Raw genomic sequence first — 72089 nt, 5'->3', positions numbered from 1 at the left:
ATACTCAACCATCATTTAATCTTCTATGATTGCTAACACTCACAACATATATATGAGCAAAAAGTTTCAACCGGACACATAGAAATATAGGGGCTTATAGTTTCGCCCCCAACTTATTCACTTCAAGGGTGATGTCAGCAATAATAACTCATGCTCACTCATATCCAACTGGATATATGTGCCTAGATCTTTCCCCACCACATGATGCTTGCCAAAGAGCAAAACAAAAAGGAATAGAGCAAAAACGGTATTGCAATGCTTGAAAATGAGGCCTAGGGTCTGTACTTTCGTTAGTGCAATCTCTCAACAATGCTAATATAATTGGATCATATAACCATCCCTCACGTGCGATGAAGAATCACTCCAAAGTTCTTATCTAGCGGAGAACATAAGAAGAAATCGTTTATAGGGTACGAAACCACCTCAAAACTATTCTTTCCGATCGATCTATCCTAGAGTTCGTACTAAAATAACACCAAATAATTTTAGATTCATAATACTCAATCCAACACAAAGAACCTCAAAGAGTGCCCCAAGATTTCTACCGGAGAAATAAAGACAAGAACGTGCATCAACCCCTATGCGTAGATTACCCTGATGTCTACTATGCAACTTTATTCTTGTAGACACGTGTTGGGCCTCCAAGCGCGGAGTTTTGTAGGACAGTAGCAATTTTCCCTCAAGTGGATGACCTAAGGTTTATCAATCCGTGGGAGCCATAGGATGAAGATGGTCTCTCTCAAACAACCCTACAACCAAATAATAAAAAGTCTCTTGTATCCCCAACACACCAAATACAATGGAAATTTGTATAGGTGCACTAGTTCGGCGTAGAGATGGTGATACAAGTGTAATATGGATAGTAGATATTGGTTTTTATAATAAGAACAATAAAAAACAGCAAGGTAGCAATCGATAAAATGGAGCACAAACGGTATAGCAATGCTTGAAAATGAGGCCTAGGGTCCATACTTTCGCTAGTGCAATCTCTCAACAATGCTAATATAATTGGATCATATAACCTCCCCTCACGTGTGATGAAGAATCAGTCCAAAGTTCTTATCTAGAGGAGAACATAAGAAGAACTCATTTGTAGGGTACGAAACCACCTTGAAGCTATTCTTTCCGATCTATCTATCCAAGAGTTCGTACTAAAATAACACCAAATATTTTCAGATTCATAATACTCAATCCAGCACAAAGAACTTCAAAGAGTGCCCCGAGATTTCTACCGGAGAAACAAAGACGAGAACGTGCATCAACCCCTATGCATAGATTACCCCAATGTCACGTCGGGAATCCACGAGTTGAGTGCCAAAACACATATAAAGTGAATCAATATGATACCCCATTGTCACCACGAGTATTCATATGCAAGACATATATCAAGTGCTCTCAAATCCATAAAAGTATTCAATCCGATAAAACGAAATCTCAAAGGGAAAACTCAATTCACAACAAGATAGAGAGGGGAAAACACCATATGATCCGACTATATTAACAAAGCCCGCGATACATCAAGATCGTGACATCTCAAGAACATGAGAGAGAGAGATTAAACACATAGCTACTGGTACAAACCCTCAGCCCCGAGGGTGCACTACTCCCTCCTCATCGTGGTGGCCGCTGTGATGATGAAGATGGCCATCGGAGATGATTCCCCCCTCCAGCAGGGTGCCAGAACAGGGTCTAGATTGGTTTATCATGGCTACAGAGCCTTGCGGCGGCGGAACTTCTGATCTAGGGTTAACCCAAGGGTTTTTGGAATATTTGGGAATTTATAGGGTAAAGAGGGGTGCGGGAGGCCACCGAGGTGGGCACAACCCACCTGGGCGTGCCCTGGTGGGTTGTGCCCCCTTGGGGCACCCCCCAGGTGCTGCTCTGGCCCATTAGATGTGTTCTGGTCCATAAAAAATCCTCAAAAAGTTTCGCGGTGTTTTGACTCCGTTTGATATTGATTTCCTGCAATGTAAAAAACAAGCAAAAAAACAGCAACTGGCACTAGGCATTGGGTCAATAGGTTAGTCCCAAAAAATTATATAAAGTTGCTATAAAATGATTGTAAAACATCCAAGAATGATAATATATCAGCATGAATACTTCATAAATTATAGATACATTGGAGACGTATCATACCCCAATGTCACCTCGGGAATCCGCGAGTCGAGTGCCAAAACATATATCAAGTGAATCAAAATAATACCCCATTGTCACCACGGGTATTCATATGCAAGACATATATCAAGTGCTCTCAAATCCATAAAAGTATTCAATCCGATAAAACGAAATCTCAAAGGGAAAACTCAATTCACAACAAGATAGAGAGGGGAAAACACCATATGATCCGACTATATTAACAAAGCCCGTGATACATCAAGATCGTGACATCTCAAGAACATGAGAAAGAGAGATTAAACACATAGCTACTGGTACAAACCCTCAGCCCCGAGGGTGGACTACTCCCTCCTCATCATGGTGGCCGCCGGGATGATGAAGATGGCCACCGGTGATGATTTCCCCCTCCGGTGGAGTGCTGGAACGGGGTCTAGATTGGTTTCTTGTGGCTACAGAGGCTTGCAGCGGCGGAACTTCTGATCTAGGGTTACCCTGAGGGTTTTTGGAATATTTGACAATTTATAGGGCGAAGAGGGGGTGCGGGAGGCCACTGAGGTGGGCACAACCCACCTGGGCGTGCCTGGGCCTCCAGGCGCGCCCTGGTGGGTTGTGCCCCCCTTGGGGCACCCCGTGGTGCTTCTCTGGCCCACTAGATGTCTTCTGGTCCAAAAAATCTCCAAAAAGTTTCGCTGCATTTGGACTCCGTTTGATATTGATTTTCTGCGATGTAAAAAAACTAGCAAAAAATAGCAACTGGCACTGGGCACTATGCCAATAGGTTAGTCCCAAAAATGATATAAAGTTGCTATAAATTGATTGTAAAACATCTAAGAATGATAATATAACAGCATGAATACTTCATAAATTATAGATACATTGGAGACGTATCAATCTCCCTAAGGAGAAGTGGTTTAAATATCATCCACCTATTAAAGAAGAAATTAAAGAACCGGTTATAACTAAAGATGAAACTATTATTTACAATGTTGATCAAGTTGTGCCTACTGCTTATATTGAAAACCTACCTTTCCCTATTAGGATAAAGGAACATGCCAAGGTATCAATAGTGGTTCACAAAAGCAACATTAAAGCACCTAAACCCTTAGAACAAATTAAAGTGGAACCTAGTGTTTCTATGGTTAAAGATCTCTTGGTCGATAATATTGATTGGCATGTTATTTACTTCTGTGATGAAGCTGCCAAAATTTCCAAACCCGATGAAAAGGATAAACATAGACCTGTTGTTGGCATGCCTATTGTCTCAGTTAAAATAGGAGATCATTGCTATCATGGTTTATGTGATTTAGGTGCTAGTGTGAGTGCTACCCCTTTTACTTTATACCAATAAGTTATGAATGATATAGCACCTGCTGAAATAGAAGACATAGATGTCACTATTAAACTTGCTAATAGAGATACCATCACACCTCTTGGGATTGTTAGAGATGTTGAAGTCGTGTGTGGGAAAACAAAATACCCCACTAATTTTCTAGTTCTTGGTTCCCCACGGGATGATTTTTGTCCCATAATTTTTGGTAGACCTTTCTTGAACACTGTCAATTCTAAGATAGATTGCCATAAAGAAACTGTTAGTGTTAATTTTGGTGATGGATCTCATGAGTTTAATTTCTCTAAGTTTTGTAGACAACCTCATGATAAAGAATCACCTAGTAAAGATGAAATAACTGGTCTTGCTTCTATTTCCGTACCTCCTAATGATCCTTTAGAACAGTATTTGCTAGACCATGAAAATGATATGCACTTGCATGAAAGAAAGGAAATAGATAAAATATTCTTTGAACAACAACCTATCCTTAAACACAATTTGCCTATTGAAACTCTAGGAGGTCCTCCTCCACCTAAAGGTGACCCCGTGTTTGAATTAAAACAATTGCCTGACACTTTGAAGTATGCTTATCTTGATGAGAAAAAGATATATCCTCTTGTTATTAGTGCTAACCTTTCAGAACACGAAGAAGAAAGATTATTAAAAATTATGAGGAAGCACCGTGCTAATATTGGATATACTCTTGATGATCTTAAGGGCATTAGTCCTACTCTCTGTCAGCACAAGATTAATACGGAACTTGATGCTAAACCCATTGTTCATCACCATCGACGATTGAATACTAAGATGAAATAAGTGGTAAGAACTGAAATACTAAAGCTTCTATAAGCAAGTATAATCTATCCTATAGTTGGTAGTAGATGGGTAAGTCCGGTTTATTGTGTCCCTAAGAAAGGAGGTATTACTGTTGTTCCAAATGATAAAAATGAACTTATTCCACAATGAACAGTGACTGGCTATAGAATGGTAATTGATTTTAGAAGATTAAATAAAGCTACTAGAAAAGATCATTACCCTCTGCCTTTCATTGATCAACTGTTAGAAAAATTGTCTAAGCACACACACTTTTGTTTCCTTGATGGATATTCTGGTTTCTCTCAAATACCTATTTCACAACCTGATCAAGAGAAAACCAATTTTACTTGCCCTTTTGGAACTTATGCTTATGGACATATGCCTTTTGGTTTATGTAATGCACCTGCTACCTTTCAAAGATGTATGACTGCTATATTCTCTGATTTTTGTGAAAAGATTGTTGAGGTTTTCATGGATGATTTTTACGTTTATGGAACTTCTTTTGATGATTGCTTAAGCAACCTTGATCGAGTTTTGCAGAGATGTGAACAAACTAATCTTGTCTTGAATCGGGAGAAGTGCCACTTTATGGTTAATGAAGGCATTTTCTTGGGACATAAAATTTCTGAATGAGGTACTGAGGTGGATAACAGCTAAAGTTGATGCAATTGAGAAAATGACATGCCCTAAAGATATTAAAGGCATTCGTAGTTTCCTCGGTCATGATGGTTTCTATAGGAGGTTTATTAAAGACTTCTCTAAAATTTCTAGGCCTCTTACTAATCTTTTACAAAAGGATAATGATGATTGTTTAGAAGCCTTTGAAACACTTTGGTAAGCCTTAACTTCTGCAACTATTGTTCAACCACCTGATTGTAACTCGCCTTTCGAAATTATGTGTGATGCTAGTGATTATGCTGTTGGTGCTGTTCTAGGACAAAGAGTTGATAAAAAATTAAATGTTATCCATTATGCTAGCAAAACTCTAGACAGTGCCCAAAGAAATTATGCTACCACTGAGAAAGAATTTTTACCAGTTGTGTTTGCTTGTAAAAGATTCAGGTCTTACATTGTTGATTCCAAAGTATTTGTGCACATTGATCATTCTGCTATAAAATATCTTATGGGAAAGAAAGATGCTAAACCTAGACTCATTAGGTGGGTTCTCCTGCTACAAGAATTTGATTTGCATATTACTGATAGGAAAGGAGCTGACATCCCCGTAGCTGATAACTTGTCTAGGTTAGAAAATATTCTTGATGACCCACTCCCTATTGATGATAGCTTCCCTGATGAGCAACTAGCTGTCATAAATGCTTATCATAATACTCCTTGGTATGCCGACCATGCATGCTAATTATATCATTGCTAAATTTATACCACCTAGTTTCACATACCAACAAAAGAAAAAAAAATCTTCTATGATTTAAGACATTACTTTTGGGATGACCCACATCTTTATAAAGGAGTAGATGGTATTATTAGATGTTGTGTACCTGAGCATGAACAGGAACAATTCCTACGGAAATGTCACTCCGAAGCTTATGGAGAGCATCATGCGGGAGATAGAACTGCTCACAAGGTATTGCAATCTAGTTTTTATTGGCCTACTCTCTTCAAGGATGCCCATAAGTTTGTTTTATCTTGTGATGAATGTCAAAGGATAGGTAATATCAGTAAGCGTCAGGAAATGCCTATGAAATTATTCACTTGCTGTTGAACCATTTGATGTTTGGGGCTTTGATTTTATGGGACCTTTTGCTTCCTCTAATGGGTATACACATATTTTGGTTACTATTGATTATGTCACTAAGTGGGTAGAAGCTATTCCAACTAGTAGTGATGATCATAACACTTCCATTAAAATGCTTAAAGAAGTTATTTTCCCAACGTTTGGAGACCCTACATGGTGGCTCACACTTTATTCATGGTGCTTTTCGTAAATTGCTTGCTAAATATGATGTTAACCATAGAATTGCATCACCATCATCCTAAGTCTAGTGGCCAAATTGAACTTAGTAATAGAGAAATAAAATTGATATTACAAAAAACTGTCAATAGGTCCCGAAAGAATTGGTCTAAGAAACTTGATGATGCACTTTGGGCCTATATAACAGCTTATAAAAATCCTATGGGTATGTCTCCATATAAAATGGTTTATGGAAAAACTTGTCATTTACCTCTTGAGTTAGAACATTCACTATTGCGGGATGGTCCAAACGCGACAGTCAAATCAGAGACCCTTCGATGAAACTGTAGGCGATGCCATAATCTCAAACGGTGGTGTAAAACCAGTCAAAAAAGGTGCAAAACGTTTGCGATGATGGATGCATCAAACACGGTTCAGATTTTAGTTGCGTGTGCGATGCAGGGCATACAGTTCAGTTCAATTAACTTTTTGCGATGAGGAGGAACAAAAGAAACGGGCAGCCAGATGAAGGTGTGTGCAATATACAGCATACATCTCACTAGGATGAACTGTGTGTGATTAGGCAACACAATGGAAACGGCTCAACTGAACAAGATGTGTGTCATACGCGGAAAACAGGTCCATAATCAGAAATGTGTGTGAAGACCAATAATAACACAGACGATTGCTCCCAATAAGTCGTGTGATTTGCTCTGTCTACAGAAGAATAACATGTATATATATATATATATATATATATATATATATAACTAAAATAAACATCCAATTACATAAGTGACTATACAGATCATTCGCACACACCTCAATAAACAATTGCATGCATTCTAAAGTAGGAGAAACGATCGTCTAGTCATCTACTTCTTGTGACGCTCCCGCCACTTCTCTGTGGCTCGATCCTTCGTCTGGGGCAGGAAGAAAAAGACACTTCCTCACGTCAACGATCCGCCTGTACATCTCGTAGCTTGCGTACGCGTCCTTGGCCACGTACTTGACATGTTGTTCATCCAGTCTCTCATGCCACACACTGTGCCAGATGTTCTTGGCCTTCTTGCTCTCATTCTTCATCTTCATGTAGTAGGGGTAGACGATGGCCGAGGCGAGGTCAACCAGGGAGTTCTGTTTGTTTTTGTCGCTACCCCAGACCTTGTAGTGGTGCTGGATGTTGACAAGATTCGGGCATTTCAAGCCCGAAACCTTGAGCGCTTTTAGATCGTTGGTGGTGTCCACCGTAGCGAAACTGTAGTCGGATTTGTTGATAAACCTGGAGAAACGCTCGCAAGGCCTTGTGGCCAGGTGGTAGTGGTAGACAAGGACGTCATGTCGCATGCACAACTGGGTGACGACAACCTTCTGATCGTGCCCGGCACGATCGATGGTGTACTTGAGGTCGAAGCCGACCACTTGGTACTTGTCCTCGGCAAGGAACTGCTCCATAGTTTGGATGGAGCTCTCCACCGAGATCGGATCGTTCATGTACACCAATGATAGGGCCTTCCCCCTCACGTGGGTTTCCACTACGTGATGCGTGGTGAACTGCCCGCTGTTGTCGTTATCGGCCACTGGGAGCGCCATTGGAGCCACGGGGAGCGCCATTGGAACCGCTGGATGTCCTCTCTGTATGTGTCATCGTGGGTGTGCTTATTGTGTTGTGTGACGCGAGAGATGAAGGTAAATAGCCGCAGGAATAAAAGGGGGCCGGGCGGCCTGGATTCTCGGCGCGTCCGCATGGCAGCTTTTGCAGCGGGTAACTGCATCGTCGCGCCGCGCTCGGCGCAACCGCATGCACATGAACGTACGTGATCGTGCACCGGCCCCAAACACTGGCAGCGCGCGTGGAGGGACAAGGGCAGAGCACCCGGAGGGACGCGAGAGCAGAGCGCGCGTGGCGGGACGCGAGAAGAGTGCGCCGCGGCCGCCTCAACCGCAAGCAACCACACACACAGAGCAGTTGAACACGCAGGGAAATGGTCGCCTACAAGCCGGCCGACAGTTGCGTTGCTGCGTAGAGAGCGGCCGTGTGCTACTACCTCCGTCTTGGTCTATAGTCCCCTTTATATTCTGTGCCATACTTTGCCCTTAAATTTAACCAACAAAATGTTAATGCATGTTATAAAAATTATATAATTGGAAACTATGTTCGAATATGGATCCAACTATATAATCTTTGGCGACATGCATTCGTATTTTATTAGTTAAATCCTACTTATAAACCAGGACGGGGGTATAGTAGGTAATTAAACCGCAAGCGTTTTTTTGTATTAACCATATGTGTACGTGGCCTTTCGTCCTCCTCTCGCACGTCTTGTCACCCCGCTGCCGCAGACGGCTTACAACGCAAGCTTGCATAGCGCGCGGGGGCGTTCTTTTGGCCAAACGGTGGCTCGAAGTGGTGCCAATGAATCATTGGTGAGCCTGTTCCCGCGCAACCTCGCAAGTTCCCACACAAGCTTCCCGCCCGACTCGGTGAAATGCCCCAAAATCCCAATGCTTACCGGCCTGCTATATAAACTCTCACGGCCGTTGAGTCCTGCGTCGCATTTCCCCCTCGTTCCCTATAGCTTATCTCGTCTGCTTCTCCCACAATCGCCAATGGCACCAGTCCGTCGTCGTCGCTTAGCCACTCCGCCGTCATCAGAGGACAGCTCTAGCTGGGAGGGTACACCGCGGCGGCGGCGCAGTCCTCGGCGTAGTGTAGTGCGCGTGGCAGCCCTGTTGGGTGTGCGCGGAACACCCACCACATGCTCCGCCGCCGCTGCCCGTCGGCAGCCGTTGCCGGCCGCCATTGCCGCTACACCGCCGTCGAAAGCCGCCACAGTCCGAAGGCGGGAGGTGGCCATCGTGGCCGCCACCCCACTGCCGGCCATCACCCGCTCCGGCACCGTGGCCCGAAGGCGGGAGGTGGTGGTCGTGGCCGCCACCCCATTGTCGACCGCCGGGGTCATCACCCGCTCTGCCACCGCCGCCCGAAGGCGGGAGACGGAGGTGGAGCCCCGCACATGCGTCAGCGACCTTGCGCGCTACACTGAGTTCCTGTGGGAGGAGGAGAAGCACCTCGTCGAGCACGCAAAGAGCCTTACCGCTGCCGTGGCCGCGGCACACGCCGCCTCAAAGGCGAGGAATCAGGAGATCTACGAGGAGAACCACCGCTTCGAGAGGGGTCGTCTGGAGCGGCAGAGGGCGTTCGAGGTGAGCGTCGCTGAAGCTGCAAGGGTGGCAGGCACCGTATTGCAGTTGTCCAGCTCGTCGGTAGGCTCCTCCTCCTCTGCCTCTTACTAAGCGCTCTCGGCAGAGGAGAGGCTGCCGGAAGTAGTACAAAGCCCCTCCATAGTAGTATTAGTATTTAGGGGCTATTTTGTTCAGCTCATCTGACTATAGATGTGGTGGAACTGTACAACGTACTTAAAATTAGCTAGTATATATAGTTGAACTAGCTATTTTAGTACGTGGTTGGCAACAATTGAGGAAACATTTGGTCGGTTCAGCTGTCGAGTTGAAATGTTTGTATAAAGAACGACTGCTTAATCTATGAATGAAATATATGCTTAATTACTGAATTTTAGTTGCAAAAATTAGATAGTGCTAGTGATTTTTAGCTGCATATTTTTACAAATCGCAGTGTTACAAGGTTGACAAATGGCAATGTTACTAGATCAACAAATGTCAATCTTTCCAGTTTGACAAATGGCAACATACCCAATATGACAGATGCAAATCTTACCAAATTGTTTGTACGTGGTTGCACATGGGTCATCCAAAACAACCGTTTGCGTTGAAGGGAGATGCACAAATCCTGCGCGGCGAATATTCCCTTGACTTAAGGGGGAAGACCATATGTCTCACTTTGCATACTAGTGTTCTATCTAAAATGTTTGCGATCAAGAGCTGCAGAAATCCTACTCGGCACATTTTCCCTGGCTTACTGGGGAAGCTGTCGGTTTGCATATGGGTGTTCTAACTAAAACGTTTGTGATGAGTGTTTTATATTTAAAAACCATTGACGTTTTTTCAAAAGAAAATCGTTTGATAAGTCTGTACATTAAGAGAGAAAAATGCAAGTTCGTTCAAACCATATCTTTCATTCAGTCACACTAAAAATTTATATTCATATGATCGAGAATTCGAGATACAGTATTAAACCCAAAAAAACTATTTCTGGCGGCAGTGGAGGCGGCGTGCCGCATCGTCGTTGTCGTCCTCCGGGACGCCGTTGTTGAAGTCTTCAAGGCAGCACATAATTTTCTAGTGTCGACTTCACCAAACTTGAAGACTAGTGGCAGATGATCATTCTGCGCCATGGCGCTGGTGGAGGTCTGCGGGAGGAAGGGAATGGGAGGCGAACAGTAAGGCCGCCCGTATTAAACAGCGGCCCGGGCGTCATTAACAGAGAGAAAGGCGGGCGGCCATGGAAGTCAAAGGGCTCGCTTCCCAGTGAGCCTGCGCAGCGTACAGCTCGCACGCTTCTCGGTGAGCTTGTGCATTGGAGGACAGCTTGCATGCCTCTCGGTCAGCCTGCGCACCGGACTGCGCTCGCATGCCTCCCGTTCAGTCAAGCAGCTGTCCGCACGACACCTCCTATAGCCATTAAAACCAAGACACATGGCATCACGTGAATGGTTAACAGAACGCACACGATTTGAATTATACAAACGTTTGAGATATTAAAGTGACAGCTATTTTTTCAAAATGCCTTTGTTCGCTGTTAATAGAGTGCGCCTTCTCTCGAAATGGACACGAAAAATACCACAGCATGTCGGGTGCCATTCCCTGATAGCATGCCAAGTTACATGAATTTTAGGCAAGTTTTGGATTTACTGAAATTTAAAAACAAAGTATCTCAACGTTTTGCCAGCAATCAAAAGTGCCCTGGTGTTTGAAATTCATTCCCATTTCTTGCATGGGACCTAAGCATGCACCCAAGGACACATATTTGATTTTTCAACCAATTTATATGCACTCGAGCCTGTGCATGTTTTTCAAATTTAAATTATGCGCATAAATGCCTAGAAAACCCAGTTAATGTATAAAAATGTCCAAACGAATCCCGAAAATTCCAAAATTTAACACAACACTCCTGTTGTTCTAAGTTGACACTAGAATTTTTTTTAAAGCAATAAGAGATAATGGATATCGTTTCGTCCCCAAAGGTGGCACGTTCCCTACCAAAACCATCAGGCTTGTTGTGAGAAGCTCTTGTTTGTGAGAAGCTTATGCCCAAATATGCCCCAAATGGGACAAAAATTTTACCACAGCATGTTGATGCCGCTCCATGATAGCATGCAAAGTTTCATGAATTTCAGACGAGTTTTGGATTTACTAGAATTTAAAAACCAGGTATCTCAATGTTTGCGGCCGAGTGACGGTGGCAGGGTGTTTCAAATTCATTCCCATTTCTTGCATGGGACCTAAGCATGCACCCAAGGACACATATTTGATTTTTTAACCAATTTATATGCACTGGATCATGTGCATGTTGTTCAAATTTGAATTATGCACATAAAATGCCTAGAGACCCCAGTTACTGTATAAAAATGTCCAAATGAACCCCAAAAAATTCCAAAATTTAACACAACACTCCTGTTGTTCTATGTTGACACTAGAAATTTTTGAAAGCAATAAGAGGCAACGGATATCGTTTTGTCCCCAAAGGTTGCACGTTCCCACCGTAACCATCAGACTTGTTGTGAGAAGCTCTTGTTTGTGAGAAGCTTATGCCCAAACCTGCCCAAATGGGAAAAAAATTTACCACGTCATGTTGATGCCGCTCCATGATAGCATGCCAAGTTTCATGAATTTCAGATGAGTTTTGGATTTACTAGAATTTAAAAACCAGGTATCTCAATGTTTGCAGCCGAGTGACAGTGGTAGGGTGTTTGAAATTCATTCCCATTTCTTGCATGGGACCTAAGCATGTACCCAATGACACAGATTTGATTTTTCAACCAATTTATATGCACTGGAGCATGTGCATGTAGTTCAAATTTGAATTATGCACATAAAATGCCTAGAAACCCCAGTTAATGTATAAAAATGTCCAAACGAACCCTGAAAATTCCAAAATTTAACACAACACACCTGTTGTTCTATGTTGACACTAGAAATTTTTTGAAAGCAATAAGAGGCAACGAATATCGTTTCGTCCCCAAATGTGGCACGTTCCCTACCGAAACCATCAGGCTTGTTGTGAGAAGCTCTTGTTTGTGAGAAGCTTATGCCCAAACCTGCCCCAAATGGGACAAAAATTTTACCACGACATGTTGATTCCGCTCCATGATAGCATGCCAAGTTTCATGAATTTCAGACGAGTTTTGGATTTACTAGAATTTAAAAACCAGGTATCTCAATGTTTGCGGCCGAGTGACGGTGGTAGGGTGTTTGAAATTCATTCCCATTTCTTGCATGTGACCTAAGCATGCGCCCAAGGACACATATTTGATTTTTCAACCAATTTATATGCACTGGAGCATGTGCATGTTGTTCAAATTTGAATTATGCACATAAAATGCCTAGAAAACCTAGCTAATGTATAAAAATGTCCAAATGAACCCCGAAAAATTCCAAAATTTAACACAACACTCCTGTGGTTCTATGTTGGTGCACCGGAGCATGTGCATGTAGTTTAATTTTGAATTGTGCACCTAAAATGGCTAGAAAACCAATTTAATGTATAAAATGTCCAAATGAACCCTGAATAACTCCAATTTTTTTACGACACACAGATAGTTGCATGTTCACTGCAGATAAAAGTTCTAGAAATTCATACACCGTCCGTTGCCGCCGTGACCCCATCATGTAATTCAAATCAAGATGAAAAATCAAGTAGATCCCACACAGTTTATTATCACCAACTGTGTGAGATGCAGTACAAAATATCCTGGAGCACCGTCGGTGTATAGTACGCCTATGGCTTACGCGCGGAGGTGCGTCGGCTACAGTCGACAGCTAGCGTGTCAAGCACACTAGCTCGCTCCCCAAATATCATTTCACTGTTCAATCGTCGCCGGTGAAAGATGGGGACGTGGACCCGCGTCGTGAGGCCAACTTCGGCGGCCCACTCCGGCGAGAGCACGGCCGCAACCACCATGCGCGTGCTAACAAGGTGCATAAGCGCAGCCGCAATCTGCGACCGGGTGGCCAGGGTAGCCCAAACGACCGCTGTTGCTTCTCAGGTGGCGGCAGGCACATCTGCCTCGGGGATAGCAACTTGCGAGAGCAGCACAACAGCTGTCCGTTCCGCAGCGGCGGCCTTAGCCCTCATGGAGGCCACCCATGACCATGTCGAGGCATGGGCGGCCCAGCTCGTGGCGGTCACCGCACAAATCGAACGAAGCTTCTCCGACAACGGTTGGCAACCCACGGTCGAAGAGTGGCAATCACTGAGAGCGTTCGAGCAGCCGTCCGTTCCTCCGCCGCATACCTTGCCACGACGGAGCCCGTCCAAGCCTAGATCGTGGCCGCCCACGCCCAGCTCGTGGCAGCCTTTTCCAAAGAGATGGCGGACGCGGATGGCGAGATGCTTGCCGAGTATGGTGCGATGGATGCCATGGAGCCCCTTCCCCAGAAGACCGTCGGGCGTGAGCTGGACATGGAGGCGGCGGCGGAGATCGACGAGCACCAGCCATAGTAGTACTATTTGTTTTGTTTAATTAAGAGCGCCGATCTTTAATTTGTTAGATTAATGTTTACGTCAACTAGCTCTGTTTAATTTCTGAACTTGCTCGATTAAGAAGTGTGGGTGTGCTGTAGTCTCCTTTGTGTACCCAAATTATGCAATGACGTGGATGACCACTGTAACCAGGGAAATTAGAACCAAAATTTTTGACGTTCAAACTCATCACACACGGGTTAAGCTATCTGAATCGTTTGTGATGTTCACATATCATACACAGTTCTGAATAAGGGACCGTGTCTGATGACACTTTGCACGCCAATTTTTTCGCTGAACCGATTCCAAATTTTCGGGTTCCACGGAAATATCTACCTCCCCGTCCCCCTTACCAAAAGCCACATTTCCCCTGTTTCCGCCTTCCTTTCCAAGTTGAAACCTTCACTCCTTGCTTGCAGCTTCGCCTCCTCGCCGGCGACCCTCCTTCACGCTGCTCGGCCTCGTCTATCCAGGCAGGTAATCCACACCCGACCCCCATCCTCCTCCTTCCACATCCCACATGCCCCGACCGTCGGCGCGACACCTTCCACCCAAATCACCGACCCCTCCACCAAATAAGCGTCGCCTAAGCCATGGTGCATGCAGTATAGCCAGGAGCTCAAGGAGCATTTGGCAGCGGACAAGCAAATCACGGCCCCACGCGCGGATGAGGTCGCGATGGCTGTCATTCATGCCGACCCCTAGATCTTGGAGGAGCACCTTGACATTTTCTAGCTATGCCGGCTAAGCATGCTCGGTTTACCCATTGCGTGTGCTGCTCCTGCCTTTCCTTAACAAATTCTAGTGGATTGTGCTATCTAATTTTACCATGCAATCTGTTGCTCTAGTGTATATGTTCTATATGTCGTGCAGTGTGGTGCTCACTTATTAACTGTTTGGTTAATTAGTTGTCGCCTTCAGTTAACTGTTTGGTTCAATTCTGCAAATGTGATGTTCAATTCTTCAGGCTGCAATTTTGTATTGTCTTCCATGTGAGAAATAAATCAAATTTATCTTTACAAAATACATGAGAAACAAATACAATTGCTATATTTCCAAGTTGTTAAGCATGCTTGGTTTGGTTATACATTGTGCAATGTGGTGCTCAGTTAACGTTTGGTTCATTTGTTGTGGTGTTTAGTTAAGAGTTTGGTTCAATTCTGCAATGCGATGTTCAATAGTTGTGGGTGCATTTTGTTATTGTATACCATGTGAGAAATAAATCGAATTTGGCTGTACTAAATACATGAGAAACAAATATTGCTATATTTCCAAGTTGTTAAGCATGCTTGGTTTTAACTGTCTGATCTTCTATTAGAAGTATGTTATATTGTGCAATGTGGTGCTCGGTTAATGTTTGGTTCATTTGTTGTGGTGTTTAGTTAACTGCTTGGTTCAATTCTGCAATGCGATGTCCAATTGTCGTGGGTAGAATTTTGTATTGTTGTGCATGTGAGGAATAAATCGAATTTGGCTGCACTTAATACATGGGAAACATATACAAGTGCGATATTTCCTAGTTCTTAATCATGCTTGGTTTGGATAAATGGGTTTTCCGTGTGGCTTGAATTAATCTGATGAATCTGCAATGTGCTTATTTTTCATCAACATATTTTACTGATATCATGCGAACCCTTACTTAACCTAATGACTAACTACCTTATATGTGTTGCAGGGAAACAATGGGAAGCACTGAGGTTTACAATCGAGGTTAGCACGTGCATGGTCTGTTGTCTAATAGAACATTATTGTGCAATTGCAGGAACCATTCTAATATTTAGGTTTTTAACAATTTGGTCTTGCACATGTAGGTCCTGCTGTCAGAGGTTTTGACCCACTGTTCGACCCTTTTTGCATATGGGGAAATGAGTTGTCCATGAATATCAATCAAGTCAAGAAACTCAGAAAGATTGTTAGGATAAAGAAATTAGCGACAAAAAACAACCAGATCTTCGTCTGCACAATGAAGAAGACATCAGTTAACTACAAGATGGTACTAACTATTATACCTTGCCTTTTTTAATTCCTTTGCCCCATTTCCAATATAGAGAAGATATTTATTCACATCCTTTTTTAGGCCTTTCCAAAGCAGTTTAGTGATGATTACCTCTCAAACCACCTCTATGGTCAGGAGGCGAGGAAGGTTTTCATACAACACCCATGGTTCAATATTGAAGTGTTCCTGAAGAGGATGAAGGATGGACGGTCAATCATCCACAGGCACTGGCCTAAAGTTGCAAAGACCTTCAACATGAATGAAGGCTCAATATTCGCCTTCCGCTTCATCAGTTTTCCAGATGAGATGCATCTTTCTATGTACCGTCTATGATGCTAATTTAGAAAGGTTTTAGATGTTGCATGTGAAACTTGGTGCTGGTGTAGCTGTGTAATGGGGTAGCTGAGTGTTGAAGCTATATCATGTTGTACTCTGATGTATTTCAATTATGAAATCCTGCTTCCTTAATATGGAAATGAAATATATTATGTGCTTAATATGAATGTCAATTAGATTAATAAATGGATTATTAATAATAAGGCAATTAGCCTGCTAATTGGGGTTTTTCCTATTGCAAACATTTATTCAGAAAACACCGTGGGCGACAACCTCACGCAACATACACAGTTTCTAGGAATAAACCGTGTTGGATCAATTAACAATAACACACGACATTCTCTTGAAAACTGTTTGCGTTAGTCCACCTTGTGCAAACGTTTACCACATAAAAACTATGTGTGATGACAGCCTTTGCCACACAGTTTATTCTATGCACCGTGTGTGATGCATTCAATAACGCAAACGATAAAATTGTTAATATCATGTGCAATTGCAATGCTATCACAAACGATTTGACGGGGAAAATTGTGTGTCATGTACCTGCGAACGGAAACGTTTGCCTTGGAGCGACTGTGTGGGATGTATATACGAACGGAAACGTTTAGAGGGGGTTGACTGTGTGGTATGTACTTACGACCGGAAATGATTTCGCCTATATAATTGTATTTTTTGAGCACTACTGTACGTATAACCGTATTTGGTCGCTCGTCGATCGCACACGACCTCATTTTGCCGAGCGTTTGTGCCAGGAAGGCATATCCCTGACGGTTTCTGGGTCGTGTGGGAAAGACCCCCTATCGCCCACACTCACTTGGCGACGGTTCCAAATGCCGTCGTAGAAAGGGGTTAAAAACCGTTTGTATAGCACCTCGCTGTACCAGTGATAAAGCATATTGGACAATTAAAGAACTCAATTATGATTTGAAACTTGCTGGTGAAAAGAGATTATTTGATATTAGATCACTAGATGAATGGAGAACCCAACCTTATGAAAATACCAAACTATTTAAAGAAAAAGTAAAAGGCGGCATGTTAAAAGAATCCAAAAGTGGGAATTCAAAGTTGGTGAATATGTTCTATTGTACAATTCTCGTTTTAGATTTTTTACAGGAAAACTTCTCTCCAAATGGGAAGGACCATATATCATTGAAGAAGTTTATCACTCTAGAGCTATCAAGATTAATAATGCCGAAGGTACCAACCCGAAGGTGGTCAATGGACAAAGAATTAAGCACTACATTTCAGGTACGCCTATTAATGTCGAAACAAACATTGTCCAAACCATGACACCGGAGGAACACATAAAAAACCTTCCAGAACACTCCATAACCCTAAAAAAGAGGAGGTATGTGATACAGTAAGTAAACGGAGTCCAAAAAATCTGCAAAAATATTTTTTGTCGGTTTTGGAATATTAGAAAAAATAGGAAAATAAGAAATAACGAGGAAGGCACCTTCCTGACTCTGTGTTCCTTCCATATGCTTGTTTCCCAAGATAAAGAATCTTATATATACCCCCAGGCTATTTGACCACTACATTGCGGAGAAATCCTTTGTTCTTGTTTCGTGCTGTTTTTCTGGCATATTTGAAAATATGCCGTCTCAAGATTCGGAGGGAGAGAGCCCTATTTCTCACCGTCATCTAGATCCAAATATCTTCAAGGACACCTACCCTTACTTCTAGGTTACGGATAAGGAGGAAGATACCGATCTGGAAGGGATGAGGGATGCCAGCTCCGAAGAAGATGAAGCTCCACTACCTCAACCTGGAGATATGCACGTGGAATTCAACAAGTCAAGCCTTCTTAACAAAAGCAAGTAATTCTAAGATCCAATTTATCCCATCTCGTCTTCTGCGGGAGAGCAAGGCGGCATTATACAAAAGGGTATTCAAGCTTGAGCTGGAGAATGAGGATCTCAGGGAGGAAAATTTTAGCCTCAGACGCAAGCTGGAGAAAAAGACTACCTCATCTACACCACCACCTACATCTTCATCACCAAAGGAGACTTGAGTACACGGGTATGGGCACTCCCCTTGGCTTGTGACAAGCTTGGGGGAGATGCCCCGATATCGTATCGCCATCACTTTTATTAGCTTTACCTATCTTAGCTCAATCCTTAGTTATTTCGTGATTTAGTTGAATAAAAGTTTAGTATGATCTATTTTTGAGTGCTAGTTTCATGATCTATCTATCTATGTAATCGAGTGAGAGTTATATAATAAAGTTTAGTTTGAGTTTTTGCTTCTTTAATTTTTTGTTTCAATCAAAATAAGAGAAAATAATGGAAACGATCATATGCTAATCTTATGGTAAGTAATGACATCACATAAAGAAAAGTATAAGTGGTAAATTTTGTTCAAAGTTGAAAAACATAGCATTGGTTAATAATGCAATTCATGGAAGAATTAATAAGGGGAAGAGAAGATTCACATGCAAATACACTATCATGGACAACTTTTATGATTGTGAGCCCCCACTAAATATCTTATGCCAAACTGTTGATGTTGGACAAGGAAGACAACGTAATGATTCATGTTTGTTCATATTCACATAGAAGTTATATTGTCATATATCCTTCAACATGTGGTGCTTGCCCAATATCTTTTCTACCCAAAAATCCTCACTAAGTAGAGATACTACTTGTGCATCCAAAACCCTTGAATTCAAATTCATGTTTTGAGAGTCCACCATACCTACCTATGGATTGAGTAAGATCCTTCAAGTAAGTTGTCATCGGTGCAAAAAGGCAATAAAAATTGCTTCTAAATGTGTTTGATCCTTTAGTGTAAGGGAAAATAAGCGTTGTACAAACTTCTGATGACAAACTAATAAAAGCGACGGACCACATACTAAAGGTTGCTATCATAAGGGGCAATATAACGTGACGTTCTTTTGCATTAAGAGATTGTGCATACAAAACCAAAAAGCGCATGCCAACCTCTGCTTCCCTCTGCGAAGGGCCTATCTTATACTTTTATGTATTTACTTTTTATGCAAGAGTCAAAGTATTATTCTCACTTTTGTTACTTGCTACCTTGCTGTTTTTTATTGTTCCTACTGCAAAAATCAATATCTACTATCCATATTACACTTGTATCACCATCTCTTCGCCGAACTAGTGCACATATACAAATTACCATTGTATTTGGTGTGTTGGGGACACAAGAGACTTTTTATTATTTGGTTGCAGGGTTGTTTAAGAGAGACCTTCTTCATCCTACACCTCCCACGGATTGATAAACCTTAGGTCATCCACTTGAGGGAAAATTGCTACTGTCCTACAAAACTTTGCGCTTGGACGCCCAACACGTGCCTACAAGAATAAATTTGCGTAGTAGACATCAAGCTCTTTGCTGGCGCCGTTGCCGGGGAGGTGAGTGCTTGAAGGTATATCTCTAGATCTTGTAATCGAATCTTTTAGTTTCTTGTTTTATCACTAGTTTGGTTTTATAATAGAATACTACAAAAAAGTGGAGATTGGGTTACATCAGGCTGTTTTTTTATCTTTATAATGTCTATCTTGAGAATAAGGATTCCAATAATTGTGCTCAATTGCTAGAAAAAGAATTCAACAAAATTTATGGCATAAAAATGTTGGATGATGGGCATGATTGCAATATTGCTAGTATGAATTCTTTGAATATCCATGATGTTAATGATGATTGCATTAGTCATGATAATGATGTCTCCTATAAGAATGCCAATTTTTGCGGAGTGAATTGGGTGTGCAATTGCACACCAAGAAGGGAAGATAGATTTTGTAAGAAGCATAAATATTTAGAAACAAAAAAGTTGCAAGAGAGGCTAGATGATTGTGCTGAAAGATTTAATTTTTCTCGCCATCCTTTTGAACCTTGCAATGAACGTGGTCATTTAAATCCCCAATGCAATTTGTTTCATGATCAAATCATGGCCAAAAATTGTGATAACTTGATTACCCTTGAGCATCATAAAGAGCTTAGTCTTCTTTTGCGGTATGAAGAAATGAAACGTATAACTAAGGGTATTCCAAAATTTAATCTCAAGAGATTTCTTGATTTTGATCTAGAGGAAATTTATATGTTTTGTGCGCATTGAGAATCCTTATATTGCCAACTATCTAAAGACAAGAAAACAAATAGAATATGAAGAGAGTACTGATGAAAGGGAAAATATTTCCTAATACCCTCCTAGTGTTTATTATGATGAATCAGGTAACGAGGAGGAGCTTCCTATCCAATCAATCTCTTCAACAAGAAGCTTGAAAAAAATAATTAAACCCACACATGATGTGGTGAAGAAGAAGAAGAAAAAAAAGAATAGAGGTAAAAAGGTATCTCTCTCAAATAAAGTTGCTCCTATTATTGTTGTGCCTCATGAAAATGAATCAAAAATAATTGTGGAAGATGATGCACTTGATGATGATATTGCTTCTATGTCTTATGGCACAATGTGCGAGAGCACTATTGATGATGATTTTGTTATGCCTATTGCTTGTTGTGATGATTATGATTGGGAAGATAATGATACTTCTTATAATCTTGAAAATCTTTTGGCACCAACTTCGGAAATTATGATGATAGCAATTGTTATACTATTGGTGCTATTCATACTGTTAATGATGAGAGTGATTATGCTTATGATATGCCAAACCACAAGCTTAGGGATGCTATGAGTGATGAGAGTGACATGTTTGAGAATTTATTTGCTGTAATTAATGTTTGTCCCAAGCTTGGGGATGCTATGTTTAATGAAGATGATCTTTTTAGTCCCCCTACTTTGAATGATCGAATTTGCTATGATGATTGCATGCCTCCTATCTATGATGAGAACGAAGTTGCTACTTATGATGATTATTGTGATGATACTTATGTCATAACAAGTAGTGATAATTATTGTCATAATTTTGAATATCCTTTTACTGAAAATTACTCTTTTAATGTGGAAACAATTTATAGTATTCGAGTTTCATATGATACTCCCACCATTGCGAATGAGAAGAAATTTTCTTATGTGGAGAGTAATAAAATTTCTCTGCTTATGGATCATGAAGAGAATGCTTTATGTGATGGTTATATTGATGAATCTATTCATGATGCTACTGAAAAGTATTATGAGAGAGGAACTTATGATTCATGATGCTCTCTTTATGTTTCAATCCTTATCTTTTATGCAAGCATCATTGAACTCATAATGCCTAGCTAAAAGGCATTAAAGAAAAGCGCTTGTTGGGAGACAACCCAACATTTACCCCTACTGTTTTTGTATGTTCACATGATTAGGCTACTGTATTAATCATGTTTTATAGCTTTTGTTTCAATAAAAAGTGCCAAGTAAAGCCTTTGGGATAGTGTGGATAATAGTTGACTTAATTCTGTGCAAAAACAGAAACTTTTGCATCCAGTGCAGAAATTCCTATCTTTTACTGGAAAGTAGAAAATTTCTGAAATTTTTACAGTTGATGGGTATACAAATTTTCTATGTTTTCTATTTTTTCAGAATTTTTTAAGTTACAGAAGTATGACCTTAATTCAGATATTTACATACTGTTCTGTTTTTTGACAGATTTTGTTTTTAATACATGGTTTGCTTGTTTTATGGTTTCTATGGCTTATGTTGCTTAATATAAATTGTGGAAATTGTAGAGTACAGTAGGCATTGTGCTAGAACAATTATGAATCTTGTCTTTGACAGTACCAAAGTGAATGATTTGTCTTTATCATACTAACCCATCTCACGAAGTTCCGTTAAGTTTTGTGTGATGAAGTTTTCAAGTTTTGGGTGAGATATCAATATGAGGAGAATAAGGAGTGATAAGACCCTAAACTTGGGGATGCCCAAGGCACCCCCAAGGTAATATCCAAGGAATATCCAAGCAACTAAGCTTCGGGATGCCCCGGAAGGCATCCCCTCTTTCGTCTCCGACATTATCGGTAACCTCACTTGGAGCTATATTTTTATTCGTCACATGATATGAGTTTTGCTTGGAGCGTCACTTTATTTTGTTTTTATTTGCTTGCTGCTATTTATAATAATGTTATGTATCTTTCATTTCAATAAAAGTGGCAAGGATAGCCTTTACCATGCTTATTTTGCAAGTCTATGAGTTGCTGTTTCAAAACTGAAAATTTATTGCTGTTGCAATTTTTTTTTAGAAAAGTCAGAATGTGATAAAAGGTTGAATTTTTTTGCATACTAAGCTATAATAAATTTTCTACAGTGTGGTAATTTTTCAGAATTTTTGGAGTTAGGGAAGTATGATGAATATTGCACTCTTTACAGACTGTTCTGTTTAGACATATTGTTGTTATGTTTGCATATGTTTGCTTGTTTAATGATTATATTTGAGGATAGGACTATTAAATATGCATCGGCATTTAGTATGAAATATTAAATAATAATTTTAGTGATTTGCTACAGTAGAGAATTATAAGGTTTTTGCATTGATTTATACTGACTTATCTCACGAGTTCTTGTTGAGTTTTGTGTGGATGAAGTTTTTGAGATTTAGGGAAACCGTGATATAAAAGGAATTAAGGAGACACAAAAGCTCAAGATTGGGTATGCCCAAGGCATCCCAAGATAATATTTCAAGAAGTATCAAGCATCTAAGCTTGGGGATGCCCCAGTAGGCATCCCACCTTTCTTCAACAACAATTATCGGTTAGTATCGGTTGATCCTAAGTTTTTGCTTCTTCACATGATGTGTGCTATTCTTAGAATGCCATTTTATTTTTTGCTTGCTGTTTTAATAAAATACTTAGATCTGAAAGTTTTTAAATAAGAAAGAGTCCTCACATAGCTACCTATTTACTTAACTACTCGCTTGATCTTCACTTATATCTTTTTGGAGTAGCATGTCATTTACTCTTGTGCTTCACTTATATCCTATGAGTAAATTTTTGAATAAATTGAATATCATGAAGTTGAAATTATATGTTCATATCATGTCTAGTGGTAGTTTCACTTTGGGTTTAGAAAGTGAAATCTTTTGAAGCTGGACAATCACAATATTGGTCATACAAGCAATTCATGAATGATTACTATAAGGAAGAGAACTTTCACATGAAAATATATTATCTTGGACATCTTCTATGATTGTGAATACCCATTAATTATTTTCAAACTTGAGAAAATTAGTTGAAGTTGGACAAGGAAGACAATGTTATGTTTGGGTATATTTGCATAGAAGTTATATTGTTATGGATCCTCCAACATGTGGTGTTTGCCTAGGATCTTTTGCTAGCCAAAAATTCGTACTAAGTAGAGATACTACTTGTGCATCCAAAAACCCTTAAACCCAGTTTCTTGCCATGAGTGTCCACCATACCTACCTATGGATTGAATAAGATCCTTCAAGTAAGCTGTCATTGGTGCATAAAGCAATAAAAATTGCTCCTAAATATGTTTGATCTTTTACTGTAAGGGAAAATTGAGCGTTGTACGAACTTGTGATGGCAAAGTAATAAAAGTGACGGACTGCATAATAAAGGTTGCTATCATAAGGGGCAACATAACGTGACTTTCCTTTGCATTAAGAGCTTGGGCATCCAAATAAAAAGTGCATGGCAACCTCTGTTTCCCTCTGCGAAGGGCCTATCTTTTACTTTTCAGTATTTACTTTTATGCAAAGAGTCAATAGTTTAAATTCTCATTTCAACCTCAATTATTCTCTAGTTGGCAAGCATCATGTGGTGGGGAAAGATCTAGGCACATATGACCAGTCAAATATTTTTTATCATGATTTATTATTGTTGACAATTATCTCTATGATAAATGAGTTGGGAGGCGAAATATTAAGCCCCTATCTTTCTCTGTGTTTGATGGATGCCATTTGTTCTAACAATATGCTTTGAGTAGTAGCAATCATGGAAGACTATATGATGATTGAGTATGTGGAGCTCTTACTTACGCTCTCTTGAATAAGTTGAATTGCAATTGCTTGGTGACTGAGAACATAGGTTGTTGAGTTTCAAGAGAATTCATTGTTTGAACCTTAACATGTGAATTGGTTGCTGCTTTAACATGAGAAGTTTTATAAGAAAGAATTGTTGATATGATGCTAGGAAAAGTGATTGAAATTATCATTGATCAAACTTATGCACTTTTCTAGCATTCACACTTCATAAATTATTTCTTTTATCATTTACCTACTCGAGGACGAGTAGGAATTAAGCTTAGGGATGCTGATACGTCTCCAACGTATCTATAATTTATGAAGTATTCATGCTGTTATATTATCATTCTTAGATATTTTACAATAATTTCATATCAACTTTATATCATTTTTTGGGACTAACCTATTGACATAGTGCCCAGTGCCAGTTGTTGTTTTTTGCTTGTTTTTTACATCGCAGAAAATCAATATCAAACAGAGTCCAAATGCAGCAAAACTTTTTGGAGATTTTTTTGGACCAGAAGATATTCAGTGGGTCAGAGAAGCACCTGGGGGGTGCCTCGAGGGGGGCACAACCCACCAGGGCGCGCCTGAGGGCCTAGGCACGCCCAGGTGGGTTGTGCCCACCTCGCACTACTGTAGGATGCTACTAACGCGACACTACGATCAGAGACCCTTTCACGAAACTGTGTGTGATGCATTAATCACAAAAGGGGATGTAAAAAACCCGTAAAAAAGGTGCAAAATATTTGCGATGGAGGACGCGTCAAACACGGTTCAGATTTTAGTTGCGTGTGCGATGTAGGGCACACGGTTAACCCGTTTGAACTGTTTGCGATGAGGCAGAACAACAGAAACGGGCAGCCATATCAATATGTGTGCGATATACGGCATACAGTTCGCTCCGATGAACCGTTTGCTATTAGGGAGTGCAACATAAACGGTTAGCCAGATTAAGGTGTGTGTGATATAGGGCATACGGTTCACTCAGACGAACTGTTTTCGATTAGCGAACGCAATAGAAATGGTTCAACTTAACAAGATGTGTGTGATACGTGGCAAGCAGCCGACTCGGATGAACTGTTTGCGATGAGAATTTACAACACAGACGGTTAATACAGTTAGTTCGTGTGCGATTCTGCGTGTACAAAAAACTTTCAAAAATGCAAACTAGTTGCTTGCGGTTGGTAGGAGTATCGCACACGATGCGTCTGCGAGTACTCGTGTGCGATGATTAGTAAGTTACACATGCATTTCCTTATGTTAACATTTGTGTGATAAATAACACGTGGCACCGGATACGGTATTCGTGTTGTGTGTGTGCTCCACTTAGTCTTCTCGTGCTCGAGCGAATGCTTCCCACGCTCCACATGGGTGAATTGTAAAGTCCACGCCTATTCCCTCACCGGTTTCCCGCCACCAGGTAACGGCTTGCTGCATATAACCCAGGCGGCAATGCACCACCGCGACACTCTGCGAAGATCTAGTCCTCACCCATCTACCATTAGTTATTCCAAGCATGCCAGGCAACGACCAAAGCTTCGACGTCGATGCCTACCTGTGTTACATCTTCGGCGAGGAGAACGAGCCGGAGCAGGTCGGGGAGCAAGAGCTTCATCGGCCGGTGCAGGCACCATGGCCCATCGGCAGCGATATCGGCGTCACAGTCCTTGGGAGCATAATCGACATATTGCAGAGGAGGTGTGATGAGCAGTTTGCCATCCACTGTGCAAAAGATCCAGAGCTGCTCGGCGGCATGATCGACGACCCACCCGAAGAATCGCCGTCACCAGTGCTCATCGAGAGCCTGATGCCTCGCAAGGAATGGGCAGAGGACCTCTGCGATTCAGTCAAGACAAAGGCAGCCTGCGGCTTCATCATTGCCCGCGGCGGCCGTGTCAACCTCGATTCCGATGATGTGGTGGCCAGGCTCGAGCGCATCCCTGGCGGAGTTGACGTCCCCGACGAAGTAGAACATTGCCAACGTGATATCTTGAGGATGCAGGTGATCGACGAAATTTGCTACTAGGCCAGACATGGAAATAGAGCGGTTCCGCGGAGTTGTCATGCGCGCGATTGCATGCTGTCAAGCTCTTCTGGAAGAGGCCCAGCAGCCCCAAGAGCCTCCCAGCGCCAGCAGCTCCGTAGGCGGAGGCGGGTCGGGACACTCGGAGTGAACGGCTGCAAGGGTGCTATGCTGATCATGGAGTCCGAGAAGACCATCGTCGGAAGGCCGATAGCTCAGCCTTTTAGCTTATATTTTATTATAATTGTGTGCGTATGTAGGTCGTGAGTGTTCTGGGCCTTGTTGCATTTGGCATTTTAAATTATCCTAAATATGTAAGACAATTATTAATAATTATTAACCATTGCCATTGTAACTTTGCCTCAACGGCAAGCAGAGCGCGCGCAGGGACGCCAGAGCGGAGCGCGCCGCGGCCGCCTCAACGGCGAGCAACCACGTGGTCAACCTTCTGCCATAAATAAATTTTGACCTTGTTTCTCATCACATTGCTGATTACAACGCAATAAGTAATTGCAAATCTATTCACACCTATCAAACTAATATGTGTTCACACTTAGCACCCGGCTATAAAAACTACCCACTCGAAAATTACTTCACAGTTCCTCTCCTCATCACCCACAAAACTGGTTTTTTCTGTCAAGTCGTTCCGCCATGACCAGTAGGAGGAGTTTAGGGTGGACATATAACCAGGCAGCAAAGACCAAGGTCATGGAAGCACTAGAGAGGTCCCGCCGCGAAGCCGCAGCCGCAGCAGAGATGTTCCGGCGCGCCGCGGAGCCCTCGAACGAGATCTCACGGGTACGCGAGGGCTCTCACAAGGGCATTCGCGGCGTCGGCCATCGCGACGAGCCGGCGTCCTGAAGTCCTTCGCCGGCGACGACGACATTCTCGTTGGCGTCACTACGCAGTAGGAGCTGATCGATGGCTTGATGAAGCTGCTCAAGATTAGCGATGCCTCGGTTGACAAGGCGACCGGCCTCGTCGAGCAACTCATGGATGACAATACGAAGCTCCTCAAGTTGGTCGCCGAGAAGGAGGAGGAGGCCACCGGCTGGAAGATGCAGCATGAGCAGAGCAGTGCCTCGGAGATGACGCTGAAAGCGGTCGTCGAGGAACTGATGGGTGGCTTGAGGAAGCTTCGGATCGAGCGCGAGCAGGAGGTGGAGGAATCTGTGGCTGCTTTCAAGAAAAGTCGTGAGGAATTGAAGAAGGAGCTGGAGGATTTCACCGCCCGGCGATCCATCGACGAGTAGAGACAGTAGCGACCCAGATCGTTGTCTGCAATTTCCTTCTTCTCTTTTTTTGACAGAAAGACTGTAAGGGAACTCCCTACAGTATAATTGGTGCAACAAACTCAAATTGCAAGTAGCATGCCTTGAACCTGGGTGGGTGGGAAGGCATCAGCCCCTTCCCACCACTAGGCTATGCCTTAGTCTGCAATTTCCTTCTTCTCTTGCCCACGTGTCTTCCGGGCTTTGCCGCATGTGGCATTTTAAATTATCCGGAATATGTAAGACAATTATTATCTGCGCCATTGTAAATTTGTCGTCGTATTATCCGTTGCCATTTTATTTGTGGTCGTATTATCCGTTACCCTATGTGGCAATTTAAATTAGGGCGGAATACGAGTTGAAAACACGAACAAAGCAAATGCTGCCATGAGATCACAAGCAAACACCCTCCGTCCAGGTGCTTTAATTAACCCATTAATGAAGAAGTTGTGAGCGAGGCAGGCGGCGGCTGGTGCATGGAGGTCAAAGAGCTCGCTTCCCGGTGAGCATGGGCGGCCTTGCTGCTTGCACGTGTCCCGGTGAGCCTGCGAGGTGGACAGGATGCACGCGTCTCGTCGAGCCTGCGCGGCGGACTGCTCGCACGCGTCCCGTCGAACCTGCACGGCGGACTTCTCGCGCTCGTCCCGTCTAATCAAACAGCTGCACGCACGCCATCGAGCATGGTTAAATTTTGACATGGTAAATATAATACAATCATTTGCGATATTAACGTGTCAGCTTTTTGTTTCAAAAAGGACTTCGTTGGCTACTAATGTGTGCACCTCTTCTCAAACTGGACGATTTTTTTACCACGGCATATATGTGCCATGTCATGAAATCATGCCAAGTTTCATGTTTTTTGGGTGACTTTTTTATTTACTGGGATTTAAAAACCGAGATTCTCATTGTTTCAGGATGACGACAAGTTTGTAATTCATTCTCATTCCTTAAACAAGACCTAAACATGCACCCAATGACACATGTACGATTTCCCACCCATTTTGCTTCACTGGAGCATGTGGTTGTAGTTCAAATTTGAATTATGGACTACATTAAATGCATAGAAAACTTAGTAATTAGTAATACATATACAATGGCCAAACGAGCCCTGAACAGTTTCAAATTTCAGCCCGACACTCCTGTTATTCTATGTTGCCTGTAGAAAACAAAGTTCAAGGCGAGAAGAGGCATCGATTATCGTTTCGCCCACAAGAGGGGCATGTTTCCCTACCGGAACCACGAGGGTTGCGACAGGCTCCGGTTTGTAAAAGGCTTGTAATATAGCTTCGCCCAAATTGGACAATTATATATACCATGTAGTGACACCATGCCAAGTTTCATGATTTCTTGGTGAGTTTTGGATTTACAGACATTTAAAAACCGGGATTCACAATGTTTGTGGCCAGACCAGGACGGCGAGACGGTTGAATTCGTTCCCATTCGTTCCATGGGACCTAAACATGCACACCAAGGAAACATGTACGTTTTTTCTAGCCATTTTGGTGCACTGGAGCATGTATTTGTAGTTCGGATTTGAATGATGGACATTAAATGCCTAGAAAACTCAATTAATGAATAAAAAAGGTCAAACGAACCCTGAATAATTTCAAAGTTCAGCGCGAATCTCCAGTTGTTCCGTGTCGCGTGTAGAAGAAAATACGAGGCTAGAAGAGGGAGTGATTATCGTTTGGCCCACAAGGGGACATGTTTCCCTATCGAAACCACGAGGGTTCTTGCGACAGGCTCCGGTTTGTAAGAGGTTTGTAATAAAGCTTGGCCCAAATTGGCAATGTTTTTACCACGACATATATGTGCCATGACGTGACACCATGCCACCTTTGATGACTTTCTGGTGAGTTTAGGATTTATGGGGACTTAAAAACCGAGATTCGAAATGTTTGAGGACGAGCCAGGACACCGGTACGGTTGTAATTCGTTCTCATTCCTGGCATGAGACCTAAACATGCACCCAAGGACACGTGTATAATTTTCCTAGCCATTTTGGTGAACTGGAGCATGTATTTGTAGTTCAGATTTGAATTATGGACATTAAATGCCTAAGAAACTCAATAAGTGTATAAAAAGGCCAAACGAACCCTGAATAAGTTTAAATTTCAGCACGGATATCTTGTTGTTCCATGTTGCCCGTGGAAGAAAATACAAGGTGAAAAGAGGCAGTGATTACGTTTCGCCCACAAGGGGAACACGTTTCCCTATCAGAACCACGAGGCTTCTTTGAGAGAAGCTCCAGTTTTTGTAAGAGGTTTGTAATAAAGCTTGGCCCAAATTGGACAATGTTTTTACCACGACATATATGTGCCATGACGTGACACCATGCCACCTTTGATGAATTTCTGGTGAGTTTAGGATTTATGGGGACTTAAAAACCGAGATTCGAAATGTTTGAGTACGAGCCATGACACCAGTACGGTTGTAATTCGTTCCCATTCCTGGCATGGGACCTAAACATGCACCTAAGGACACATGTATGATTTTTATAGCCATTTTGGTGAACTGGAGCATGTATTTGTTGTTCAGATTTGAATTATGGACATTAAATGCCTAGGAAACTCAATTAGTGTATAAAAAGGCCAAACAAACCCTGAGTAAGTTTAAATTTCAGCACGGATATCCTGTCGTTCCATGTTGCCCGTAGAAGAAAATACAAGGTGAGAAGAGGTAGTGATTACGTTTTGCCCATAAGGGGGACACGTTTCCCTATCGGAACCACGAGGCTTCTTTGAGAGAAGCTCCGGTTTGTAAGAGGCTTGTAATAAAACTTGCGCCACAATGGACGAAAAAAATCCTCGACATATAAGTGCGCTGTCGTGACACCATGGCAGGTTTCACGATTCTCAGCTTAGTTTTGGATTTACGGGGATTTAAAAACCGATATTCTTCTCACGAAATGTTTCCAAATAGCACACAGTTCACTCACGAAAGCCGATATTCAATGAAAACTTCATGGAAACCATATTTTAAAGTTTCATAAAAATCTGAAAAAAAATGTGGGATGTTAAGAAGGTGATGTTTTATGCGACACAAAATTTCAAGTTGAAAAACATTTCGAGATGTGAGCTATGAAAAAGACAAATTCCGCCCTGAATAGTGACATTACTATTCGGCACTATTCAACACTGATTTTGTCTTTTTCATAGCTCACATCTCTTAATGTGTTTCAACTTGAAATTTAATGTGCCAATAAAACATCATCCTCTTAACATCCCGCATTTTTTTGAAAAAAATTGAAACTTCAAAACATGTTTTCTCGTGGTTTTCACCGGTTTCCACCGAATGTTGGTTTCCGTATGATATCCCCCCCCCCCGCTGCGCGCGTGATCTGAGTCATGCGTTCTGACTGGCCAGAACCCAAACCCCACGGATCGTACGTGTGCACCGTTGGATGCTACTAGATCGAACGGCAACCCTGAGCCCTTTCAACAGCACATGCAGTACATGGGTAAGCACTGTGCGCATGCATCGTGTAGCTCACGCTTCCTTCTCTACTAGGTTTTCATTCAAAACAGGCTACCGTTTCTCGCCACTCCTCTCATCGGTTTCCCGCCTCTTCTCCCAGATATGCATGATGTAGATGTTCGTTTAATTCTTATAGTTCATCTCATCCAAAATCAATTAGTTTTATAAAAAAACTATTTTAAGATTCATGGAATTGTGCATTGTAAAGGTAAAAACAAAAAGTGACAGTTCATTTAGAAAAAAAAGGTTTGGGCAATTAAGATATGGAAGATTCTAGAGAACAAAGGAGAAGTGCTTGTGTTTTGAGGTTTGTGCATTATGCTTAAGTTCAACCATGGAGTCTTCTAGATTGTACATGTGGCAGAATCTGGTGGAATGTAGATGATATCCAACGGCCAGTAGTGCTCGGATTTGCCATCTCTGTACCGTCGGATTGGCTTCGCACACTATATAGGTGTATAGATGTATAGATATATATAGATGTGTCCCATGCTAGACAAAATAAAATTTGAGCGCATGCGTGGGACTACCCCCCCCCCCCTCGCTTCCGCCTCGAAGTTGGGGAACTGACATCATAGGTATTGAACCAGGCTTGGAGTCGGGTACGGTGTTTGGTTTGTAATGTACTTGGTGTGGCCCATGGAAGTTGTGCATTTGGGATTTAAACACATCATACACCATTGTACCCATACATATTTTCGGGCCGCATGCAGTGTATACGGGGTCTTCTGATCGACCACGTCTCCCTTGTGCGGTTTTTTATGACGACACGGATATCTGTGGGCTCCCCGAGTGTATATATATCATCCCTTTGACCGATAATGAGGGGTATGCGTTGGCCATGAATGGATTCCTCCTAGTTCATGTTAGGGCCGGTCACCGTCAAATGTTGGTCAACCAAAGCTCGAGCTCATGCGTTGTCAGGATTCCCTCCCAGATGCTCGGATTGCTGGGTTCGACCTACATCAAACCCTGTGTACGTATCTCGTCCTTAACTACCTTGCCTTCATGGTTGTTGTCTGTATCGAGAGGTAGGCACCACATCTAAATTGTACATTATTCTATATTGAAAACACACATCACCCCTTCCCAACGTACATCATTTTGGGCCGCATGCAAGAGGTGCTGGTTTTGTGGTCCCTCTCGTGCGATGTTTATGATGGTCAATCTATTGGCCCAAGCGGTTTATCGACAACAACAATTGTCATTTGACCGAACGAAAGATTCATTGGTCCGTCTTATGGTAGGTCATGGCGACATGCATGTATGACCAAAGTATCGATCATTACGTGCATCCGCCCCGCTGACACGAAGTGGGAGGTGGTGGGCCAAGCATCCTAGCTAGGTACAACATTATGTCATTATATATATCCTAGCTAGGTGGTTGTTAGGGTGCTTTCGGGTTTGCGAGGCAGGTGCCACCAAAGTTATGCATTGTGTATTTAAAGTTTTAAACATCCCCAATATTCGTACATATATTTGGCCACTTCCAGGTGGTTCTTGACTTCTGGCCCCTCTCATCGATCATCAATGACGCGCCCAACCATGGGCCCGTGGGGTCAAAGTTGTGCATTGGAATTTTGAACATCACATACCACCCTTTTCACTCATATATATTTGGGCCACATGCTGGTGTGGCTGTCTTTTGACCCTCCCTAATGTTATTTTTTGCTGCAAAGACTCTGATGACCCTCAACGGACACGGGGTATATTATCTTAACCATGTGCTATACAAGTGCGAGGTGAATCACCACGACCGCGCAAGCGCGAGCAAATTAAGGTGGAGGTACTGGCTCAATAGTGTGCGATGCAAGTGCGCTGAAATCACCACGACCGCGCAAGCGCGAGCAAAGGGTGGAGGTACTGTCTCAACCGTGTGCGATGCAGGTGCGCTGAAATCACCATGACCGCGCAAGCCCGAGCAAAGGGTGGAGGTACTGGCTCAACCGTGTGCGATGCAAGTGCGCTGAAATCACCACGACCGCGCAAGCGCGAGCAAAGGGTGGAGGTACTGGCTTAACCGTGTGCGATGCAAGTGCGATGTAAAACCACCACCTGTGGAAGCTAAAGGCGGGTAAGTTTATTTGGAAATTAGGACGAACCGTGTGCGATAGACCAGCTAGCTAGAAATATAAAAAACAAACTACCCGCCTTGAGCGTTGCAAAAATCGGTGGATCCGCGCCACTTTTCCTTATTATCATACACGCATATTGTTACTGGACCGTGCGCGATCTTGCACACTCCCGCCCCGCATCAGTTAGTTTACCCAAATTTTAGTAGCTGCCGTACTTCAACCGTCGCCCACAATCCTCCAGCACCGACCTTATAGTAAAATTGCAGTAGCCGAGGCATTTGAACCGTCGCCCTCCCTCGTCCACCACCATCTCCACCCACCATTACTAAAATTTTCAGTAGCCGCGGCGTATCCTCAAACACCACCCCCCCTCCACAGTCCCCCACCCGCCCCTCCCCCCTTTGAACCCTAGCTCGCGGCTGCCGCCGGCGCCGCCGCCAACCCTGCCGGTCTGCCCGTTCCTCCTAGCTTAGATGATAAAGTCAGGTTTTCCAGCAATTCCCATACCGTCGCCCCACTCCCCTGAGTTTTTAGATGAGGCCTGCGGTGTCCCTCTCCGCCAGATCCACATCCCCTGCTCCAGAATGTCGCAGCCTAAGCTCGACCACGTATCCCGGGGAGCCCGACGAGCGTTCGGCCAAGAAGAGGTTTATCATGGCCTCTTCGGCGGACGTTGGCGAGGTGGCCGCCATTCGCCCCGACCTGTCGATCCCGGAGCAACACGTCGCCGCGGAAGCAGGCGAAGACGTTGACTACGTTGCCATGTCGAAGGCTTCATGTCAGCGGGCTAGCGTATTACTGTATCTCGGGAAAGCTGGCTACGACATCAAGCTCGTTCACACCGACGGCTTCACACGGGCCATGTCACAGGTTAAGTGGTCCATCCCCAACCCCTCTGGTTCAACCACCGTCGATCTCTTTGATGGCCCTGCTGCTGATCTCCTCCGCCAAACGGTCAAGGATTTGCGAGCTTTATACGCCATCGAGCCCATTTTGTCACTTCTGAAGGACACATTCTACGGCAGCGGCTTGGGATCCTCATTTGCCAAGTCAGATCTCATCGACCACGACCACGACCATGAGGAGGGCACCCACGAAGGTTCTTCCAAGGTGAAACAGCCCATCTGTGACATCAGAGAGCGCACCATGGGTATGTGCTCTTCCAACTGGAAGGATCCCGTCCATGAAATGTGAGGCAACATTCTATCAGCAAATATTACCTTTTCTAGCTTGCCAACCCGTACCCTTTGTTGTAGTAGCATTTGCCATGCGGTGCTTTAACTGTGCCTTGTTTAATTATTTCAGTTATGCAAAAATGTATTGTTCAATAGGTCTATGTGATGTTTAAGTATGAATTGTCCACTTTAGTTTCACGAATGGTTATATTTGGTTGTTTATAGTGAGTAGATGCCTTGTTTATCTGTATTTGGTTGTTAGGTTGGTTGGAGTGAGCATTTTTTTCAGTTATCGAGCAGATGCCTTGTTTATCTGTATTTGGTTCTTAGTTTGGTTGCAGTGAGTATTTGTCCAGTTATCAAGCAGATGCCTTGTTTATCTGTATTTGGTTGTTAGGTTGCTTTTTTTAGCATGTGTCCAGTTATCAAGCAGATTCCTTGTTTATCTGTATTTGGTTGTTAGGTTGCTTTTTTTAGCATTTCTCCAGTTATCAAGCAGATGCCTTATTTATCTTTATCTGCTTGTTAGGTTGGTTGCAGTGAGCATTTATCCAGTTTTCAAGCATATGCCCTGTTTATCTGTATTTGCTTGTTAGGTTGGTTGCAGTGAGACTCTGTCCAGTTTTCAATGGCTATATTTGGTTTTTATACCGGTCATTTATGCCTTGTTTATTTCAGTCATTCACAATGTGTGGTTCATTGTGTGCAAGTCGGAACTGTGCCGCTCGATTACATCAATACCAGTTTGAACGGCTATATTTGGTTCCAGTTATTCCTAGTGTAGTTAACACATGCCCTTTATTTCAGTTTTACACATTTATCCAGTGTGATGTTTAAGCATTACCTATGTTCTATTCATTTTCAACAATACTAGTTTGATTTGCAATATTTGATGGCTGTTAAGCCTGCTGTCGGTAACATTGCCTTCCATTTTATATCTGCTTTAACAGCATGCTGAAACCAACACATTCAAGCTATCATTTGGAGATGATGTTGTTTACCTTTTCTATATTTGTTTGATGTTAAGATTGATGTACTTATCATGCATTTCCACTACTTATGCAGGACAACAACGGGAGTGGCCACCATTTTCCGCCGAGGTTAGCTTCATCCCTCGGCTTGTACTCCCCCCGTTGTTCCATAATGTAGTGCATATAGATCCAGGCCTGGACACTAGTTAGCTTCTAATATTGACTTGTTGCTTGTAGGTACATATGCCCTTGGCAAGGATCCACGCGTCGACCCTTTTTGCGTATGGGGCAATGAGATATTGATGAACAAGCATCAAGTGAGGAAACTGATAAGGATTATTAGCAAAAAAATACGAATGGTGGAAAGCAAATTATTTGTTTATGCTCTATCCAACACAACACTGAGCTGTAGGATGGTAACTACAAACTCTGCAGCCTTCTCTTTTTACTGCCCATAATGAGTTGTTAGACAACAATGTCTGAATCTTTTTCGTTCCCAGTGGTTCCCGAAGCAATTCACTCAAGATTACCTCGCAAAGTACATGATTGGTGGACACACAATGAAGGTTAAAGTATTTCATCCAGACTACAATGAGCATCGAGAAGTCCTAATGAAGACAGTGAAGGATGGACGGGCAGCCATCACAAGGGGTTGGCCTAGAGTCGTGCGCGCCTTACGCATGGAGGAGGGCACAATATGGCATTCCGCTTCACCTCCTCCAGCAACCAGAATGTCTTTCACCTCTCTCTTTACAGTCTTTAGTACAACCATGGTTCGTCATTCTTTACTTGGTGCTTCTATAGTTCTTCAGTATATGTACCCGTGCATTGAATTATGGATTCGTGGTTGAACCTATATTTGTAATAAACATGGTTGGATATGAAATAAGTGATTGCCTACTTTCAAATTCAAAACATGTGATTTTTAAATTAGGGATTAATTAGGGATTACACTGCACACGGTTTGCGAAGCGAAACGTCTGCGATATACGTGGAGACCAGAAACGTTTCTAGCATCCACTACATGTGCGATCAATCTCCACTGCATACACGACTTTCTCTTGAAAACTGTTTGCATTAGGCCACCTTGCGCAAACGTTTATCACATAAAAAGTGTGTGTGATGGACAGCTTTTGCCACACAGTTTCTTCTACGCACCGTGTGTGATGCATTCAATAACGCAAACGATAAATTTATTAATATCGTGTGCAATGGCAACGCTATCACAAACGATTTAACGGGAAAAATAGTGTGTGATGTACCTGTGAATGGAAACGTTTTCCTTGGAGTGACTGTGTGGGATGTACATACGAATGGAAACGTTTAGCGGGGACTGACTGTGTGGGATGTACTTGCGTCCGGAAACAATTTCGCCGTATAATTGTAATTTTTTAGCTCTACTATACGTATTTCCGTATTTTAGCGCATGCCGGTCGCACACGACCTCATTTTGCCGAACGTGTGTGCCAGGAGGGCATATCCCCGATAGTTTTTGGGTCATGTGGGAAGGACCCCCCTATCGCCCACACTCACTTGGCGACGGTTCCAAATGCCGTCGCGGAAAGGGGTTAAAAACCGTTTGTTTAGGACCGACGCGCACCAGTGTCGGTGGCCTCCCGCACCCCCTCTTCGCCCTATAAATTGTCAAATATTCCAAAAACCCTCGGGGTAACCCTAGATCAAAAGTTCCGCCACCGCAAGCCTCTGTAGCCATGAGAAAACAATCTAGACCCCGTTCCGTCACTCCGTCGAAGGGGGAAATCATCACCGGTGGCCATATTCATCATCCCGGCGGCCACCATGATGAGGAGGGAGTAGTCCACCCTCAGGCTGAGGGTTTGTACCAGTAGCTATGTGTTTAATCTCTCTCTCTCTCTATCTCTCTCGTGTTCTTGAGATGTCACGATCTTGCTGTATCGCGGGCTTTGTTAATATAGTCAGATCATATGGTGTTTTCCCCTCTCTATCTTGTTGTGAATTGAGTTTTCCTTTGAGATTTCATTTTATTAGATTGAATACTTTTATGGATTTGAGAGCACTTGATATATGTCTTGCATATGAATACCCGTGGTGTCAATGGGGTATTATTTTGATTCACTTGATATATGTTCTGGCACCCGACTCGCGGATTCTCGAGGTGACATTGGGATAATCTACGCATAGGGGTTGATGCACGTTCTTGTCTTTGTTTCCCCGGTAGAAATCTTGGGGCACTCTTTGAGGTTCTTTGTGTTGGATTGAGTATTATGAATCTGAAATTATTTGGTGTTATTTTAGTACGAACTCTTGGATAGATCGATCGGAAAGAATAGCTTCGAGGTGGTTTCGTACCCTACAAACGATTTCTTCTTATGTTCTCCACTAGATAAGAACTTTGGAGTGATTCTTCATTGCACGTGAGGGATGGTTATATGATCCAATTATATTAGCATTGTTGAGAGATTGCACTAGCGAAAGTACGAACCCTAGGCCTCATTTTCAAGCATTGCAATACCGTTTGTGCTCACTTTTGTTACTTGCTGCCTTGCTATTTTTATTGTTCCTATTGCAAAAATCAATATCTACTATCCATATTACACTTGTATCACCATCTCTTCATCGAACTAGTGCACCTATACAAATTACCATTGTATTTGGTGTGTTGGGGACACAAGAGACTTTTTATTATTTGGTTGCAGGGTTGTTTGAGAGAGACCATCTTCATCCTACAGCTCCCATGGATTGATAAACCTTAGGTCATCCACTTGAGGGAAAATTGCTACTGTCCTACAAAACTCTACGCTTGGAGGCCCAACACGTGTCTACAAGAATAAAGTTGTGTAGTAGACATCAGAGATCAACATGAGTAGCAAATGATTCACAAAAAGAGGCTACTATCTCAGAGTCAAGTCCATATTTAGTGCTAAACTTGTGAAAAGCATCAATACTCATTAAAGATTTAACACAATCATACTCAAGCTTAATACCTGAGTCTTTGCCTTCGTCGAGTTCCCAATCTTCAGAGTTGCGTTTAATTCTTTCTAAAAGATCCAACCTGAATTCAATAGTCTTCTTCATAAAAGAACCAGCACAAGAAGTATCGAGGATGGATTGATCATTACGAGAAATCCGAACATAAAAATTCTGAATGATAACTTCTTGATAGCTCATGACTGGGGCATGAATATAACATTGAATTAAACTCCCCCAAGCTAGAGTGATACTTTCTCCTTCATGAGGCCAAAAATTATATATATATATAATTCCGATCACGGTGAACTAGATGCATAGGATAAAACTTTTGGTGAAATTCCAATTTCAATCGATTCCAGTTCCAAGATCCAATATCATCGCATAGCCTATACCATGTCAATGCTTTTCCCCCAAAAGATAAAGGGAAAACCTTCTTCTTGACTTCATCTCCGGGCAAACCTACAAGCTTAAACAATCCACAAATTTCATCCACATGTATCAAATGCATATCGGGATGCGTTGTTCTGTCTCATGCATAAGGATTAGCTAGCAGTTGCTCTATCATACCCAAAGGAATTTCATAACTAATAATTTCAGTAGGTGCAGTAGGTTGAGGGGGAACTGTTTGTGCTTCCGGTCGATGTGAAGATACCCCAAACAAACCCCTCAAATGATTGTCTTCCATAGTAACAAGTGACAATAAATTTTAGCATGTAATATAAATTTTTCCTTACCAAATTCCACTTACCAAGAGCGCTTCACTCCCCGACAATGGTGCCAGAAAAGAGTCTTGATGACCCACAAGTATAGGGGATCAATCGTAGTCCTTTCGATAAGTAAGAGTGTCAAACTCAACGAGGAGTAGAAGGAAATGACAAGCGGTTTTCAGCAAGGTAATTTCTGCAAGCACTGAAATTGTCGGTAACAGATAGCAAGATAATTTGTAACAAGCAAGTAACGGTAACGGTAAATAAAGTGTAGCAATGTAGCCCAATCCTTTTGTAGCAAAGGACAGGCCCGTACGGTCTCTTATAATAAGCAAAGCCTTCTTGAGGGCACACGGGAATTTCAACTAGTCACTTTCATCATGTTGATGATTCGCGTTCGCTACTTTGATAATTTGATATGTGGGTGGACCGGTGCTTGGGTGCTGTTCTTACTAGAACAAGCCTCCCACTTATGATTAACCCCCTCGCAAGCATCCGCAACTACGACAGAAGAATTAAGATAACAATCTAACCATAGCATTAAACATATGGATCCAAATCAGCCCCTTACGGAATAGCGCATAAACTAGGGTTTAAGCTTCTGTCACTCTAGCAACCCATCATCTAATAACTACTCCACAATGCATTCTGTTAAGCCCAAAGATGGTGAAGTGTCATGTAGTCGACGTTCACATAACACCACTAAGGAAATCACAACATACATATCATCAAAATATCGAACGAATATTAAATTCACATGATTACTTGCAACATGACTTCTCCCGTGGACTCAAGAACAAGGAAAACTACTCACAAATAATATTCATGCTCAAGACCAGAGGGATATTAAGTAGCATAATGGAACTGAACATATAATCTTCCACCAAATAAACCATATAGCATCAACTACAAGATGTAATCAACACTACTAGTCACCCACAGGTACCAATCTAAGGTTCCGGTACAAAGATTGAACACAAGAGATGAACTAGGGTTTGAGATGAGATGGTGTTGTTGAAGATGTTGATGAATATTGGCCTCCCAAAGATAAGAGGGTTGTTGGTGATGACAATGGCTTCAATTTCCCCCTCCGAGATGGAACTTCCCCCGGCGGAATCGCTCCGTCGGAGGGCAAAAGTGCTCCTGCCCAAGTTCCACCTCAAGACAACAGCGAGACTCGGTAAATGGTTGTTTAAATTACTGACAGAAGATGGTGTATGGCAAACCCTCCTCAGGAGGAAATATTTGGGCTCCAAGGCAATATCCCAAATATACTGGAAGCCTGGGGATTCTCACTTTTGGGCGGGTCTAAGGGCTACGAAAAAATATTTCTTCTGTTATGGATCCTTCTCGATTAAGGACGGTTCGAAAATTAGATTCTGGGAGGATAAGTGGCTAAAAAATGCTACTCTCCAGGAACAATATCCGGCTCTATACAATATTGTGCGCCACAAGGGTGATACTATCGCGACGGTAATGGAATCATTTCCGCCAAATGTGATGTTCATAAGGGATTTATTTGGATCCAGACTCCAATCGTGGAACATCCTGCTCCCGTGGTTGTCCACGGTGCAATTGTCACATGGGTCTGATGTATCCTGATGAAGCTACATGGGAATGGACAGTTCCCTGTGGAGTCTATGTATAAAGCTAGCGTTAATCCAGTCTGACGGGCCAGTTGATAATAACAAGAAGATCTAGAAGATGAAGATACCACTTAAGAATAAAATCTTTGCATGGTATCTTCGTCGTGGAGTCATTCTTACTAAATATAACATTATTAAGAGGAATTGGCATGGAAGTCCGTAATGTGTCTTTTGTCACCATGATGAGACAAGAAAACATTTATTCTTTTAATGTAAATTGGCTCGTTCTATATTGTCAGTCATTCAATAGTTTCTGTCTTGTATCCTCCTTGTAGTGTTGCTAATGTATTTGGCAATTGGCTGCATGGGATTGATCACAGATTTAGAACTCTTCTCGGGGTGGGAGCGCTTGCCGTTATTCGGTCGCTTTGACTATGTAGAAATGATAAGGTTTTTAACGATAAAAGTATTTCTCTTATTCAGGTTATATACAGATGTACTGGGACTCTTTATTTATGGTCCTCTCTATAATGCGTGGAGAATTGAGACCTGTTTATGAAAGTGTGTACATGATTGGAGGCTACGGCGAGGGATATTTTTATCCAACATTGGTGGCAGCATGATCTTAAGATTGGCACCCCTCCGTTTTAGGCGTTATACGGACTCTGCATGTTTCTTTTGTATTTCACATTTTTCTTTTCCGTTTGTATGAGGACATTGTTTGGCTGTATGCATCTTAGCTATGTAGAGGTCGGGTGTAATGTTTAAATCTTTTATAAGTAATAAAGTGTCTCCTTTTATAAATAATATGCATGGCACTAGTATATGATACATCATATTAACTAATTAAAGGTCGGGTGTAATGCTTAAATCTTTTAAATCTATAAATGACCAGCTTACTCCCGCTTCGGCTAGCCTCACCAATGAGAAGTTACTCGCGATCGTTTGCTTCCGTTCAGTAGCGAGGCGACACATGGATCGTTAACCACAACAAAAGCGGGCGGAGTAATTGATAGCAGTGGTTGTAGACCGTGAAACAGACCGAGCGAGCCACAGTTAATCACCATTAATACATTCACTGCCCAGAAAGCAAATGATGCCAATGCACTGGTGCGTGTCGATCAACGAGCATTTCCGAAAATTTATCTTCCAACGATATGCTGTTCCGCTTTATTTCTCCTTCGAGGTACAACGATGATGCCTGTACAGTACTTCCTCCGTTCTCAATTTCGATAGTACAACTTTATATTAAAGTTATTAGTACAAAATAAAGATATTTATTTTATGACGGGGACATTATCAACCAACGAACAACCGATACATGTCATTAATTTAGAGTCTGGCTATATACACAGAAGCATGGGACTTGGACGGAATAGTACAGATGCATTGCACCTTGAGTGTGGCTCGTGAGCATTCATTTATAAATTGCTTATAGGAGTAAACAGTAACCGTCAATGAAAACATTCTGTTTTTTTCAAGTAAAATTTGTTCAAAGTGGTGAAGACTATAAGGCCTGTACGGCGTGGATTTTATGAATATGGTTTCACGCACATGTCTTAAATTAAGAAATACTAGTAAAAATAAAAAACTGATTTTTTTTACAACATACATAGTCGACCGGAATACTCACACATGAAGTTTCATGAAGAAATGACATCCATGATATTCTTAGCAAAAATGACAAAATCAAAACTATATTAGGAAAACACCGTTTGATAAATAGTAATGCTCCAATTGTATTTTATTCACTAAGAATACCACGGTTGACAATACTTCACGAAACATCACACGTGAGTAGAATGGTAGACCAAATTTGATAACCCAAAACTTCAGTTTTTTCTTAAAGAAAATTCCTAATGTTTTCTGAATTTATTATTCATGTGGGTGCCTTATCAATCGCTAGTCCAATCTCCTGAAGGATACCAACGATGTCGAAGGTACATCCAACCTGATCGTGAAGGTCTAATCGATACGTGCAACTGAGAAGAAGTAAGAATTATGTATAGCAAACTGGGTAATGGGAATATGGATGAAGGATTGACTAAGCTGGATTCTTAAAAAAGGTTCAGCAACGGTTCTTGGACACGCCAGTTAAATGAAGTTGTAAGAATGACTAACTCGTACCTACACAACGCCCGAGTTCAAACGAAGCCCTATGAGCCGTATTTATGGAGGGGCATAGGAGAAGTTCCACCAACATAGAGTGGGAGGGGGTCCCACTTTAAATCGCTTTTGTCTACTCATATGGATCTTTAACATTGATCGTTGTATCGTATTTCGAAATTACATGGGTTTGACCAAAAAGAAATGGTGCAATACCTATAAATAATTATTTATGAGAATATTACATGTAATCTTCTACTCCCTCTGTTTTTATTTTGTCTGCGCCTAAGTATCTGGGTCTGGGTCTTTATGTATATTGTATCTGGGTCTTTATGTGTCATTATGTCATTATGAATGGTTTCAAAGTCCTAAAATCTCCATAAAAATCCGTCTTTATTTCTTGTGTGCTTGGTTCATCTTAATGCTTGATTATGATTCAATGCTCATCTCTATTGTCCACACTAGGCCCTTCATTTGTGACCAAAACAAACATATTTAATTTAGACAACACCATATTCTCATGAACAATTGAAGTAATCCTAAGAAACAAAAGCACTTGATAATTTAATCGATGTGCAAAGGCTCTAGTGATTGATCCATATTTTTTTGGAACGGAAAATGTGTAGCGATAGGGCCATGGGTACAACAATGGTAGAAATGTCCTCACCAATGTCTCTGCCTTGCCATTAGATCATAAGCACAGAATAAAGATGCTAAATATATGTTTTAGTAGGGTTAAACACTCAAGTTTAGCTTTTCGAAGATAAGAGCTTTATGTCTAAGTCTCATTTGATTCTCGGGATCCTAAAAATGGTGGAGTATAAAACCTCAATGTTGTAATACCTTCTTTACTTTAGTTCTATAAGATTATTTTTACGTCCAAATTCTTTTGATTACACCATGGAAAATTAAGGGCCTCTTTAGTTCAAAGGAATTCTTGCGGCTCATATTAGTTAGAAGTTTTTATTAGACTTTTTTCTCGCACTTCCAAAAGGAAAAATTTATTGACTACAAAGTCATGGAAATTTTACCTTCTTTCTATGAATATTATGGCATACACTTAATCCATCGTTGAAAACCCATGTGGTCTACAGTGATGCAACCAAAGAACGTCTATTATAAATTATTATGTTTTTAGTTAATGTAATATGCAACATTCTATTTCTATGACTATAATTCTTACTTTTTTTATCCATAGGCTTTTCAAATACCGCGAACAAAAAGATCCCGATGGTTCTTCTCAAATAGGTTTGAGTTGGCCGAATTTCTATGGAATGTATTGCAAAGTAATGGTAGACAAAAATAATATATGACCGGGTCTTACAAATCAAATAGCTCACATAGAATTTGTTCTTATTTATTCTAAATCTCCTAGATTCGTACGAGAATCCTTTGAATCAAGCCAATATGTATCGATCCTTTTCACATATGAGGTTATGTACTGTTTGGTGTGCTCAGTATGGAGCCTGGTTTTAATTATTATTTTTAACACACTTTAGATTTCGTTTTGTTTCTTGCTTTTATCCGCAAGTATATAAAATGATACTATGGAACGAAGGGAGTATATGTTCATTTATGATTATAAAAAGGAGAAATATTTTTTTTGCAAGGGAAAATGAGAAATATTCTTGTCCATAGACTTATGTCCTTTTTAGTTGTAGATCTACACATTTATTTTTTAAACGAAATGAATCCCATGCTCTATGGAGCTCAATTTTTTGAATAAACCAAAACAATTTTTTCATACTTCAAAAGATTGTGAACAAATGTATATGTACAAGTAGATGCTTAGCGTACTCTTAACTTTGGCAAAATTTCCCTCCGTATCCAATTTTTAGATTCAAAAACTCTTTTCTTAGACCAGATTTTTTTCGAGCGAGATAATGATCCCAATCGATCGACCGGCTACGTTTCACGCGGGGTCGGTCATGCTAACGACACACGTCCCATGGGACCCATGCCATCTTTGTGTGTTTTATCTCTACCCCGGTCCACACGTTTCCTTTCTTTCTATCTCGCGTACACAACTACCTCTCATCGTTTCCCATCTCTCTCACGCCACCAGCGGCCACGCCTCTCCTTCGATTCGTCGTCTTGCTCCTTTGGTGAGTCCCCCGCCACTATAACCTCTCCTTCAACGTGAGCTCCTCCATTCTCCTTGCCCTCCCACCTCATTGTCCCTATTCTCCATATGCATGCTGTGAGGGGCGGCGCGTAGATGCTGCGTGCATTCATCGTCACTGCAAACGGCAAGCTCGGGAGACACCAGTGTTGCGGGTGGCGGCGCGAGTTGCTACAACCAGTGTCGCGCGGTGCTACAATTGTGGTGGACAGGGTTGCGACCAGCGTCGCGCACTACTACGACCGGGACGTCGTGGTGCTACAAGCCGTTGCCACCATGTTTGGACCGGTGGCGACCAACACCCGTCGGTGCTGGGAGCGGCATGGTGGAATGCTACGACCGACTCGTGGCGATGCTACAATGGGTGAGCGACGCATGCTCTGATTGGCAACTCACGGTGTTGGGAGTCATGGATTAGGGGTCCCCGGGCGTCCGGGCTATGTGTGACATGGACCGGACTAATGGGCTGTGAAGATACAAGATAGAAGGCCTTCCCCCGTGTCTGGATGGGACTCTCCTTTGCGTGGATGGCAAGTTTGACATTCGGATGTGAAGATTCCTTTCCCTGTAAACCGACTCTGTACAACCCTAGGCCCCTCCGGTGTCTATATAAACCGAAGGGTTTAGTCCGTAGAGGCAATCACAATCATATAGGCTAGACATCTAGGGTTTAGCCATTACGATCTCGAGGTAGATCAACTCTTGTAATCCCTATACTCATCAAAGTCATTCAAGCAGGAAGTAGGGTATTACCTCCATTAAGAGGGGCCGAACCTGGTTAAACATCGTGTCCCCCGCCTCCCGTTACCTTCGATCCTCAGACGCACAGTTCGGGACCCCCTACCCGAGATCGGCCGGTTTTGACACCGACATTGGTGCTTTCATTGAGTGTTCGTCTGTGCTGTCAATAGAAGGTTCGATGGCTTGTTCGATCATCTATAATGATGCTGTTTCCGGGGAGACTTTTCTCCCCGGCTAAATTTTCGTATTTGGCGGCTTCGCACTGCGCGCCAACTCGATTGGCCACCTTGAGCAGATCGACAGCTACGCCCCTGGTCATCAGATCAGTTTCGGGAACCTAAATTATGTCGCCGATATCCGAGGAGACTTGATCTTCGAAGGGTTCGCGGCCCCGACCGCCGCTCTGGCCTTAGATCCAGAGCAGATTACCAGGTCCGAAGACGGGAGTTTAGAGCCTGCCGGACTCCCTGCACTTATGGAACTTGCTACCGGAGATCTGGAGGGGACTGCATCATCGGCAAACCCAAAGACGAACCAGGCTCCCCTTGTTGCCAAAGTGCCGGACTCTCCCTCGAACTTCAAATCCGAACTTTCGAGGTCCGCGTCAAGTAGGTGCGGCCAGGGGGCTCTCACCCCGGCCAGCCCTACGGACTCTCGCTTCCCTGTCCAAACCTCGCTCCTAAACGAGGCTATGGACTTAATGCGGTCCCTCGCCATTACAGAGGAATCGCTTCCGAATTACGCCCAGCCCGTAATAGGGGCTGAGAGCGGGAAAATTCTACGTTCCACCCACTGATACGTCTCCAACGTATCTATAATTTTTGATTGTTCCATGCTATTATATTATCTATTTTGTATGTTTAATGGGCTTTATTATGCGCTTTTATATTATTTTTTAGACTAACCTATTAACCGAAAGCCCAGTGCAAATTGCTGTTTTTTTGCCTATTTTAGTGTTTCACAGAAAAGGAATATCAAACGGAATCCAAACGGAATGAAACCTTCGTGAGGATCGTTTTTGGAACAAACTCAATCCAGGAGACTTGGAGTGGACGTCAAGGAAGCAACGAGGCGGCCACGAGGTAGGGAGGCGCGCCCCCCACCCTCGTGGCTCCACCGACCTACTTCCTTCGCCTATATATACTCATATACCCTGAAAACATCCAGGAGCACCACGAAACCCTATTTCCACCGCCGCAACCTTCTGTACCCGTGATCCCATCTTGGGGCCTTTTCCGGTGCTCCGCCGGAGGGGGAATCGATCACGGAGGGCTTCTACATCAACACCATGGCCTCTCCGATGATGCGTGAGTAGTTTACCACAGACCTCCGGGTCCATAGTTATTAGCTAGATGGCTTCTTCTCTCTCTTTGGATCTCAATACAAAGTTCTCCTCGATTCTCTTGGAGATCTATTCGATGTAATTCTTTTTGCGGTGTGTTTGTCGAGATCCAATGAATTGTGGGTTTATGATCAAGATTATCTATGAACAATATTTGATTTTTCTCTGAATTCTTATATGCATGATTTAATATCTTTGCAAGTCTCTTCGAATTATCAGTTTGGTTTGGCCTACTAGATTGATCTTTCTTGCAATGGGAGAAGTGCTTAGCTTTGGGTTCAATCTTGCGCTGTCCTTTCCCAGTGACAGCAGGGGCAGCAAGGCACATATTGTATTGTTTGCCATCGAGGATAAAAAGATGGGGTTTATATCATATTGCTTGAGTTTATCCCTCTACATCATGTCATCTTCCCTAATGCGTTACTCTATTCTTATGAACTTAATACTCTAGATGCATGCTGGATAGCGGTCGATGTGTGGAGTAATAGTAGTAGATGCAGAATCGTTTTGGTCTACTTGTCATGGACGTGATGCCTATATACATGATCATGCCTAGATATTCTCATAACTATGCGCTTTTCTATCAATTGCTCGACAGTAATTTGTTCACCCACCGTAGAATATGCTATCTTGAGAGAAGCCACTAGTGAAACCTATGGCCCCAGGGTCCATCTTCCATCATATTAATCTTCCGTTTATTAGCTATTTCTGTCGCCGTTTATTTTGCAACCTTTACTTTCCAATCTATACAACAAAAATACCAAAAATATTTATCTTATTATCTTTATAAGATCTCACTTTTGCAAGTGGCCGTGAAGGGGTTGACAACCCCTTTTATCGTGTTGGTTGCAAGGTTCTTATTTGTTTGTGCAGGTACGAGGGACTTGCGTGTAGTCTCCTACTGGATTGATACCTTGGTTCTCAAAAACTGAGGAAAATACTTATGCTACTTTGCTGCACCACCCTTTCCTCTTCAAGGGAAAACCAACGCATGCTCAAGAGGTAGCAAGAAGGATTTCCGGTGCCGTTGCCGGGGAGGCTTACACCAAGTCAAGTCAAGATTTGATCTCCCGCCAACGTGCGATTTCTAGCGCCGTTGCCGGGGAGATCTACGCATAAGTCAAGACATACCAAGTACCCATCACAAACTCTTATCCCTCACATTACATTATTTGCCATTTGCCTCTCGTTTTCCTCTCCCCCACTTCACCCTTGCCATTTTATTCGCCTTTTTTCCGCCCGTCTCTTTCCGCTTGCTTCTTGTTTGCTTCTGTGTTGGATTGATTGATTGTCACGATGGCTCAAGACAATACTAAATTGTGTGACTTTTCCAATACCAACAACAATGATTTTATTAGCACTCTGATTGCTCCTATTACCGATGCTGAATCTTGTGAAATTTTTTATATTTTCCAAAAAGAATCTCCGTTGATTTTCATCTCATTCCAAGAACTTTTATTTCTGCACAAAAACAACACCACGGTAGTTGTGCTAAAAACAGCGTCAGTCCGGGTTAGTTCTAATCAAATCATACCAAAATCATATAAACTGTTGTAAACATGACATGAATACTTCATAAATTATAGATACGTTGGAGACGTATCAGGACCGATCGCTCATTTCGGTGAGACCAAAACGTTACGAAAAGGAAACAGAGAGTTTGCATTGCGAACTCGGTGGGACCGATCACTCATCTCGGTTAGACCGAAACGTTACGAAGGGAAACAGAGAGTTTGCAATCCCATCTCGGTGAGACCGAACTGATTAGAGTTTCTGGCTATGGCTATGTCAAATGAACTCGGTGGCGCCGGATAGATCAAATTGGTGGGGCCGAGTTTGCCTTTTGGTTTGGGACATATGTGGATATGAGAAAGTGGTTGAGGGCTTTTGGAGCATATCACTAAGCATTTTGAGCAAGTAAGCCATTAAGCAACACTTCATCCCCTTTTAATAGTATTGGCTTTTCCTATGGACTCAATGTCATCTTGGATCACTAAAATGAAAATGTAGAGTCTTGAGCTTGAGCCAATATGTGTCCTTAGCATTTTGAGGGGTCCACATCTCTAGTCCATGCCATGCCAATCATTGAACTTTCCGAAATGACCATCTTGAAAAAGTATTAGTTCAATGAGCTATATGTTGTTAAGAATTAACAAAACCACCCAGGGATTAGTTGCACTTTCAATCTCCCCCTTTTTGGTAATTGATGACAACATATAGATCAAAGCTTCGACAAATGATAATAAGAATGAAATATAGCGTCGCTTTGAGAAGTATGTGATACGTCTCCAACGTATCTATAATTTTTGATTGTTCCATGCTATTATATTATCTGTTTTGGATGTTTAATGGGCTTTAATATACCTTTTTATATTATTTTTGGGACTAACCTATTAACCGAAGGCCCAGTGCAAATTGCTGTTTTTTTGCCTATTTCAGTGTTCCGCAGAAAAGAAATATCAAACGGAATCCAAACGGAACAAAATCTTCGCGAGGATCTTTTTTGGAACAAATGCAATTCAGGAGACTTGAAGTGGAAGTCAAGGAAGCAACGAGGCGGCCACGAGGCAGGAGGGCACGCCCAGGGGGGTAGGCGCGCCCCCCACCCTCGTGGGCCCCTCGTAGCTCCACCGACCTAATTCCTTCGCCTATATACACTCTTATACCCTGAAACCATCAGGGAGAGCCACGAAACCACTTTTCCACCGCCGCAACCTTCTGTACCCGTGAGATCCCATCTTGGGGCCTTTTCTGGCGATCTGCCGGAGGGGGATTCGATCACGGAGGGCTTCTACATCAACACCATAGCCTCTCCGATGATGTGTGAGTAGTTTACCATAGACCTTCGGGTCCATAGTTATTAGCTAGATGGCTTCTTCTCTCTCTTTGGATCTCAATACAAAGTTCTCCTCGATGTTCTTGGAGATCTATTCGATGTAATTCTTTTTGCGGTGTGTTTGCCGAGATCCGATGAATTGTGGGTTTATGATCAAGATTATCTATGAACAATATTTTGGTTCTTCTCTGAATTCTTATATGCATGAATTAATATCTTTGCAAGTCTCTTCGAATTATCGGTTTAGTTTGGCCTACTAGATTGATCTTTCTTGCAATGGGAGAAGTGCTTAGCTTTGGGTTCAATCTTACGGTGCTCGATCCCAGTGACAGAAAGGGAACCGACACGTATTGTATTGTTGCCATCGAGGATAAAAAGATGGGGTTTATATCATATTGCTTGAGTTTATCAGTCTACATCATGTCATCTTGCCTAATGCGTTACTCTGTTCTTATGAACTTAATACTCTAGATGCATGCTGGATACCGGTCGATGTGTGGAGTAATAGTAGTAGATGCAGAATCGTTTCGGTCTACTTGTCACGGACGTGATGCCTATGTTCATGATCATGCCTAGATATTCTCATAACTATGCACTTTTCTATCAATTGCTCGACAGTAATTTGTTTACCCACCGTAATATATGCTATCTTGAGAGAAGCCACTAGTGAAACCTATGGCCCCCGGGTCTACTTTAAATCATATAAGTTTCCAATCTACAATTCTAGTTTACTATTTACTTTGCAATCTTTACTTTTCAATCTATACAACAAAAATACCAAAAATATTTGTCTTATTATCTTTATCAGATCTCACTTTTGCAAGTGGCCGTGAAGGGATTGACAACCCCTTTATCGTGTTGGTTGCAAGGTTCTTGATTGTTTGTGCAGGTACTAGGCGACTTGCGTGTAGTCTCCTACTGGATTGATACCTTGGTTCTCAAAAACTGAGGGAAATACTTATGCTACTTTGCTGCATCACCCTTTCCTCTTAAAGGGAAAACCAACGCATGCTCAAGAGGTAGCAAGAAGGATTTCTGGCGCCATTGCCGGGGAGATCTACGCCAAGTCAAGACACACCAAGTACCCATCACAAACTCTTATCCCTCGCATTACATTATTTGCCATTTGCCTCTCGTTTTCCTCTCCCCCACTTCACCCTTGCTGTTTTATTCACCCTTTTTCATTCGCCTCTTTTCGCTTGCTTCTTGTTTGCTTGTGTGTTGGATTGATTGCTTGTCACGATGGCTCAAGATAATACTAAATTGTGCGACTTTTCCAATACCAACAATAATGATTTTATTAGCACTCCGATTGCTCCTACTACCGATGCTGAATCTTGTGAAATCAATACCGCTTTGTTGAATCTTGTTATGAAAGATCAGTTTTCTGGCCTTCCTAGTGAATATGCCGCTACCCATCTGAACAACTTCGTTGATTTGTGTGATATGCAAAAGAAGAAAGATATGGATAATGATATTGTTAAATTGAAGCTATTTCCGTTTTCGCTTAGAGATCGTGCTAAAACTTGGTTCTCTTCTTTGCCTAAATTTAGTGTTGATTCATGGAATAAGTGCAAAGATGCTTTTATCTCTAAGTATTTTCCTCCCGCTAAGATCATCTCTCTTAGAAACGATATTAAGAATTTAAGCAACTTGATCATGAGCATGTTGCACAAGCTTGGGAGAGGATGAAATTAATGATACGTAATTGCCCTACACATGGTTTGAATTTATGGATAATTATACAAATTTTTTATGCTGGATTGAATTTTGCTTCTAGAAATCTTTTAGATTCGGCCGCGGGAGGCACTTTTATGGAAATCACTTTAGGAGAAGCTACTAAACTCCTAGATGATATTATGGTTAATTATTCTCAATGGCGCACCGAAAGATCTACTAGTAAAAAGGTTCATGCGATAGAAGAGATTAATGTTTTGAGTGGAAAGATGGATGAACTTATGAAATTGTTTGCTAATAAGAGTGTTTCTTCTGATCCTAATGATATGCCTTTGTCCACTTTGATTGAGAATAACAATGAATCTATGGATGTGAATTTTGTTGGTAGGAGCAATTTTGGTAACAACGCGTATAGAGGAAACTTTAATTCTAGACCGTTCCCTAGTAATTCCTCTAATAATTATGGTAATTCCTACAACAACTCTTATAGAAATTTTAATAAGATTCCCTTTGATTTTAAGACTACTGTTAAAGAATTTCTGAATTCCCAAAAGAATTTCAATGCCTTGCTTGAAGAAAAATTGCCTAAGATTGATGAGTTGGCTCGGAACATGGATAGAATTTCTCTTGATGTTGATTCTTTGAAACTTAGATCTATTCCACCTAATCATGATATCAACGACTCTCTCAAATCTATGAGAATTTCCATTGATCAGTGCAAAGAAAGAACCTCTAGGATGCGTGCTAAAAAAGATTGCTTTATGAAAGTGCGTTCTTCTAATTTTCATGATAATAACGATGAAGATCTAAAAGTGATTGATGTGTCTCCTATTAAATCTTTGTTTTCCAATATGAATCTTGATAAAAATGGGACTGGAGATGATTCAACTTTAGTTAAAAGGCGTCCCAATGATTCGGAGTTATTAGATCTTGATGCAAAAATTGGTAAAAGTGGGATTGAAGAGGTCAAGACTTTAGATAGCAATGAACCCACTATTTTGGATTTCAAGGAATTTAATTATTATAATTGTTCTTTAATAGATTGTATTTCCTTGCAATATGTGTTAAATTCTCCTCATGCTTATAGTCAAAATTAAGCTTTTACAAAACATATCGTTGATGCTTTAATGCAATCCTATGAAGAAAAGCTTGAATTGGAAGTTTCTGTCCCTAGAAAATTCTATGATGAGTGGGAACCTACTATTAAAATTAAGATTAAAAATCATGAATGATATGCTTTATGTGATTTGGGTGCTAGTGTTTCCACAATTCCAAAAACTTTGTGTGATGTGCTAGGTTTCCGTGAATTTGATGATTGTTCTTTAAATTTGCGTCTTGCGGATTCCACCATTAAGAAACCTATGGGAAGGATTTTAATGATGTTCTTATTGTTGCAAATAGGAATTATGTGCCCGTAGATTTTATCGTGCTTGATATAGATTGCAATCCTACATGTCCTATTATTCTTGGTAGACCCTTCCTTAGAACGATTGGTGCAATTATTGATATGAAAGAAGGAAATATTAGATTCCAATTTGCATTAAGGAAAGGCATGGAACACTTTCCTAGGAAGAAAATTAAATTACCATATGAATCTATTATGAGAGCCACTTATGGATTGCATACCAAAGATGACAATACCTAGATCTATTCTTACTTTTATGCCTAGCTAGGGGCGTTAAACGATAGCGCTTGTTGGGAGGCAACCCAATTTTATTTTTGTTTCTTGCTTTTTATTTCTGTTTAGTAATAAAAATTCATCTAGCTTCTGTTTAGATGTGTTTTTATGTTTTAATTAGTGTTTGTGCCAAGTAGGACCAATAGGATCTTCTTGGTGATAATTGTTTGATCTTGCTGAAAAAGACAGAAACTTTGCGCTCACGAAAATAATTGTTAAAATTCACCAGAACATGATAAATTGCTAATTATTTTTGAAGTAGATCAATATACAAATTATCCAGGTTTTCTTAGTTTTTCAGAATTTTTGGAAATCCATAAGTATTCGAACAAATCTTATTGCTACAGACAGTTCTGTTTTTGACAAATTCTGTTTTCGTGTGTTGTTTGCTTATTTTGATGAATCTATGGCTAGTATCGGGGGGTATGAACCATAGAGAAGTTGGAATACAGTAGGTTTAACACCAACATAAATAAAGAATGAGTTCATTACAATACCTTATGGTGGTGATTTGTTTTCTTATACTAATGGAGCTCATGAGATTTTCTGTTGAGTTTTGTGTTGTGAAGTTTTCAAGTTTTGGATAAAGATTTGATGGATTATGGAATAAGGAGTGGAAAGATCCTAAGCTTGGGGATGCCCAAGGCACCCCAAGGTAAAATTCAAGGACAACCAAAAGCCTAAGCTTGGGGATGCCCCGGAAGGCATCCCCTCTTTCGTCTTCGTCTATCGGTAACTTTACTTGAGGCTATATTTTTATTCACCACATGATATGTGTTTTGCTTGGAGCGTCTTGTATGATTTGAGTCTTTGCTTTTTAGTTTACCACAATCATCCTTGCTGTACGCACCTTTTGGGAGAGACACACATGAATAGGAGTTTATTAGAATACTCTGTGTGCTTCACTTATATCTTTTGAGCTAGATAATTTTGCTCTAGTGCTTCACTTATATCTTTTAGAGCACGGTGGTGATTTTATTTTATAGAAATTATTGATCTCTCATGCTTCACTTGTATTATTTTGAGAGTCTTTTAGAACAGCATGGTAATTTGCTTTGGCTATAAAATTAGTCCTAATATGATAGGCATTCAAGATGGGTATGATAAAACCTTTCATATAGAGTGCATTAAATTCTATGATAAATTTGATACTTGATAATGGTTTTGAGATAAAAAGGTGGTAATGTTAGAGTCATGCTACTTGGGTAATTGTGAAATTGAGAAATACTTGTGTTAAAGTTGGCAAGTCCCGTAGCATGCACGTATGGTGAACGTTGTGTGACAAATTTGAAGCATGGGGTGTTCTTTGAGTGCTTTCCTTATGAGTGGCGGTCGGGGACGAGCGATGGTCTTTTCCTACCAAGCTATCCCTCTAGGGGCATGCGTAGTACTACTTTGCTTCGAGGGCTAATAAACTTTTGCAATAAGTATATGAGTTCTTTATGACTAATGTGAGTCCATGGATCATACACACTCTTACCTTTCCGCAATTTGCTAGGCTCTACGGTTCCGTGCATTGCCCTTTCTCACCTTGAGAGTTGGTGCAAACTTCGCCGGTGCATCCACACCCCGTGATATGATATGCTCTATCACACATAAGCCTCCTTATATCTTCCTCAAAACAGCCACCATACCTACCTATTATGGCATTTCCATAGCCATTCCGAGATATATTGCCATGCAACTTTCCACCGTTCCGTTTATTATGACACGCTCCATCATTGTCATATTGCTTTGCATGATCATGTAGTTGACATCGTATTTGTGGCAAAGCCACTTTAATAATTCTTTCATACATGTCGCTCTTGATTCATCGCATATCCCGTACACCGCCGGAGGCATTCACATAGAGTCATATTTTGTTCTAGAATCGAGTTGTAACATTGAGTTATGAGTAAATAAAAGTGTGATGATCATCATTATTAGAGCATTGTCCCATGTGAGGAAAAAAAGAGTCCAAAGAAGCCCAAATAAAAAAAGAGGCCAAAGAAGCCCAAACAAAAAAATGAGAGAAAAAGAGAGAAGGGACAATGTTACTATCCCTTTTCCACACTTGTGCTTCAAAATAGCACCATGATCTTCATGATAGAGAGTCTCTTGTTTTGTCACTTTCATATACTAGTGGGAATTTTTCATTATAGAACTTGGCTTGTATATTCCAACGATGGGGTTCCTCGAATGCCCTAGGTCTTCGTGAGCAAGCAAGTTGGATGCACACCCACTTAGTTTTCAGTTTGAGCTTTCATACACTTATAGCTCTAGTGCATCCGTTGCATGGAATTCCCTACTCCTCGCATTGACATCAATTGATGGGCATCTCCATAGCCCGTTGATTAGCCACGTCAATGTGAGACTTTCTCCCTTTTTTGTCTTCTCTCATAACCCCCATCATCATGTGCTATTCCACCTATAGTGCTATATCCATGGCTTGCGCTCATGTATTGCGTAAGGGTTGAAAAGGTTGAAGCGCGTTAAAAAGTATGAACCAATTGCTCGGCTTGTCATCAGGGTTATGCATAATGGGAGCATTTTGTGTGACGAAAATGAAGCATGGCCAAACTATATGATTTTGTAGGGATGAGCTTTCTTTGGCTATGTTCTTTTGATAAGACATAATTGCTTGGTTAGTATGCTTGAAGTATTACTATTTTTATGTCAATATTAAACTTTTATCTTGAATCTTTCAGATCTGAACATTCATGCCACAGTAAAGAGATTACATTGAAAATTATGTTAGGTAGCATTCCACATCAAAAATTCTGTTTTTATCATTTACCTACTCGAGGATGAGCAGGAATTAAGCTTGGGGATGCTTGATACGTCTCCAACGTATCTATAGTTTTTGATTGTTCCATGCTATTATATTATCTATTTTGGATGTTTAATGGGCTTTATTATGCACTTTTATATTATTTTTGGGACTAACCTATTAACCGAAGGCCCAGTGCAAATTGTTGTTTTTTTGCCTATTTCACTGTTTCGCAGAAAAGGAATATCAAACAGAATCCAAACGGAATGAAACCTTCACGAGGATCGTTTTTGGAACAAACGCAATCCAGGAGACTTGGAGTGGACGTCAAGGAAGCAACGAGGCGTCCACGAGGTAGGGAGGCGCGCCCCCACCCTCGTGGGCCCCTCGTGGCTCCACCGACCTACTTCCTTCGCCTATATATACTCATATACCCTGAAAACATCCAGGAGCGCCACAAAACCCTATTTCCACCGCCGCAACCTTTTGTACCCGTGAGATCCCATCTTGGGGCCTTTTCCGGCGCTCCGCCGGAGGGGGAATCGATCACGGAGGGCTTCTACATCAACACCATGGCCTCTCCGATGATGCGTGAGTAGTTTACCACAGACCTTTGGGTCCATAGTTATTAGCTAGATGGCTTCTTCTCTCTCTTTGGATCTCAATACAAAGTTCTCCTCGATTCTCTTGGAGATCTATTCGATGTAATTCTTTTTGTGGTGTGTTTGTCGAGATCGGATGAATTGTGGGTTTATGATCAAGATTATCTATGAACAATATTTGATTCTTCTCTGAATTCTTATATGCATGGTTTAATATCTTTGCAAGTCTCTTCGAATTATCAGTTTGGTTTGGCCTACTAGATTGATCTTTCTTGCAATGGGAGAAGTGCTTAGCTTTGGGTTCAATCTTGCGGTGTCCTTTCCAAGTGACAGCAGGGGCAGCAAGGCACGTATTGTATTGTTGCCATCGAGGATAAAAAGATGGGGTTTATATCATATTGCTTGAGTTTATCCCTCTACATCATGTCATCTTGCCTAATGCGTTACTCTGTTCTTATGAACTTAATACTCTAGATGCATGCTGGATAGCGGTCGATGTGTGGAGTAATAGTAGTAGATGCAGAATCGTTTCGGTCTACTTGTCACGGGCGTGATGCCTATATACATGATCATGCCTAGATATTCTCATAACTATGCGGTTTTCTATCAATTGCTCGACAGTAATTTGTTCACCCACCGTAGAATATGCTATCTTGAGAGAAGCCACTAATGAAACCTATGGCCCCCGGGTCTATCTTCCATCATATTAATCTTCCGTTTATTAGCTATTTCTGTCGCCGTTTATTTTGCAATCTTTACTTTCCAATCTATGCAACAAAAATACCAAAAATATTTATCTTATTGTCTTTATTAGATATCACTTTTGCAAGTGGCCGTGAAGGGATTGACAACCCATTTATCGCGTTGGTTGCAAGGTTCTTATTTGTTTGTGCAGGTACGAGGGACTTGCGTGTAGTCTCCTACTGGATTGATACCTTGGTTCTCAAAAACTTAGGGAAATACTTACGCTACTTTGTTGCATCACCTTTTCCTCTTCAAGGGAAAACCAACGCATGCTCAAGAGGTAGCACCCACCACCAACTTCATAGCCACTGTCGAAGATCTAACCGACATGCTGGACTACGCCTCCGAAGACATCGACGGCATGGACGACGATGCCGGAGATGAACAAGGACAAGACCCTCCATTTACCGGACGTTGGACGGCCACCTCCGCATACGACGTGTACATGGTGGACACACCCAAAGAGGACAATGACGACGACAAGAAGGATCTGGTTGAGGACAAGTCTGTTGAAGCACCTCCGAAGCGTCGACATTAGCGGCGCCGCTAAAAATCGCGCCACGACAAAGACAGCAATACCGACACCGGAGACAATAACACTCCAGAGAATGCCAAAGACCCCGAAGTCCCTGTCAAGCCAACATCCGAACAGGACGATTGGGAGGATTGGCAACTTAACCCTGATGATCCTGTCGGGAACGAAGACTTAGAGGATAGTAACTACCTACCGATCTCCGAAGAGGATGTGAGCCTCAGCGACGAAGACTTCATCGTGCCAGAGGAACCCCTCGAACAAGAGCGCTTAATCGCCGGCTAATCGCCACTTCAAGAAGCCTAAAAAAGAAGCAGCAGCAGCTTCAAGATGAACAGGATTTACTCAATGACAGATGGAGTAATGTCCTGGCAGCCGAGGAATACAGCCACGAACGCCCAACTAAGAGTTACCCGAAGCGCAAGCTACTACCACAATTTGACGACGAGGGCCTTGAGCCAATACTGCCAAAGCATAAAACTGCTGACGAACCCAACTGACCACCACGTGGACGGGACAGACCGGCTACTTACGCCGAACACCAGCTCGTGCCACCCCGCCGTCAAGGCAAGGAGGCAACGGCCACGGGATATACCTACGACCTACGCAAGGACCTGGACAATAGAGCCGGTCAGACAAGATCAATCTATGGATCAAGGGGGCGTGCTCCAATGCGAGAGGACGGCCATCAGGCCTGGCGTGACAAGCACAACCTCACCCGGGCTGAAAACCGCATACGAACTTCATCCGAACTACGCCGCGACATCTCCCGGTACAGAGGCGCCGCACGCCCCTTATGCTTCACCGACGAAGTGATGGAACATCAGTTCCCTGAAGGGTTTAAACCCATGAACATTGAATCATACGATGGAACAACAGATCCCGCAGTATGGATCGAAGATTTTCTTCTCCACATTCACATGGCTCGCGGTGATGACCTCCACGTCATCAAGTACTTGCCCCTAAAACTCAAGGGGCCAGCACGGCACTCGCTGAACAGCCTCCCAGAAAACTCTATTGCTAGCTGGGAAGACTTGGAGGATGCCTTGAGAGACAACTTCCAAGGTACCTATGTTCGGCCTCCAGACGCCGATGACCTTAGTCACAAAGTCCAGCAATCCGGAGAATCAGCCCGGAAACTCTGGACCAGGTTCTTAATTAAAAAGAACCAAATTGTGGATTGTCCGGGCACCGAAGCCCTCGCGGCCTTTACACATAGCGCCAGAGACGAGTGGCTCGCCTGACACCTCAGCCAAGAAAAGCCGAAGTCCATGGCAGCCCTTACCGCACTTATGACCCGCTTTTGCGCGGGAGAAGACAGCTGGCTAGCTCGTAGAAGCAATAGCACCAGCGACCCCGGCACCTCCGAAGCCAGGGATGGCAATGGCAAGCCACGACGCAACAAGCACAAGTGTCGCAACAATAACGAAGGTACCGAAGACACGGCGGTCAACACCGGATTCAGTGGCTCTAAACCCGGTCAACGGAAGAAGGCATTCAAAGGAAACAGAGATGGTCCATCTAGTTTGGACAGAATACTTGATCGGCCTTGCCAGATTCATGGCACCCCCGATAAGCCCGCCAATCATACCAACGGAAATTGTTGGGTCTTTAAACAGGCCAACAATCTCAACGCCAAACACAAGGGGAAAGGGCCGCCCAGCGAGGACGACGATGAAGAGCTTCGCCCACCGAACACACGGGGACAGAAGAAATTTCCCCCCGAGGTCAAAACGGTGAACATGATCTACGTTACTCATATCCCTAAGCGGGAGCGCAAGCGCGTGTTAAGAGACGTCTACGTCATAGAGCCAGTCGCCCCAAAATTTAATCCGTGGTCAGCCTGCCCGATCACCTTTGATCGTAGAGACCATCTGACCAGTATCCGTCATGGGGGTTCGGCTGCATTGGTCCTCGATCCAATTATTGACGGATTCCACCTCACGCGAGTCCTTATGGATGGCGACAACAGTCTCAATCTGCTATATCAGGACACCGTCCGTAAAATGGGGATTGATCCATCAAGAATCAAGCCCACTAAACCCACCTTTAAAGGGGTAATACCCGGTGTAGAGGCCTGTTGCACAAGATCCATAACGCTGGAAGTCGTCTTCGGCTCACCAGATAACTTCCGGAGCGAAGACCTGATCTCAGGGCCGGTCCTGAGATTTTGGGGGCCCGGGGCGAACGTAAAATTTGGGGGCCCTTAATATAAACATAAAATGGATATTATCTTCAACTATTTTTGTAAGATTCTTCAATGTAAAGTGACTTATGATTGTGTCGATGTCGAAGTCAATGTCATCCACTTCTTGATGAATAATGTTGCCTAACTATTTAAGCTCTTTCAGGCATTGTTTATCCCAAATGGTTCAATAATAATTTCATAATTTAAAAGCTTTTTTATCTAAGATGGAACAATCACAATCACATGCACAGCTTTCAATAATAACACTATGACTTTCTTAAATCCTTTACTTCAGTGAAGTGATTCATATCAACCAAAGCAAACAAATATTTAACATGAAAGTCCTTCTCAGCTTCAAGAATTTTATTTTGGCAACTACTTTTATCAAATTGTTTCTTCCTCAAAGCACAAAGGTTTACTTGAAATTGTAGGGAATAGTGAATCTTTCTTTGCGGGGAGTAGGGAATAGTAATATGACATACAGTACCTCAAATTGATTAGATCAGCATCAATCATTGGACGCTCGGCGATGTTGTGATGTGAATTTTTGGTGGCACGCACTCGGCGATGTACATGTGCGCCCCACTCCGGCAGTGCCAATTTTCAGGGCTAGGCGATGTTCATGCTGCGTCGTCATCGCGTACAGCGCCTCGATACCAATCAGCCCTCCGATGCTTATTTTCAATAGGCTGTGACTTGGGAACTAGGGTTTTGAGCCTGTAGAGAACGGAGAATATAGGAAATTACGGAATAAATCACGTCACACGATTGTTTTTATTTTGGAGGGAGATTGTCTCACTATAGTAAGGAATAAACAGAACGGAAGGACGTGATTTACGTGTGTTACGCTGATTTGTTTCCTCACAATCGTACGCTGATTTACGTGCTTACTGCCATCCCTTCCTTTCTGGATCTGGGATGCTTCCTTTTTTCTATGTGAAGTTATGGCCAATGGATACTTACCTTTATACGTACACTACACCTGGGAGGGGGCCCCTAGATCTCGGGGGCCCGGGGTGGCCGCCCCCTGCCCCCCCCCCTCAGGGCCGGCCCTGCCTGATCTTCGACATCATCCCGTTCCACAGTGGCTATCATGCACTACTCTGACAAACCGCTTTCGCCTGTTTCAATGCAGTCCCGCACTACGCTTATCTAAAGCTCAAGATGCCTAGACCACGTGGCGTTATTATAGTCAATGAAAACATGGAGCGCTCCTTCCGTACAGAGGAGCATACCGTGGCCCTCGCAGCCGAGGTGCAGGGTGGCCTCGCTAAGCCGAATACTACACTGGCAGTCAAGCCCCCGAACATTGTTAAACGAGTCCGGTCTACCCTGCAGACTGACAGTCCGACTAACCTAGAGCTAGATTAGCAATTCGGCCTCCGTCAATGCCCCAACCTGATAGCGGCATACGTACCACGCGTACATAACTACGTACTAAAGAGACCATGGGTAAGGACGGAGGCATGCTAAACATAAGGTCCACGGTACGGCTCGACCCTATCCGGACCTTCATATTTTTCCACCTTTTTCTTCTTGTTTTTATTTTTCAGGTTCTTTACAACCCACATCAATTTCTAGTGGTAACAAGGGCCCCTTTATAGGCCCCTTATGCATACTCGATTGTTGATCCTCTCAAAGGATCATACACTAAGGCGAAAAGCGGCGCAGACGTGCGGCAGAGTGTCCAAAGGATCTTCAAGATCATTTTTTCAATTCTAGGACCTGTATACAGCTTTCCCTTGTTCTCGGCATGTAAAATAGCCGTGATGCTTATCGCATCTTCTGTAAAAATACGTTTTGACATACCAATCAGACTATAACGGAAACAGTTTCGCCCAACCCTGTTCGGTATGTGCTTTTTTTTCTTTTTTTCCACTTCACGTCCGAATTGGCATATACACCTTGGTACGACTTAAATCGCCAGGGGCTCTATTCAAGCCATATATATCTTCAACAATAGAAAGTCCGAACACTCTCAGAGTACACTTCGGCGTCCCGAATACTACATTATATGCATCGGCTCCGAGTCACGTCTTTGGTCTATAGTTGGGTTGCCCGGCTCCTGTGCTTGCTACCTTATGTTCCGTTTTCGGCTAAGGTAGTAAAGGGAGAACTACTGCGATTGTGTTTCCGGCTGGCCCGTTTAAACACCTCAGTAGAGAAAGCCGAAAACTGACTGTCGTGATGCGGCGAGAGCTGGTCAGCAATTTGGTGACTTATTAAATCTCTAGCAATTTCTTCCGTATTACACGAAGGACTGGCTCTTTCCAGCCACGCGCTTAAGGCATCCAAATCCAGACAGCCGCATATGCACCAGGGGCTGCCTTACAGTCCCATTGTCAAACTCCTATGGCTACGAGAAAGTGTTAAAGCCGCATAGTCTGATTGCCTAGTTCACTACGTAAATCACCTCCTTTACGGACCAAGACGTTGGGTCAAGAGTGATTACACGTTATCCCGAACACCCCCGTAGTATCTATGTGGGGGCTGAAGCCGACGACCGGCAAACTTTTAGAATAATAATATATGGCCGCACAGGAGAAAAATAGTTCAGATAAATGCATAAAATATATTACACAGCCTTGGTTTATAATACATTGTCCGGGTAGTCCGGATACATTTACTCGAACATGATATCCTTCGAGCATTGACCCTCTATCAAACGGGCACCCTCAAGGACATCTTCAAAATAGCGATCTGGCTTACGGTGGACCTTGCCTCCGGGCGGACCCTCAACCGCCATGTCAGCGGCCTTCATCTTCGCCCAGTGCATCTTGACACGGGCAAAGGCCATCCGCGCACCCTCAATGCATGCTGAGCGCTTCACTGCCTCTACTCGGGGAAGGGCGACGCCGAGTCGCTTGACCAGGCCGAAGTAGCTGCTCGGAGTGGGTCCGGCTGGCCATAGCCGGACTATGATGTCCTTCATGGCCAAACCGGACATCCTATGCAGCTCCGCCAGCTGCATCATCTGATTGTTCAGTAGCGCTAGTCGCTCCGGCGCCAAGTACTGCGACCAGAAGAGCTTCTCCAACGCGTTCCCTTCTTGGGCCCAAAAATACTGGGCGGCGTTGGCAGCACTCCTCGGGAGATCCGCAAAAGCGTCTGGAGCACTCAACAGTCAATTTAGCAAAGCATATCTTCGACCGCCGAATATACTCTATAAAAGAAAAGGCTTACCAGCCGCTATCTGTTCGGCTTGCTTGATCTCCACGCGAGCAGCCCGGGACTCGGACCGCGCCTCCTTCGCAGCTTGAAGAGCCTTGGTGAGTTCGGCTGCTTGGGTCTTGTTACTCTCCTCCAAGGACTCACACTTGTTGGCGGCCTCCTGGAGCTCTTGCCCTACTTCGGTCACCCTCGCCTCATACTGAAGGCGGGCGGCCTTTTCGGCCTACACATCCGCAGCCACCTTCTCTGCGGTTGCTTTGCTTACCCTCGCCTCCTCCTTGGCTTCGACAAGGGCATTCTTGAGGGCCTCGACCTTGGTCGCGTTGCCTACAACCATTTACATAGCAGCGTGCGAGCTTAAACTCTGAGTTTGCATTATAATTTAGGATTGTAAGTGGTATTTTCAAAAGCGTACCTTGGGCCTCATCGAACCACTTGTTAATGTGGTCGATCTCATCGTCAGCCAGCTTCAGTTTCCGCTGGAGCTCAGACACTTCAGCATCCTTGGCTGAAGCTGCTAGCAGTGAAGCCTGTTTATCAACATAGACAAGTATGTTATCTCCGGAATATTTGATCCTCTGTCCGGCCCCTTTTTCAAAAAGCCGTACAGAGTCTCAGGGGCTACTATCTATACACAGGCATATTTTTTACACACGCAAAAGCGACTAAAGAATATTAAACCGCATACCTCAAAGCCTATTAGCAGGCTAGTAAAAGCTTCATTCAGCCCGCTTTTTGCGGACTGAACCTTCTCAACCACCGTACCCATTAGGGTACGGTGATCTCCCACGACGGAAGCACGTCGAAGTGCTTCCCTCAATGTATCCAGCGCCTCTGGATTGATGGAGGTCGTCGGTGGAGTCAGAGCTCCCCCCTCCTTCAAAGGGGGCTGCTCACTCGGTTCCGGAGCCACGTGGGTCTCCGGAGTCATATTCGGCTGGGGGCCGGAGTGGTCTGGGCCCCCGTCATCAGTTTCATGGGGATTGTGCCCCCCATGTTTTTGGCAGCCAAGGCATTACCCTCTGGCGCCGTTTCTGCGGCCTTCCGCACCTCTCCCTGGCCCGAAGAAGTCCTCTGGGACAACACCTCGGCGTTGTCCGTGGCATGAGGCGGAGAGGCTCGCGGAGGCGTTTCACTCTCCATCATCTCTGGCACCAGAGAATTCCCCGAAGACGATGATTGTTGGGGGAGATCACGGGCCGGACTGAAACACATAGATGATATGTCATCCTACAATTTATAAAAAGCCGGATATATACAATATCTTTGAATACTTACGATTCGGCCAGGGGCTTCGGCCTCGGGTGCCACTCAGGGACTGCTTCGGCGTCCAATTTCGAATCATCCGAAAGGGAGAGCTTCCCCTTCTTGGACGCCTCCGCCTCTAGGTCCACGGAAGCCCCCCTTTTCTTCTCCCCCCCCTTAAGGGGAGAATTGCTCTCTTCATCTTCCTCTTCATCTCTCTCGTGGGAGGAGAGAGCTTCGGTATCCTCAGACGCTATGTCCGAAGTACCTTTACGGCGAAGGCCGCTTCTGGTCTCCTTGGCCTACTTCTTGGCCTTCTTCTCCGGCGCCTGGTACGGCGCTAGAACCAACATCTTCGTCAAAAGAGGAATAGCTGGGTCTTTGGGTAGTGGAGCCGGACACTGGATCCGCTCCGCCTTCTTCGTCCAGCCCTGAAGGATAAGGGGAAGGCTTAGCATACTCCTTGGATCTACAAGTTGAGGATATGTTCGGAAATCTGAAAAACTTACTGGAGTGGCCGGATGAGCGCAGTCGAGGCCGAGGTCTTCGATCGTTTTCGGCCACGACTTCTGGGCCTTGCAAAGCAGCTTCCATATATCTTCGTGCGTTGTGCTGAAGAACCGCTGCAAGGTCCGGGGACTGGCCGGATCAAACTCCCACATATGGAGAGTCCGGCGTTGGCAGGGGAGAATCCGGCGAAAAAGCATCAACTGGATCACGTTGGCAAGACCGGTGTTCTTCTCTATCATGTTCTTGACGCGCTTCTGCAGCGTCATCACCTCGTCGGACGGCGCCCAATCCAGGCCCTTGTTAATCCATGATGTAAGCCACATTGGAGGATGCTACCTCTTGAGCACTGCGTTGGTTTTCCCTTGAAGAGGAAAGGGTGATGCAGCAAAGTAGCGTAAGTATTTCCCTCAGTTTTTGAGAACCAAGGTATCAATCCAGTAGGAGGCTACGCGCGAGTCCCTCGCACCTACACAAAACAAATGAATCCTCGCAACCAACGCGATAAGGGTTTGTCAATCCCTACACGGTCACTTACGAGAGTGAGATCTGATAGATATGATAAGATAATATTTTTGGTACTTTTGTGATAAAGATGCAAAGTAAAATAAAAGCAACGGAAATAACTAAGTGTTGAAAGATTAATATGATGGAAGATAGACCCGGGGGCCATAGGTTTCACTAGTGGCTTCTCTCAAGAGCATAAGTATTTTACGGTGGGTGAACAAACTACTGTTGAGCAATTGACAGAATTGAGCATAGTTATGAGAATATCTAGGTATGATCATGTATATAGGCATCATGTCCGAGACAAGTAGACCGACTCCTGCCTGCATCTACTACTATTACTCCACACATCGACTGCTATCCAGCATGCATCTAGAGTATTAAGTTCATAAGAACAGAGTAACGCTTTAAGCAAGATGACATGATGTAGAGGGATAAATTCATGCAATATGATAAAAACCCCATCTTGTTATCCTCGATGGCAACAATACAATACGTGCCTTGCTGCCCCTACTGTCACTGGGAAAGGACACCGCAAGATTGAACCCAAAGCTAAGCACTTCTCCCATTGCAAGAAAGATCAATCTAGTAGGCCAAACCAAATCGATAATTCGAAGAGACTTGCAAAGATAACCAATCATACATAAAAGAATTCAGAAGATTCAAATATTGTTCATAGATAAACTTGATCATAAACCCACAATTCATCGGTCTCAACAAACACACCGCAAAAGAAGATTACATCGAATAGATCTCCACGAGAGAGGGGGAGAACATTGTATTGAGATCCAAAAAGAGAGAAGAAGCCATCTAGCTAATAACTATGGGCCCGAAGGTCTGAGGTAAACTACTCACACATCATCGGAGGGGCTATGGTGTTGATGTAGAAGCCCTCCGTGATCGATGCCCCCTCCGGCGGAGCTCCGGAACAGGCCCCAAGATGGGATCTCGTGGGTACAGAAGGTTGCGGCGGTGGAATTAGGTTTTTGGCTCTGTATCTGATCGTTTGGGGGTACGTAGGTATATATAGGAGGAAGGAGTACGTCAGTGGAGCAACGTGGGGCCCACGAGGGTGGAGGGCGTGCCCAGGGGGGTAGGCGCGCCCCCTACCTCATGGCCTCCTGGAAGCTTCCTTGACGTACTGTCCAAGTCTCCTGGATCATGTTCGTTCCAAAAATCACGTTCCAGAAGGTTTCATTCCGTTTGGACTCCGTTTGATATTCTTTTTCTACGAAACTCTGAAATAGGCAAAAAAACAATTCTGGGCTGGGCCTCCGGTTAATAGGTTAGTCTCAAAAATAATATAAAAGTGAATAATAAAGCCCAATAATGTCCAAAACAGAAGATAATATAGCATTGAGCAATCAAAAATTATAGATACGTTGGAGACGTATCAAGCATCCCTAAGCTTAATTCCTACTCGTCCTCGAGTAGGTAAATGAAAAAAACAGAATTTTTGATGCGGAATGCTACTTGGCATAATTTCAAAGTAATTCTTCTTATTGTGGCATGAATGTTCAGATTTGATATGATTCAAGATAAAAGTTTAATATTGACACAAAAACAATAATATTTCAAGCATACTAACTAAGCAATTATGTCTTATCAAAATAACATAGCCAAAGCAAGTTATCCCTACAAAATCATATAGTCTGGCTATGCTCCATCTTCCCCACACAAAATATTCATATCATGTACGACCCCGGTTTTAGCCAAGCAATTGGTTCATACTTTTAACGCGCTTTAGCCTTTTCAACTCTTACGCAATACATGAGCGCAAGCCATGGATATAGCACTATGGTGGAATAAGGTATAATGGTAGGGGTTATGTAGGGAGACAAAAAGGGAGAAAGTCTCACATCAACGAGGCTGATCAACGGGCTATGGAGATGCCCATCAATTGATGTTAATGCGAGGAGTAGGGATTGCCATGCAACGGATGCACTAGAGCTATAAGTGTATGAAAGCTCAAAAAGAAACTAAGTGGATGTTCATCCAACTTGCTTGCTCACGAAGACCTCGGGCATTTGAGGAAGCCCATCGTTGGAATATACAAGCCAAGTTCTATAATGAAATTTCCCACTAGTATATGAAAGTGACAAAATGAGAGACTCTCTATTATGAAGATCACGGTGCTACTTTGAAGCACAAGTGTGGTAAAAGGATAGTAACATTGTCCCTTCTCTCTTTCTCTCTCATTTTTTTTATTTGGGCCTTTTTTCTTTTTTTATGGCCTCTTTTTATTATTATTTAGTCCGGAGTCTCATCCCGACTTGTGGGGGAATCATAGTCTTCATCATCCTTTCCTCACTTGGGACAATGCTCTAATAGTGATGATCATCACACTTTTATTTACTTACAACTCATGAATTACAACTCAATACTTAGAACAAAATATGACTCTATATGAATGCCTCCGGCGGTGTACCGGGATATGCAATGAATCAAGAGCGACATGTATGAAAGAATTATGAACGGTGGCTTTGCCACAAATACAATGTCAACTACATGATCATGCAAAGCAATATGACAATAATGGAGTATGTCATGATAAACGGAATGGTGGAAAGTTGCATGGCAATATATCTCGGAATGGCTATGGAAATGCCATGATAGGTAGGTATGGTGGCTGTTTTGAGGAAGATATAAGGAGGTTTATGTGTGATAGAGCGTATCATATCACGGGGTTTGGATGCACCGGCGAAGTTTGCACCAACTCTCAAGGTGAGAAAGGGCAATGCACGGTACCGAAGAGGCTAGAAAATTGCGGAAAGGTAAGTGTGCGTATAATCCATGGACTCACATTAGTCATAAAGAACTCATATACTTATCGCAAAAATTTATTAGCCCTCGAAGCAAAATACTACTACGCATGCTCCTAGGGGAAGGGTTGGTAGGAGTTAACCATCGCGCGATCCCGACCGCCACACAAAGGAAGACAATCAACAAATACTTCATGCTCCGACTTCGTTACATAACGGTTCACCATACATGCATGCTACGGGAATCACAAACTCCAACACATGTATTTTCAATTCCACAATTACTCAACTAGCACAACTATGATATTACCACCTTTATATCTCAAAACAATTATCAAGCATCAAATTTCTCATGATATTAATTAAAGAAAATTGCCATGCTATTTTAAGACTCTCAAAATAATATAAGTGAAGCATGAGAGATCAATAGTTTCTATAAAACAAATCCACCACCGTGCTCTAAAAGATATAAGTGAAGCACTAGAGCAATACTATATAGCTCAAAAGATATAAGTGAAGCACATAGAGTATTCTAATAATTTCCGAATCATGTGTGACTCTCTCAAAAGGTGTGTACAGCAAGGATGGTTGTGGTAAACTAACAAATAAAGACTCAAATCATACAAGACGCTTCAAGCAAAACACATATCATGTGGTGAATAAAAATATAGCTCCAAGTAAAGTTACCGATGGAAGTAGACGAAAGAGGGGATGCCTTCCGGGGCATCCCCAAGCTTTGGATTTATGGTGTCCTTAGATTATCTTGGGGGTGCCATGGGCATCCCCAAGCTTAGGCTCTTGCCACTCCTTGTTTCATAATCCATCAAATCTTTCACCCAAAACTTGAAAACTTCACAACACAAAACTTAGCAGAAAATCTCGTGAGCTTCGTTAGCGAAAGAAAACAAAAGACCACTTCAAGGTACTGTAATGAACTCATTCTTTATTTATATTGGTGTTAAACCTACTGTATTCCAACTTCTCTATGGTTTATAAACTCTTTTACTAGCCATAGATTCATCAAAATAAGCAAACAACACACGAAAAACAGAATCTGTCAAAAAACAGAACAGTCTGTAGTAATCTGTAACTAACGCAAACTTCTGGAACTCCAAAAAATCAGAAAAAAATAGGACGACCTAGGAAATTTTTTTATTGATCAGCAGCAATTGGAATCGATATTTTATCACGTTCTGGTGATTTTTAACAATTATTTTCGTGAACAGAAAGTTTCTGGAATTTTCTGCAAGATCAAATAGCTATCATCCAAGAAGATCCTACAGGTTTAACTTGGCACAAACACTAATTAAAACATAAAAACACATCTAACCAGAGGCTAGAACAAATATTTATTCCTAAACAGAAGGAAAAAGCAAAAAACTAAAAATAAAATTGGGTTGCCTCCCAACAAGCGCTATCGTTTAACGCCCCTAGCTAGGCATAAAAGCAAGGATAGATCTAGGTATTGCCATCTTTGGTGGGCAATCCATAAGTGGCTCTCATGATAGATTCATATGGTAATTTTATTTTCTTCCTAGGGAAGTGTTCCATGCCTTTCTTTAATGGAAATTGGAATCTAATATTCCCTTCCTTCATATCAATGATTGCACCAATCGTTCTAAGGAAAGGTCTACCAAGAATAATAGGACATGAATGATTGCAATCTATATCAAGAACGATAAAATCTACGGGCACATAGTTCCTATTTGCAAAAATAAGAACATCATTAATTCTTCCCATAGGTTTCTTAATAGTGGAATCCGCAAGGTGAAATTTAAAGAGCAATCATCAAAATCACGGAAACCTAGCAAATCACACAAAGTTTTTGGAATCATGAAAACACTAGCACCCAAATCACACAAAGCATAGCATTCATGATCTTTAATTTTAATTTTAATAGTAGGTTCCCACTCATCATAAAGTTTTCTAGGGGTAGAAACTTCCAACTCAAGTTTTTCTTCATAAGATTGCATCAAGGCATCAACGATATGTTTGGTAAAAGCTTTATTTTGACTATAAGCATGAGGAGAATTTAGCACGGATTGCAACAAGGAAATAAAATCTATCAAAGAGCAATTATCATAATTAAATTCCTTGAAATCCAAAATAGTGGGTTCATTAACATCTAATGTTTTGATCTCTTCAATCCCACTTTTATCAATTTTATCATCAAGATCTAAAAACTCCGAATTTTTGGAACGCCTTCTAGGTAAAGGTGCATCACATTCAGTCCCATCATTATCAAGATTCATATTGCAAAACAAAGATTTAATAGGGGACACATCAATAACTTTTAGATCTTCATCTTTATTTTCACAAGGACTAGAAGAACACGCTTTCATAAAGCAATCTTTCTTAGCACGCATCCTAGCGGTTCTTTCTTTGCACTCATCAATGGAAATTCTCATGGCTTTGAGAGACTCATTGATATCATGCTTATGAGGGATAGATCTAAGTTTTAAAGAATCAACATCAAGAGAAATTCTATCAACGTTCCTAGCCAATTCATCAACTTTAAGCAATTTCTCTTCAAGCAAAGCATTGAAATTCTTTTGTGAATTCATAAACTCTTTTAACACTAGTCTCAAATTCAGAGGGCATCTTATTAAAATTTCCAATAGAATTGTTGTAGGAATTACCATAATTATTAGAGGAATTGCTAGGATAAGGCCTAGGATTAAAGTTTCCTCTATACGCGTTGTTACCAAAATTATTCCTACCAACAAAATTCACATCCATAGATTCATTATTATTCTCAATCAAAGTAGACAAGGGCATATCATTAGGGTCAGAAGAAACACTCTTAGTAGCAAATAATTTCATAAGTTCATCCATCTTTCCACTCAAAACATTAATTTCTTCTATCGCATGCACTTTTTTATTAGTAGATCTTTCAGTGTGCCATTGAGAATAATTAACCATAATATTATCTAGGAGTTTAGTAGCTTCTCCTAAAGTGATTTCCATAAAAGTGCCTCCCACGGCCGAATCTAAAAGATTTCTAGAAGCAAAATTCAATCCGGCATAAAAAATTTGTATAATCATCCACAAATTTAAACCATGCGTGGGGCAATTACGTATCATTAATTTCATCGTCTCCCAAGCTTGTGCAACATGTTCATGATCAAGTTGCTTAAAATTCATAATATCGTTTCTAAGAGAGATAATCTTAGCAGGAGGAAACTACTTAGAGATAAAAGCATGTTTGCACTTATTCCAAGAATCAATACTATTCTTAGGCAAAGACGAAAACCAAGCTTTAGCACGATCTCTAAGCGAAAAAGGAAATAGCTTCAATTTAACAATATCATTGTCAACATCTTTCTTCTTTTGCATATCACACAAATCAATGAAGCTATTTAGATGAGTAGCGGCGTCTTCACTAGGAAGGCCGGTGAATTGATCTTTCATGACAAGATTCAACAAAGCAGCATTGATTTCACAAGATTAAGTATCGGTAAGAGGAGCACTTGGAGTGCTAAGGAAATCATTATTGTTGGTATTGGTAAAATCACATAATTTGGTATTATCTTGAGCCATCGTGACAAACAAGCAATCCAACACACGAGCAAACAAGAGACGGGCAAAAAGAGGCAAACGGAAAAGAGAGAGCGAATAAAACGGCAAGGGTGAAGTGGGGGAGAGGAAAACGAGAGGCAAATGGCAAATAATGTAATGCGGGAGATAAGGGTTTGTGATGGGTACTTGGTATGTTGACTTTTGCGTAGACCTCCCCGGCAACGGCGCCAGAAATCCTTCTTGCTACCTCTTGAGCACTGCGTTGGTTTTCCCTTGAAGAGGAAAGGGTCATGCAGCAAAGTAGTGTAAGTATTTCCCTCAGTTTTTGAGAACCAAGGTATCAATCCAGTAGGAGGCTACGCGCGAGTCCCTCGCACCTACACAAAACAAATAAATCCTCGCAACCAACGCGATAAGGGGTTGTCAATCCCTACACGGTCACTTACGAGAGTGAGATCTGATAGATATGATAAGATAATATTTTTGGTATTTTTGTGATAAATATGCAAAGTAAAATAAAAGCAACGGAAATAACTAAGTGTTGAAAGATTAATATGATGGAAGATAGACCCGGGGGCCATAGGTTTCACTAGTGGCTTCTCTCAAGAGCATAAGTATTTTACGGTGGGTGAACAAACTACTGTTGAGCAATTGACAGAATTGAGCATAGTTATGAGAATATCTAGGTATGATCATGTATATAGGCATCATGTCCGAGACAAGTAGACCGACTCCTGCCTGCATCTACTACTATTACTCCACACATCGACCGCTATCCA

The sequence above is a fragment of the Aegilops tauschii genome, chromosome 3 (assembly GCF_002575655.3).
Source record: "Aegilops tauschii subsp. strangulata cultivar AL8/78 chromosome 3, Aet v6.0, whole genome shotgun sequence".
NCBI lineage: Eukaryota > Viridiplantae > Streptophyta > Magnoliopsida > Poales > Poaceae > Aegilops > Aegilops tauschii.
The sequence above is the reverse complement of the archived record's forward strand: the minus strand, read 5'-3'. Positions refer to the sequence as shown.